The sequence below is a fragment of the Xenopus laevis genome, chromosome 3S (assembly GCF_017654675.1).
Source record: "Xenopus laevis strain J_2021 chromosome 3S, Xenopus_laevis_v10.1, whole genome shotgun sequence".
Taxonomy (NCBI): Eukaryota; Metazoa; Chordata; class Amphibia; order Anura; family Pipidae; genus Xenopus; species Xenopus laevis.
In genome coordinates, this window is record NC_054376.1 from 130,714,255 (window position 1) to 130,786,343 (window position 72,089).

The 72,089-nt window shown below is 42.7% G+C and overlaps 3 protein-coding genes across 4 annotated transcripts; 2 read left to right on the top strand and 1 right to left on the bottom strand.

Annotated features, from left to right (window-relative positions):
- Nucleotides 1-2,058: 2,058 nt before the first annotated feature.
- clec10a.S (C-type lectin domain family 10 member A S homeolog) lies at nt 2,059-14,484 on the top strand. Its single transcript, XM_041587794.1, has 10 exons — nt 2,059-2,318; nt 2,769-2,911; nt 4,811-4,924; nt 5,038-5,127; nt 6,594-6,665; nt 7,142-7,222; nt 11,128-11,279; nt 11,450-11,556; nt 12,974-13,152; nt 14,300-14,484. The coding sequence occupies exons 1-9, from the start codon at nt 2,059-2,061 to the stop codon at nt 13,116-13,118; spliced, it is 1,164 nt and encodes a 387-aa protein (XP_041443728.1). The 3' UTR covers nt 13,119-13,152; nt 14,300-14,484.
- Nucleotides 14,485-19,366: 4,882 nt separating this feature from the next.
- tnk2l.S (tyrosine kinase, non-receptor, 2 like S homeolog) lies at nt 19,367-35,785 on the top strand. 2 transcript variants are annotated; one of them, XM_018239750.2, is made up of 14 exons: nt 19,367-19,905; nt 27,616-27,789; nt 28,628-28,698; nt 29,447-29,638; nt 29,938-30,090; nt 30,224-30,510; nt 30,718-30,844; nt 31,458-31,604; nt 31,721-31,815; nt 31,912-32,076; nt 32,171-32,235; nt 32,325-32,689; nt 32,925-33,020; nt 33,513-35,785. In XM_018239750.2, exons 2-14 carry the CDS (start codon nt 27,627-27,629, stop codon nt 33,636-33,638), a joined length of 2,052 nt encoding a protein of 683 aa, XP_018095239.1. In that variant the 5' UTR covers nt 19,367-19,905; nt 27,616-27,626; the 3' UTR covers nt 33,639-35,785. The 2 variants fall into 2 exon arrangements, with proteins under 2 accessions (XP_018095239.1, XP_018095240.1); XM_018239751.2 differs by having other exon boundaries at nt 27,619-27,789.
- A 1,117-nt stretch (nt 35,786-36,902) lies between these two features.
- On the bottom strand, nt 36,903-43,806 carry plscr4.S (phospholipid scramblase 4 S homeolog). Its single transcript, XM_041588994.1, has 6 exons — nt 43,799-43,806; nt 43,032-43,059; nt 42,318-42,502; nt 41,353-41,508; nt 38,607-38,768; nt 36,903-37,821 (listed from the first exon to the last, which is right to left on the bottom strand). The coding sequence occupies exons 2-6, from the start codon at nt 43,057-43,059 to the stop codon at nt 37,786-37,788; spliced, it is 567 nt and encodes a 188-aa protein (XP_041444928.1). The 5' UTR covers nt 43,799-43,806; the 3' UTR covers nt 36,903-37,785.
- Nucleotides 43,807-72,089: the final 28,283 nt, after the last annotated feature.

Sequence of the window (72,089 nt, forward strand, 5' to 3'; positions counted from 1 at the left end):
TTAAATATTACACAAAGGAGAACTTGTCTCTAGTGATGGCCGTCGAATTGCTCGATTTTTGTGAAAATGTTGGAATTGCTCGATTTTTCCGTGAAAACGTTAGAATAGCTCGATTTTTTGTGAAAACTTTCAAATTGCTCGTTTTTAGTGAAAACGTCTGAATTGCTTGATTTTTCTGTGAAAATGTTCGAATTACTAGTTTTTTTTGTGAAAACGTTCGAATTGCTTGATTTTTTTGTGAAAACGGCCGAATTGCTTGATTTTTCCATGAAAACTTTAGAGTTGCTAAATTTTTTTGTGAAAACGTTCGAATTGCTCAATTTTTTCGTGAAAACCTTCAAAATTGCTTGTTTTTTTGTGAAAACGGTCTAATTGCTCAATTTTTTTGTGTAATACGTTCGGATTGCTCGATTTTTTTGTGAAAACATCCGAATTGCTAAATTGTTTTGTGAAAACCTTCGAATTGCTCAATTTCAATTCACTGATGTAAGGAGGATTTTTGGAATAGTTATTGGAACATGGAGTAGACTCACTTCTCTCTGCAAGCAGTGGATTCTTGGGAAACTGGACAGAACATGTGGATGGATTTATTAGTTGGCAACGAAACACTGGGAAACAGGCAACAAGGGTCATTCTAGTCAACATGTTGCCCCCAAAGTCTTGGTCAGTCTTCAGTTATTTTACATCTACCCCTTTATTTCTCTCCCCTGAGAAGGGGTTTAATATTAGAACTTTGTGTTTCAGTTCCAAGTCCAAGATTTTAGGTTTAAAAGCCAATGGACCCCTTTAATGAGGGAATTGATCAAGAAAAGGTCTGAGCAAATAACATTTTGGTTTTAAACACCTTCCAGAACCTTTTATCAGACACAGAACGTCAACTTTTCACAATCGCTTGATTTACTGCAGCTCATTGATCCCCAACCAGTGTCTGTGGAGTAACATGTTCCTCACAACCCCTTGGATGTTGCTCCCAGTGGCCTCAAAGCAGGAGATTATTTTTGAATTCCAGGCTTGAAGGCAAGTTGTAGTTGTATAAAAACCAGTTGTACTGCCAAATCGAGTCTCCTGTAGGCTGCCTGGCAACATAGGACAATATAATGTTGGAATAACTGAGCTTCTGCTGATTGAACTCCATCTTTCTGACTCTAATTTCAGGAACAAGAGTCCATTGAAGGGAATAATCCCAGAAAACCAGAAATCGTTGTAGCTCCGACAGATTTTTGTGACTTTAAAATGCAAAATCACTAAAATTGTGTCTGGATTGACCCATTATTTATATAAGTCTCATATTCAAAACCACTTTGAGGCTTTTGGGAATTTACATTTTTTAGGATTATTTTACTTTATTAATCTTTTTCATTCCAATGTTTGTGAGTAACCCCCAGTGAGGCTGAATGTGATAGTATGGGCTATAATGAGTGTGACTGTGATGGTGACACTGAGTGAGGCTGTAAGGATAAAACTGAGTGAAGCTGTGAGTATGAGGATGACTGAGGCTTTGAGGATGAAACTGAGTGAGGCTGAGACTGAGTGAGGTTGTGAGGATGAAACTGAGTGAGGCTGTGAGTATGAGGATGGGTGAGGCTGTGATGATAAGGCTGAGTGAGGCTATGAGAATGAGTGAGGCTGTGAGGATGAGGATGGGTGAGGCTGTGAGGATGAAACTGAGTGAGACTGTGAGGATAAAACTGAGTGAGTCTGTGAGGATAAAACTGAGTGAGGCTGTGAGGATGAAACTGAGGGAGGCTGTGAGGATGAAACTGAGGGAGGCTGTGAGGATAAAACTGAGTGAGGATGAAACTGAGGGAGGCTGTGAGGATGAAACTGAGTGAGACCTTGAGGATGAAACTGAGTGAGGCTGTGAGGATAAAACTGAGTGAGGATGAAACTGAGGGAGGCTGTGAGAATGAAACTGAGTGAGGCTGTGAGGCTAAAACTGAGTGAAGCTGTGAGGATGAAACTGAGTGAGGCTGAGACTGAGTGAGGCTGAGACTGAGTGAGGCTGAGACTGAGTGAGGCTGAGACTGAGTGAGGCTGAGACTGAGTGAGGTTGTGAGGATGAAACTGAGTGAGGCTGTGAGTATGAGAATGGGCGAGGCTGTGAGGATGAGGATGAGTGAGGCTGTGAGGATGAAACTGAGTGAGGCTGTGATGCTGAGACTGAGTGAGGCTGTAAGGCTGAGACTAAGTGAGGTTGTGAGGATGAAACTGAGTGAGGTTTTGATGCTGAGACTAAGTGAGGCTGTAAGGCTGAGACTAAGTGAGGTTGTGAGGATGAAACTGAGTGAGGTTATGAGGATGAGTGAGGCTGAGACTGAGTGAGGCTGTGAGTATAAGGCTGAACAGCAGGAAAACTGATGGCCATAATGCAAGTTGGGGAAATGTCTATCCTTATCACAATTAAAAAATGATAGGTGCCACTTTTTCCAACCCCTGAAGCTACTTGATGACCTCACTCCCTCCCCATGTCCATCATTTTTATGACATCATCAAATGGCATGGGGAGCTGGCACATCCGTGATGGAATGGGGGTACATTAGTGATGAAATGATTTGTTCCAGGTTTATACAAGGAGAGATATAAATAGGTGTCAGCTCATCCTCATTCTGGTATTTGAGTTACAGAAAAACAGGTTCAGGTGGAGGCCCAGGTGCCGATGACCACACTCCCCAGTAGGAAACCCCGATGAGCTCACGGCACATAAAGATTTAGAGCTGGAAAGGTTAATTTGCCCCCTTAGAGTCTCTTTCTTTGTTTTTACACTAAAGGAAACACAATTCTATAAATTTGCTGATTTGTTCCTTTGAGAAGATAGTTGAACTTCCTTCAAGGGAATTGGGTGGAGCTGATCTCGTACAAGAACAATTCCATAAACCAAAATCCAGGTTCAGTGACCAGGAGCAGAGCAAATGTAAGTCTGGGCCACCACAAACTGGGTGTTTTGATCCCTATTTCTATAATGGATATGGCACCCCCATATATTGAATGATGATTCCTGGGATGGATCTGATACAAAGTGGATGGTGGATGTTGAGTTCTGTAGAGGGTCTTAGGGTTTAACCACATTAAATTATTGTATATGAGGACAACATGATAGAAAATGTCTGTATTTATATCTGTACAGCTCGTCTCATGTAGATATTGATTCAGGGACTGGTGGGATTTTCTATATTCTCAGGAGAAATGGAAACTTGGCTTTTTATCTTCTTCTGGAACAGCAAGAAGCCAATGGAACGTATCTCTAAAATGTAATTATATAGGGAAAGGGCAGTGTAGCTTTCTATAGATTGTCAGTTCCACAAAAACTGATTTAATGGAAGAGTTGAGTATGGGAAGGGGATAAGATTAAATTCTGTATAATTGTAGGATTTCCCCTGGCTAATGTCAAAGGAATATCAGGACCTTCAGGTCTGTAGGAAGAGGAAACGTCAACTGAAACTGCTGAGAAAAGGGGTCCTGCTTGAATAACTGGGGGGCTCTTTTACTTGTGTGGGTACAAAATTATTAACATTTTAATTAACATTATTTGAATGATGTAGAAGTAGCTACAAGATGTGAGTCCAGGGTTTTGGGACAGGTAACTTGTCAGAGAGAGAGGAGGCACACGTTGACCTGTGTGGGGTAAATACAGTGGAAGGAAAGCTGGAAAAGGGATCCAAATTGATATGATGTAGAGTAGAGGTGTATCCCCTGAAGGGATCCAAATTGATATGATTTAGAATAGAGGTGTATCCCCCCTGAAGGGATCCAGATTGATATGATGTAGAGTAGAGGTGTATCCCCCTGAAGGGATCCAAATTGATATGATTTAGAGTAGAGGTGTATCCCCCCTGAAGGGATCCAAATTGATATGATTTAGAGTAGAGGTGTATCCCCCTGAAGGGATCCAAATTGATATGATTTAGAGTAGAGGTGTATCCCCCTGAAGGGATCCAAATTGATATGATTTAGAGTAGAGGTGTATCCCCCTGAAGGGATCCAATGAGTGACCCAAGAGTCTATGTCAATGTTGTCAGTATTGTTGTTGGTATCCAACTCTAATGATACAAGTTAATGAATTGCCTGTTTATTTAATACATACAGTTATTGTTTCTTTAAGAATCATTGATGGAAGGAGTATTGAATTGCAAGACCCGCACCCACGTAACCCAATCCATTAATTGTCCCTCTTGTTCTGACGGTCACTATTACAAGATGAGTCGTTAATGTTGTTGTGTTACCTGTATAACTAATATGTACAGAATGAGTTTCTTATAACTGGGTTCCAGTTTGCCCAACAATGTGTGAGGAACGGGATGGGTTCGTTTTGGTGGGAGCCCAAATTTATTTGGACCCTTTACTCTCATGATCCTCCACTGTCCCCTAAATTACCCTTTTGAAGATCTCTCAGGCAATGCTTTCCTTGACATGATTCTCTATCAAATTCTTGGGAAAGTTCTGATATCACTTGTTATGAAGCAAAGGTTTCCTGTCCTACTTCCTGGAAAGGTTAACCATTTAATGTCCGTTAAGGTCTTCTACACTAGTTGCTGTCAGTTCCCTTTTACAACAATGACAAAGAACTTTTAACCTGGGAAATCTCATTATCTAGAGAAGGTCCTTCATTCTCACTTGTTAAAGGATTCCTATACTAGACCCTTTAAAGGACTCCTTTGTAACCATGATGTAAGTCTCCTGTTGTGCTCCCTGTTTAGACCATCCTGAAGAATCTTCTATAAGTTGTTCACTCTTTGAAGGCATTTTTATTGTTTATATGTAAAAGCCTAAAAACCTTGTCTTGAGCTTTTCTGCAACTGTCTCCATCCTACAGCCTTCAAAATGCAGAGCTGGGAAACCTCAAAATGTTCATGGCTCCTCTATGGATTCTGCTGCCTTTGTGCTGTTCTCCTTATTACCATCATCATCCTCATTGTGCATCTACAGAGTAAGTCATGCTCATATCTCATAGTCACTACATCATTGCAATGATAGAGTAGAACAAAGAATGATCTACATTGTCTGGTTCAGATTTCAACAATTAGTCTTTATTTTCTACAGAGCCAGAAATAAAGGATAGAAGCCTTGAGTTTGAGTTTGGCAACTTCAGTGTGAATGTGAAGACCCAAGTATCCCAGATAACTCAGGATGGTAAGATAAGAAGGTGCTGCTTGGAATCGGAATTGTGCTGATCAAGTCAGGGCAATCCAGAAGTGAGAGTTGAACACACTGCTTCATTCTAAAAAGTTCTTCCTTTACTCATCAGCTGATTCCAAGTGTCTTCTATCCAATCCCTAAGGCTTTCTTGGGCTATGAATACCATCTTGGTTTCCCTGACTGGTCTACTGTGCCCATTACTAGCCACTTTAACCTTTCATTCATTCATTTCTTTCCTGGACATAAAAATGTGTTAAAGAAACAACACAATCCTCATTTGCCTTAGATTCTTATGGTTTCTGGAGCCTCACAACACAAGCTTCTTTTGTCAATGTGTTTGGCTAAATCCTAGATATGCTTCATCCATGTAAGTCTTGAGTAAGCTCTGATGAAGGCCTATGCAGTAGTCATGGCCAACATATTGGCCTCTCCTTCAAATCCAACTTCAATATGAATTCAAACTTCAAGTGCAACGCCCAGGGGTAATGCAAAGACTTGATATAGTGTTGACACACAGGTAGAGCAGAAAGGGACATACACAACACTGTACTGGAAACCAGTCATAAACTGATGAAATGGTCCTTTGTAAGGTTGCACAGGGCTCTATTGTCTTGGGGAGTCAGCATTGTCCAAGCTGTTTATCTATAGCACATTTGGCCTTTCAGTTCAGATAGCAGCTGATGCTCTTGTTAACTATGATCTCAATAAAAGATGCGACTAAATGATTCCGTATTTCACACTGGTAAATTAAGAGAAACTCTGAGCTGGTGTGTCCTACGTCCTCTTTCCAAACCAACTCTTTGATGGAACCCTAAGCCTTTGATGTACCTTGTATGATATCTTTAGTAATCATTCTCATCTCTAAGTGGGGATTTAATGAGGTTTTGCCTCTTCTCTCTATCAATACTGTTAGGGGCACATTTACCTAGGGTCGAATATCGAGGGTCAATTAACCCTCGATATTTGACCGTTGAAGTAAAATCCTTCGACTTTGAATATCGAAGTCGAAGGATTTTGCGCTATTCCTACGATCGATCGATCGAAGGAATAATTATTGATTAAATCCTTCGAATCGAACAATTTAAAGGATTTTAATCCATCGATCGAAGGATATTCCTTCGATCAGAAAATTGTTAGGAAGCCTATGGGGACCTTCCCTATAGGCTAACATTGGCCTCGGTAGGTTTTAGGTGGCGAACTAGGGGGTCGAAGAATTTTTTAAAGGTCGAATGGTCGAATAGTCGAACGATTTTCGATTCGAAGGTCGTAGTCGAAGGTTGAAGAAGCCCATTCGATGGTTGAAGTAGTCATATTCGATCATTCGAAATTCAAACTTTTTTTTCCTCTATTCCTTCACTCGAACCAAGTAAATGGGCCCCTCAGTGTCTGATTAATATAAGAGGTAACTATTGTGCTACTCTAGCCTGACCTTAGGGTAATCCTGGTTGTATCTCCCCCAGGTACCAGACTAATGAAGAAGATTGCAGAGCTTGAAACATCGGTGGAGCAGATTCAGAAGGACCTTTCTATAGGTAACAACAGGACTGGATTGTTCTGTGTTTTTTGTGGGGAAAAATGAAATGAATGACTTGATATGGGAATCTGGAGTGGGGCTGGAGAGAAATAGTGAGAAGCAAACTGAGATCAGGAGACCAGAAATAAATACTGAGAGATAAGTAAGTGATAGAAGTAAATGTGTAGTAGGAATAGACATGTGTGAGATGAGACAGACGAGACTGAGACTGTTGATTAAACAGAAATAGGAGGAAAGGATCATTTTGACTTGACTGGGGAAGTTGAAGGAACACTTGCTCTTGTATCTGACGGACAATTTAGACAGTGACAATGAGCCCCCCGCACATTAGACACACTGACTATAGAATCTGAAGTTCTAAAGAGGCTGGTAAATTAGGGGCAATTCTATTGCTTGAAATACTACCTGTGGAAGAGACTTATATGGGGCATTGGGGGAACCACTGACTGAGGATCTGAGGATTGTGTCCAACAGGTTCATTACAGAGCGACATGCAGAAAGTCCTGGGCACCCTGGGACGATTGGTTGACCGGGTACAGACATTGCAACTTAATGGTAAGATTTCCAGTCACTAAATACTTAACAATACATAATTATTCAAAATGTATCAATGAAAAATGCATTTCTCTTAAATGTAGACAATTTAGAGGACATTCTATTAAAAGTCACTCCTCTGTATGTTCTCTGTGTGTGAGGAACCAGGTCATGATGGAGTCGGAGGGGCCACTAATGTTTGGAGTAGAAGCCAAAGCTCAGACTGAGCCAGGACTGATTCTTACAGACTTTCAGAACTGACATTAAATCAGCTTCACCAATGTCCTGATCCTGAACCAGAGAATGTCACTCACCCCAAATCTCCCCCTAACTGACCTTCAGACTGGGCCCCCTTAGCTCATAACAAGGTTACAGATATATAGAAACATTGGGGTAACAGTCACCCTGCTATAGTTCCAGGGGTACCCAGGGTACAAATAAACACTCACCCCAAATCTCCCCTAACTGACCTTCAGACTGGGCCCCCTTAGCTCATAACAAGGTTACAGATATATAGAAACATTGGGGTAACAATCACCCTGCTATAGTTCCAGGGGTACCCAGGGTACAAATAATCACTCACCCCAAATCTCCCCCTAACTGACCTTCAGACTGGGCCCCCTTAGCTCATAACAAGGTTACAGATATATAGAAACATTGGGGTGTCACCCTGCTATAGTTCCAGGGGTACCCAGAGTACAAATAAGCACTCACCCCAAATCTCCCCCTAACTGACCTTCAGACTGGGCCCCCTTAGCTCATAACAAGGTTACAGATATATAGAAACATTGGGGTAACAGTCACCTGCTATATTTCCAGGGGTACCCAGGGTACAAATAAACACCTACCCCAAATCTCCCCCTAACTGACCTTCAGACTGGGCCCCCTTAGCTCATAACAAGGTTACAGATATATAGAAACATTGGGGTGTCATCCTGCTATAATTCCAGGGGTACCCAGGGTACAAATAAGCACTCACCCCAAATCTCCCCCTAACTGGCCTTCAGACTGGGCCCCCTTAGCTCATAACAAGGTTACAGATATATAGAAACATTGGGGTGTCATCCTGCTATAATTCCAGGGGTACCCAGGGTACAAATAAACACCTACCCCAAATCTCCCCCTAACTGACCTTCAGACTGGGCCCCCTTAGCTCATAACAAGGTTAGAGATATATAGAAACATTGGGGTGTTACCCTGCTATAGTTCCAGGGGTACCCAGGGTACAAATAAGCACTCACCCCAAATCTCCCCCTAACTGACCTTCAGACTGGGCCCCCTTAGCTCATAACAAGGTTACAGATATATAGAAACATTGGGGTGTCACCCTGCTATAGTTCCAGGGGTACCCAGGGTACAAATAAGCACTCACCCCAAATCTCCCCCTAACTGACCTTCAGACTGGGCCCCCTTAGCTCATAACAAGGTTACAGATATATAGAAACATTGGGGTGTCACCCTGCTATAGTTCCAGGGGTACCCAGGGTACAAATAAGCACTCACCCCAAATCTCCCCCTAACTGACCTTCAGACTGGGTCCCCTTAGCTCATAACAAGGTTACCCTAATACACTCACCCCAAATATCTCCTTTGAGTGGCCTCCAGTTCTGGCTTGCTTGAACAGGTTGGCATTTAGTTCCAATACTGCACAAGAACAACTGAGTTTTGCATTACTAGTACATGTTGTATCAGGGCTTTGCCGGATAAGTTTGGACATGTCCTGAAATACAGGGTTTGCAGTATATTAATTCTGGCAGATACTCTCCTATGGCTGCTGTGATACTGAAGTTGGTGAATAAGAACAAGCAAATAGTAATAGAAAGTTTGATCTTAATGGAGATATGACATTTTTTCAACTTTATACATTTTGTATTCACCTCCATATTTCAAAAATAGCTGGTGTGGGTCTGTTTGACCCCTCTTGGTGGTTGCGGAGGGTTGGGGAGGGCTTGATAACCTCATAAATATATTTATTATGCAGCACATTTGCCTTTTCATTGTCCCTGGAAGTAATATACAGTATCTCAACTCTGTGATGGACCAATGCTCTCAACCTTTATCTTTTTACTACTGATATTCCAAACTGGTTTCCATGTCCTTCATACACTTTGCACAAAGTTCATTGGGGCCTCAGCAGATTATTTTCAGATGTTTTTACACAAAGAACCAAGTCTGATGTGGATGACTGCTTCCCCAACTGCATTGTACTGATACTTCATGATGATATTTGGGTGTTTCTGTATCAGCCCAGACACCCGACTGATAGAGAAGCTTTCAGAGCTTGAGGCATCTGAAGAAGTTTCAGGGTTCCCTTTTCATAGGTAACAAGTGGCGTGGCCTTGTCTGGTGTTGAGATTGGGGTAACTCCAGGCAGGTTAGGATGGGAATCTGTGCGGAATTTAGAGTAAACTTCACACTGGGGAGACTTCTTTGGAATCATGTAGTCAACATTGAAAATAATACTTGGAGAATTTGGGGTGACCTCCCACTGGCTAGATTAGTTGGGGGTTTTTGAAGAAAACTGGAAAACAGAAAGTCTGGATTGAATGAAGATTTTTTTGTAGTTGCATAGGGTGTAGTTGCAGAATTTGGGGGAACTAAATGGAGAATTACAGATAACTGGTGTCCCTCTACGTCACAGGAGCTTTACAGAGCGACATGCTAAAGGTTCTGGGGACGCTGGGGAAACTGGTTGACTGAATTCAAAAGTTGCAATTAATGGTAAGATATTTTCTAATTAATGGGTAACGAGTCTTAGGATATGAAAATTACCAGTGTAGGAAAAGTAGAAGATTTCCCTGGCCCTTTGAATTGAAGGCCGACTCTTACGCATCTTGTGTCCCATTTATTTACTATGATACAATGACCGAAATGATGGAATAGGAAGGAAAACAAGAACCAGTGTTTCATAAAGACTTGGACAATATTGACTATGATGTAACATTGCTAAGCACAATAACAGCAGCCCCATCAAGTTCTTCATATCAAGAGTAAAGAGATGAGGGGGTTACAGAGTAATTCTGGAAAATGTGTCACTAACAGGGACTGTGGAAATCCAAATGTGCTAAAATATGATCAGCAGTTACATGAGTTGAGATATAGGATATGAGGATTAATATACGATATAGGACATTAGTATAGGACACGGTGACTAGGAGGTATCTAAATGTTGTCCCACCAGCCTAGGTTGAAGGATAATAGACTTCTGTGATATAATAATGTGTATTTAGTCATTGGTGTGCCCTTACCCATCTAATGCCATTATGACAGTTTGCCATGACTGGGTATGGTTACTTCCATTGTATGATGTCATGACTGTGACCAAGCCATCTCATTTTAACAGTATTAATTAGGAAGCTGGAGATTCAACATCCTTTTCCATATACGGCTGCCATATTTCTTTGGGTCCACAAGGGTGACCAGATCAGCTTCTCTGCCAACTTTAGTAAAGGAAATATTGCTGCCCAAAGTCCACCCAGGCGAACCCCCAGATCATCAAAAACCACAACCAGATCTTCTCATAGTGTCACAGTCCACTAGACCTTGTTGACAGGACGGTTGCGTATGATTAAACCAGGGGTCCCCAACTTTTTTTTACCCATGAGCCACACTCAAGTATAAAATAATGTTGGGGAGCAACACAAGCATGCAAAAAGTTCCCATGGCTTTCAAATAAGGTCTGTGATTGGGTATTGGTAACCCCCTATGTGGACTTTTGGCCAACGGGAGGCTCTGTTTGGCAGTATACAGTTTTTTTATGCAACTAAAACTTGCCTTTAAGCCTGGAATTCAAAAAGAATCACCTGCTTGGAGACCACTGGGAGCAACATCCAATGGGTCGAAGAGCAACATGTTACTCACGAGCTACAGGTTGGGGATCACTGGTCTAAACCATGAATGGACATTATGGATACTTTTACTTCCAGACTCCCAGGAACTTGTCTGCCCAGAGGACTGGCATCTCTTTACTCTCAACTGTTATTACGTCTCCAAATCAGGGGATTCCTGGGAAGAAGCTAAAAAGAGCTGTGAGGGGCTCAACTCTCACATGGTAGTGATCAATAATGAAGATGAACAGGTGAGTATCAGACATAGAAATATAATGGAACAATAACCCACTGAATAGTAAGGGAATGGGGCAATGTACCTGGGGGGGGTGGTTTACCCTAGTAGATCCCTGTGCTGTGAAGTTCATCTACAATGTACGTTGCTCTTAGCAACCAAATGATTTTCCTGTTTTTCTCCTAGAACTATGTTTTTGGGATATCGAAAAGCCAGTTCACTTGGATCGGCCTCACAGATTCAGACGGGGAGTGGAAATGGCTGGATGGAACTCCTTATAATACGTCTCCCAAGTGAGTAGATTCAATATCTGTGTGGCAAGAGCTGTATAAGGGACAGGGCCACCATTAGGGGGGCACAGGGGTACTCTTGTACCGGGTCTGGGCCTAATGGGGGGCCCGGTTGTGCTGTACTTTACAAAATAACCAGGCCCCCCTTGACGGTAGCGAAGACATGCCACCACTTCCGAAGTCCTGAACCGCCAAAGTCCTGAACAGCCGAAGTCCCAAAGAGCCGAAAAACTGAAGTCCCGGAGCCTGAGAGTTGAAGTCCTGAAGCCGCGAAAAGACCCAAAGTCATGGAAGGAGCCGAAGTTAAAGTCATGAAGCCACGAGTCCAGTTCTACTGAACACCAATACGTGTTTTTTTTTGTTTTTTTAAACCCCTAGCCACCAATGTATTATTTTAATAATCTAAAAGCCCCTGCCACCAAAATGTTTTTTTTAAAAAAAATATTCTCCGAGGCGACAAAGTTTTTTTTATACTTGTACAGGGGTCACTGGTGCCAATGTTTTTTTAAAAAAACTTGTATGGGGGGCTCTGGCGTCAACATTTTCTTTTAACTTATGGAGGGCCCTGACCACCAAAGATTTTTTAAAAACTTTTATGGGGAGCACTATTTTTTTTAACTTACAGGAGGGCCCTGGTCACCAATTTTTTTTTGATAACTTGTAGGGAGGCCTTGACCACCAATTTTTTTAAAAAATTTTTTTATGGGGGACCCTGGCACCACAGTTTTTTTTTTCTTATAGGGGGACCCTGACCATCAATGGCTTTTTATAACTTTTATGTGGTTTACCATTTTTAGCGCTGATGTCTATGTGGTCATCTAACTTTGGGGTGGGCAGGATCTGCCATGGGGCTTGGAGGCTGGGGTGGGCGGGCCTAGGGGTCCCGAAAATGTTGTTGTAAGGGGGCCTGTGATTTCTAATGGTGGCCCTAATAAGGGAGGTACTTACTGTGTTGTCCACAAATGCTACTATGGTTTCTCACTATAGAGCGCATTTCTGCATGGTGGACATCCTTGACTCAGGCCTCATCAGGCAATTAAAGGCATGGTGGAAATACAAAAATATATTAAATTTGTATCAAAATTGAGCACAAATACTTTCCTTGTCAATAATGTTGCTAATTCCAAGGCTCCCTTGTATCCGATGGACCTTGAACTCGCATCTTGTGTGCAGTTGTGCAGTATAGAGGGTATGTACTATATAAGTGCAAGGACCTTCTTCCGAATTGTGCTTAGTACTTGTGCACATAAAAAAGCCTCAAGGTGTTGCATTTCTGGCCTAATTTTGTTTAAGCCAAGCTTTACTTCTCATAGAACCTCTCCATCCCAATCACCTTTTCCTCTGTCTGATGAACCAGTCCTCTGGATGAGCAAAAGATCCATCATTATTAAAGCTTGTGTTTGATGTTCATATTCTTCAGGTTCTGGATTTCAGGCCAACCAGATAATTATTTTGGCCATGGACTGGGCGGTGGAGAGGATTGCGCTCACCTTCATTATAACGGCGGATGGAATGATGACCACTGCACCCGCCAATATAAGTTTATATGTGAAAAGGCCCTATGAGCAAAGAGGCCATCAACTGCTGGACAGCTGGAAGGTGACAGTCTCCCCTCATAATTTAACTCTTCCCTCCCTCTAACCAGTTTAGTTGCACTTAGTCTCTGCACTCTCTCCAGCTCATTTATATCCCTCTTAAGGACTGGAGTCCAAAACTGCCCCCATACTCCAGATGAGGCCTCACCAGGGACCTATAAAGAGACACAATTATGTTTCATCCCTTGAGTTAATGCCCTTTTTTATACAAGAACTTTATTTGCTTTAGTAGCCACAGAATGACACTGCCCAGAATTAGACAACTTGTTATCTACAAAGACCCCAAGATCCTTCTCATTTAAGGAAACTCCCAACACACTGCCATTTAGTGTAGAACTTGCATTTATATTATTTTTGCCAAAGTGCATAACCTGCATTTATCAACGTTGAACCTCATTTTCCAGTTTGCTGCCCAGTTTCCCAAGTTAGACAAATCACTGTGCAAAGTGGCAGCATCCTGCATGGAACCTATAGTTCTGCACAATTTAGTCTCATCTGCACAAATAGAAACAGTACTTTCAATGGCCACCTCCAGGTCATTAATAAACAAGTTGAAAAGCAAGGGACCTAGTACAGAGCCCTGCGGTACTCCACTAACAACACTGGTCCAATTAGAAAATGTTCCATTTACCACCACTCTTTGTAGTCTATCTTTTAGCCAGTTCTCTATCCAGGTACAAATACTATGTTCCAGGCCAACATTCCTTCATTTAACCAGTAACCTTCTGTGTGACACTGTATCAAATGCTTTAGCAAAGTCTAAGTAAATCACATCCACTGCCATCCCAGAATCAAGGTCTCTGCTCACCTTCTCATAAAAAGAAATTAAGTTAGTCTGGCAAGATCTATTACGCATAAAACCATGCTGGCACAAACTCATAGTATTATGATTTGCTATGAAGTCCAGTATCTTATCCTTTATTAACCCTCCTCTCTCTCATGCCCATTACTAATATAATAGACATATAATTGTATTGTACCATATAAATGGTGAATCCACATGACCTATATGTTTGCTTCAACCAAATCTAATAACAAAGTCCAAATGTTTTCTAGCCTAAATGATGATGATCATCTGCTAATAGTGTAAAATGTGTATTTGGTTAGAATTTCAATAGCTTGCTTTAAAGATTGTGTTTTTTCGTTGTTAGGATGAGGGCGTTTTTGCCATAAGGCAAGGTGAGCACCAAGACAGCATTTCCCCAGATATTAGCAGACGCGGGATAAAGCCGAATTTCCTGTCCTTAAACCAGAAATTCAGCTTTTCTAGTGTAATTGACTAGTGAAATGTCTGTTTTTGTAATGTTATTGTAATAAACTTTTGTTGTTAATGTTGCGGCTGTTGAGGAAATTCTGAGGACCCTATGGGGCAGATTTATCAACATTCAAATTTGAGTTTTCATCTGTAAAAAATGTGACCAGTTCCCAGTTTCTGAAACCCAAATATGTCATATTTATTAAGCGCCAAAAAAACAAAAATTTTTTTAAAAAGTAGAAGAATATTAATTAATATTAGAATCTGAAGGAAATATTTTTATTCTCTGTAGATATAATGGAAGGACCAACGGCTTAAATTATCCGATTCCCCTTTCCAAAAATCTCCCAAACGAGACCCAAATTAGACTCCGAAACAGGAGAAACATTTTCTTGGGAAAGACTTAACCAAAGGGGAGAGACTGATTAAGGTTCAACCAACGTAGGGGAGAACGTTGATTTAGGAAAATAAATAAACATCACTGATACAAATCTATTTTACAACTGATTGAAGAACCAATTTAAATATTCAAGATATTTTTCTTTTAAATGATCTTCCTCCCTCTCCAAAAAGCAGCAGAGAAAAAAAACGACTAATCTTTACAAAAACAATGGAGAAATCAAGGCTTTTATAGTTGTGTTTCCATAAAGTGTGTGTAAATTCTTCAATTTGCTCAGTTTCCACAAAATGTTAAAAACAAAAACATCAAAATGTTCCAAAATGTTACTTGGCCCCTCCAAAAAAAAAACCTCTATATGTGGAGAACACTAGTATCATTCCTGTTGGAGAAAACCAAGCTGAATATAGAGTTAACTCCATCATAAATTTTTGAGTATTTTTCTAATATTTTAAAAAAAAAAATCAAAAACTTGACTTGAACTTGTCTCTTATTTTATGAAAAACTTTAAATATAAAAAATAAAAAAATAATCACTTAAAATGCAAAACAGAACCCCAACTCCGCTGCAGCAAAATTGCAGTCTGTCACATTTTTTATTTAGAATTTATCTAAAAAAAAACTCAAAGTCAAAAATAGATAGAATTTTAAGGCTATAACTATAACTTTGACATCGTTTCGACTGTTTATATACAAAAAAATGTAAATGTCGTTTTTAGAGTATTCTACTTTTTTACATGATTCACATTTTGGGAGACAAAAATGATAAATTTGCTTTTCTTAAAGCACCAGTAACACAGATTTGGAAACCAAAAACCTCTGTGATTTGAAGTATTCAAAATTGGGCATTTTTTGAAGCAAAGTCATAAATTCATGAAAAGGACAAATTGTTAATGTTTTCTTGTTAATGAAATGTTCAATGTTTGTGTCCAATGAGAGTGCGCCGGGCAGAGAGTTGGTTCTGTTTTTTGTATAAAAATGTTTTTTTTGTTAACAGCTTCTTACTGTGCTGTTTATGGATATTCTTTCATTCTATCAGAGATTTGTCTAATAAAAAGCTAATATTATTATATATTATAAATTATCCTCCCATTTTGCCACATTAGGCCTCTATGGGCCGCCCACTAATCCTGGCATTATGGGTAAAAACGGTGGCCCCTTGTGGCCAGAATTGTCTGCGACTGCCCCTGACTGTGACCAACCTCCCGGCCCTGTTACTTCATCGTTACAGAGTAATTAGCACTAATTAGAGGTTCCAGGAAAGTGAGTCTATGGGAGAGAACAGGGAGCAGGGAGTTCAAGTACAGCGTGTGCCTCCAGGCACTGGGAATAACTCCCTGCAGCTTCCCTGTGATTCCATCCAAGTACATGGACTAATAGTGAGTGCAACGGGACGTCCATTCAGCCCATCTGTGATTGACAGGCAGCTCAGTCCATGAAGAAAATAACAGTGTCTGGAATCCCCCCCCCACCAACACCACTTACAGTCCTTTCCCTTAACTCCCTGCACCCTCCCCTTAACTGTACTCCTGCAATTATTCCTTTAACTGTATTCCCAGCAACCCTAATACCTTACCAGTATTCCCAGCAACCCTTCCCTTATTTTTCTCCTGCCAACCCTTCCCTTACCTGGACTCCCAGCAACCCTTCCCTTATCTGTACTCCCAGCAACCCTTCCCTTACCTGTACCCCCTGCAACCCTTCCCTTATTTTTACTCCCTGCAACCCTTACCTTAACTGTACTCCCAGCAACCCTTCCCTTATTTTTACTCCCTGCAACCCTTCTCTTATTTTTACTCCCTGCAACCCTTCCCTTATTTTTACTCCCTGCAACCCTTCCCTTATTTTTACTCCCTGCAACCCTTCCCTAATTTTTACTCCCTGCAACCCTTCCCTTATCTGTATTCCCTGCAACCCTTCTCTTATTTTTACTCCCTGCAACCCTTCTCTTATTTTTACTCCCTGCAACCCTTCCCTTATTTTTACTCCCTGCAACCCTTCCCTAATTTTTACTCCCTGCAACCCTTCCCTTATCTGTATTCCCTGCAACCCTTCCCTTATTTTTACTCCCTGCAACCCTTCTCTTATTTTTACTCCCTGCAACCCTTCCCTTATTTTTACTCCCTGCAACCCTTCCCTTATTTTTACTCCCTGCAACCCTTCCCTAATTTTTACTCCCTGCAACCCTTACCTTAACTGTACTCCCTGAAACCCTTCCCTTATTTTTACTCCCTGCAACCCTTCCCTTATTTTTACTCCCTGCAACCCTTCCCTAATTTTTACTCCCTGCAACCCTTCCCTTATCTGTATTCCCTGCAACCCTTCCCTTATTTTTACTCCCTGCAACCCTTCCCTTATTTTTACTCCCTGCAACCCTTCTCTTATTTTTACTCCCTGCAACCCTTCCCTTATTTTTACTCCCTGCAACCCTTCCCTTATTTTTACTCCCTGCAACCCTTCCCTAATTTTTACTCCCTGCAACCCTTACCTTAACTGTACTCCCTGAAACCCTTCCCTTATTTTTACTCCCTGCAACCCTTCCCTTATTTTTACTCCCTGCAACCCTTCCCTTATTTTTACTCCCTGCAACCCTTCTCTTATTTTTACTCCCTGCAACCCTTCCCTTATTTTTACTCCCTGCAACCCTTCTCTTATTTTTACTCCCTGCAACCCTTCCCTAATTTTTACTCCCTGCAACCCTTCCCTTACCTGGGGATCTTGCAGTCCAGACGGCAGAAGAGCTGACAATCGCACATGCCGTATTTGGGAGTGATACAAAGTGCAGGTGTATGTGTTGTGCTGTACAGAATGTGACTGTGGAATCATCTCAGTTACGTGTTTCCCTTCGTACCAAAACTCACGCCGCAGATTCCCGGGACACGGATTGGCTGAAGACAGATTTATCACGTAACAATGACTTTTCGGGATGTGGTTTCCAGTAATTATTATTGTCTGAGCTGAGGAGGGAAAGGAGAAGGTGCCGGGAGTGTGATTAAAGCACTGGGAGAATTGTACAATCACTTCATTACACAACAGTCCAACCAACCTCAGCACCTGCTACTTTGTGTCATGAGTCGCTCACTGCCTGTGCAAAATACACTCACATGTGTCACTGCTGGGCCCCAAGAACCTGCTTAGGTCAAAACTTCACATCTGAACCCCAACTTGTACTCCTGATTGTCTGAACCCCACTGTTCTCTTGCACCCACACAGTCTGCTGTTACACCCCTAAACTGTGTATAAGCCCTGAATATAGTCACCCCCCCCCCCCAAACCCTACAAATAATCATGCAGAGGAGGGCGAACTCCATTTCTGGATCTGATTAATTCCTAATCTGACTGTCCTTACAGTAAAGAACCCCTTCCTATGCTGATGGTGAAATCTCCTTTCCTCCCCACCAATGAATCACTCATTCCCCTCTCTTGGTAGGGAATCCATAACCTGACTGTCCTTACAGTAAAGAACCCCTTCCTATGCTGATGGTGAGATCTCCTTTCCTCCGCACCAATGAATCACTCATTCCCCCTCTCTTGGTAGGGAATCCCATAACCTGACTGTCCTTACAGTAAAGAACCCCTTCCTATGCTGATGGTGAGATCTCCTTTCCTCCCCACCAATGAATCACTCATTCCCCCTCTCTTGGTAGGGAATCCCATAACCTGACTGCCCTTACAGTAAAGAACCCCTTCCTATGCTGATGGTGAAATCTCCTTTCCTCCCCACCAATGAATTACTCATTCCCCTCTCTTGGTAGGGAATCCCATAACCTGACTGTCCTTACAGTAAAGAACCCCTTCCTATGCTGATGGTGAAATCTCCTTTCCTCCCCACCAATGAATCACTCATTCCCCTCTCTTGGTAGGGAATCCCATAACCTGACTGCCCTTACAGTAAAGAACCCCTTCCTATGCTGATGGTGAGATCTACTTTCCTGCCCACCAATGAATCACTCATTCCCCTCTCTAGGGAATCCCATAACCTGACTGTCCTTACAGTAAAGAACCCCTTCCTATGCTGATGGTGAAATCTCCTTTCCTCCCCACCAATGAATCACTCATTCCCCTCTCTTGGTATGGAATCCCATAACCTGACTGCCCTTACAGTAAATAAACCCCTTCCTATGCTGATGGTGAAATCTCCTTTCCTCCCCACCAATGAATCACTCATTCCCCTCTCTTGGTAGGGAATCCCATAACCTGACTGCCCTTACAGTAAAGAACCCCTTCCTATGCTGATAGTGAGATCTCCTTTCCTCCCCACCAATGAATCACTCATTCCCCTCTCTTGGTAGGGAATCCCATAACCTGACTGCCCTTACAGTAAAGAACCACTTCCTATGCTGATGGTGAGATCTCCTTTCCTCCCCACCAATGAATCACTCATTCCCCTCTCTTGGTAGGGAATCCCATAACCTGACTGTCCTTACAGTAAAGAACCCCTTCCTATGCTGATTTAAATCTCCCATACAAACCTCTTGGCAGCATTCTCGGCAGGGAAGCAGTTAAGCATCCTGCAGTCTATGGAAGGAGGCGGGACTGTTAGACTTGTGGGAGGGGCCCAGGTATAAGGGAAAGACAGGTAACAAACATGATAGAGGTGCGGCACAGGAACAGAACAACAAAGGCAGAGACAGACAGAGAAGACAAATATCTCTATATACTCTCTATATACTCTCTATACACTCTCTATATACTCTCTATATACTCTCTATATACTCTCTATATACTCTCTATATACTCTCTATATACTCTCTATATACTCTTTATATACTCTTTATATACTCTCTATATACTCTCTATATACTCTCTATACACTGCTCACTGGACTGTCCCCTGGGAGAAGAGAAAGGGGCAGGAACTTAGGGCCACAGGAGAGAGACATACAGAGGAGACTGCTGAGCGAGAGGGAGACACTTCTTTTTACCCACTGCCCGGCCCTGACTTTCCTGGGACACAAGGCGAGTGTCTCTAACTTGGGGCCCCAGGACAGAGCGATATAAAGAGATTATACTTGGGACACAGAGAGATTCAGCAAAAGGGGGTCTCACAAGCGTCGCCCATAAAAAGCCCCCCATCTCCCTGCTCAGATCTTTGGCCTCCTGGCAGGTAAGTTGCCTTTTTATCTCTGTATTCACTGGGTGCAGTATTATCAGAATAGTAACAGATAGAAACGACTCTCTAGATTGTGAGCTCTTGGGACTAGGACTTACATTAGTCCTTGTGTGTTTGGGATCTGCTGGGTATCCCAGGGGCAAATATATAGTTAAAGTAAGTGATTGGGATTTGGAGAAAACTCTCTGACATGAAAGGATTAAGTTTGTATATGGAGTGGGTGCGGGGAAGGGTGTCTGGGCAGAGGAGGTACTGACTGATGTCAGAGACTGAAGGGCAGTGGCAGTACAGGGACAGTTTCATAGCATTGCTGCCCTCCTGCTGTGCAGCCCTAATGTTCTGCTACAGGGGAATCTGCTCTTTAACCCCAGGGGTCAGCTCCATGATAGCTTATGGGGGAGGGGTGGGAACACAAGGGTCAGACAGGGTCAGATGCTAATGAAGCCCCTTCCCTGTGCCCAGGGGGTTCCCCAGCTGCTCGGCTCTATTGTATGGAGATCGGCTGGAGCCTGTGGGTGTGAGGGTGCAGGAATGCTGGGCTATTGTCTCGGCTGTGCATGCTGGGAGCTCCTGCAGTCGCTACATGTAGTACTTAGGTGGAAACAGCAGTGCACAGGCAGTGACTCACTCACAGCAACAGCCTCACCCCGGGGCAACTCTCCCTGATCTCTGGTGCTGCTTAGTCTCTCTAAATGGGCCCCTGGGTTCTGATGGGCTCTGGGCCCCAAACTGATCCACACTGAGTGTTATGCTTCTAGTCTGCACCTTACTGCACTGCTGCAACATTTAGCACTCCAGGCCCCAAAGCATAGCAACCAATTGGGAAGTTGTATCAGGAGTCAGAGGCAGCAGTGCAGAGAAGAGAAAGGGACAGACACAATGACAGTTACACAGAACTATAAACCCAGTGAGAATGAGGAATAAATGGATATTGGGAAGTTGTATCAGGAGTCAGAAGCAGCAGTGCAGAGAAGAGAAAGGGACAGACACAATGACAGTTACACAGAACTATAAACCCAGTGAGAATGAGGAATGAATGGATATTGGGAAGTTGTATCAGGAGTCAGAAGCAGCAGTGCAGAGAAAGGGACAGACACAATGACAGTTACACAGAACTATAAACCCAGTGAGAATGAGGAATGAATGGATATTGGGAAGTTGTATCAGGAGTCAGAAGCAGCAGTGCAGAGAAAGGGACAGAAACAATGACAGTTACACAGAACTATAAACCCAGTGAGAATGAGGAATGAATGGATATTGGGAAGTTGTATCAGGAGTCAGAAGCAGCAGTGCAGAGAAGAGAAAGGGACAGACACAATGACAGTTACACAGAACTATAAACCCAGTGAGAATGAGGAATGAATGGATATTGGGAAGTTGTATCAGGAGTCAGAAGCAGCAGTGCAGAGAAAGGGACAGACACAATGACAGTTACACAGAACTATAAACCCAGTGAGAATGAGGAATGAATGGATATTGGGAAGTTGTATCAGGAGTCAGAAGCAGCAGTGCAGAGAAGAGAAAGGGACAGACACAATGACAGTTACACAGAACTATAAACCCAGTGAGAATGAGGAATGAATGGATATTGGGAAGTTGTATCAGGAGTCAGAAGCAGCAGTGCAGAGAAAGGGACAGACACAATGACAGTTACACAGAACTATAAACCCAGTGAGAATGAGGAATGAATGGATATTGGGAAGTTGTATCAGGAGTCAGAGGCAGCAGTGCAGAGAAAGGGACAGACACAATGACAGTTACACAGAACTATAAACCCAGTGAGAATGAGGAATGAATGGATATTGGGAAGTTGTATCAGGAGTCAGAAGCAGCAGTGCAGAGAAAGGGACAGACACAATGACAGTTACACAGAACTATAAACCCAGTGAGAATGAGGAATGAATGGATATTGGGAAGTTGTATCAGGAGTCAGAGGCAGCAGTGCAGAGAATGAGGAATGAATGGATATTGGGAAGTTGCTTAGAATGATATTTTGAGTAAAGTTCCCCTTTAAACATCAGGGTGCAGTTTAACCCATTGGTATCAGTTTTTGACTCACCTTTTTGTTTCATTATGTCGGTGCTTTGGGACCTTTATCAGTTATACCCCCCCCCCTCACTTAATCCCGCCTGACATTCACCTGATATCTGGTTGCCAAGGTCACTGAGCCCTGGAAACAAACAGCAGTTTCAATGTCAGGATCAGGAGGGACAACAGATCCCAAACACTCAGGAGAAAACTGACTATATACTGACACTCACATATATATATACTGACACTCACATATATATATACTGACACTCACATATATATACTGACACTCACATATATACCCTGACACTCACATATATATATACTGACACTCACATATATATATACTGACACTCACATATATATATACTGACACTCACATATATACCCTGACACTCACATATATACACTGACACTCACATATATACCCTGACACTCACATATATACACTGACACTCACATATATACACTGACACTCACATATATACACTGACACTCACATATATATATACTGACACTCACATATATACACTGACACTCACATATATATATACTGACACTCACATATATACACTGACACTCACATATATATATACTGACACTCACATATATATATACTGACACTCACATATATACCCTGACACTCACATATATACACTGACACTCACATATATACCCTGACACTCACATATATACACTGACACTCACATATATACCCTGACACTCACATATATACACTGACACTCACATATATACACTGACACTCACATATATATATACTGACACTCACATATATACACTGACACTCACATATATATATACTGACACTCACATATATAAACTGACACTCACATATATACACTGACACTCACATATATATATACTGACACTCACATATATATACACTGACACTCACATATATAAACTGACACTCACATATATACACTGACACTCACATATATACACTGACTCATAATTCTGGGTAAAACTGCTGCATTATGGGAAAGGAACATGGCGTCTGGGTGTCAGGCAGTGGCTGAACTAAAATATCCCACTGACATCTCTACTGGGGGAAACAATGGAAACACTTACCCCCATATATAATAATAGCCACTACTTTTGCACAGGGGCAGTAACTCATAGCAACCAATAGGATGTTTATCCTGCCTGCTGATTGGCTGCTCTGGGTTATTGTACCTGGGAATATGTAGCTCCTTTTATTTCCTAAACCTTTCAGTTAAAGGAGCATCAGCCTTATTATAAGTCTCACATGAGTCACTCAGTGTAATTGCAACTTATAATCACAAAGCATCTCTGTACTGATTTATTTGTTACCCCAAAACTGAGTGCTGAGTTATACAGGGAACTCTGAGTATCACTCATGTATTATAAGGGATAATGTACCCCCTACTGTAAATGATAAGGATATTAGAAGTCACTGAGGGGTTGTTCTATGACCATATAAAGGCACAAGGCTGCAGGCTGAGTTATACAGGGAACTCTGAGTATCACTCATGTATTATAAGGGATAATGTACCCCCTACTGTAAATGATAAGGATATTAGAAGTCACTGAGGGGATGTTCTGTGACCATATAAAGGCACAAGGCTGCAGGCTGAGTTATACAGGGAACTCTGAGTATCACTCATGTATTATAAGGGATAATGTACCCCCTACTGTAAATGATAAGGATATTAGAAGTCACTGAGGGGTTGTTCTGTGACCATATAAAGGCACAAGGCTGCAGGCTGAGTTATACAGGGAACTCTGAGTATCACTCATGTATTATAAGGGATAATGTACCCCCTACTGTAAATGATAAGGATATTAGAAGTCACTGAGGGGTTGTTCTGTGACCATATAAAGGCACAAGGCTGCAGGCTGAGTTATACAGGGAACTCTGAGTATCACTCATGTATTATAAGGGATAATGTACCCCCTACTGTAAATGATAAGGATATTAGAAGTCACTGAGGGGTTGTTCTGTGACCATATAAAGGCACAAGGCTGCAGGCTGAGTTATACAGGGAACTCTGAGTATCACTCATGTATTATAAGGGATAATGTACCCCCTACTGTAAATGATAAGGATATTAGAAGTCACTGAGGGGTTGTTCTGTGACCATATAAAGGCACAAGGCTGCAGGCTGAGTTATACAGGGAACTCTGAGTATCACTCATGTATTATAAGGGATAATGTACCCCCTACTGTAAATGATAAGGATATTAGAAGTCACTGAGGGGTTGTTCTGTGACCATATAAAGACACAAGGCTGCAGGCTGAGTTATACAGGGAACTCTGAGTATCACTCATGTATTATAAGGGATAATGTACCCCCTACTGTAAATGATAAGGATATTAGAAGTCACTGAGGGGTTGTTCTGTGACCATATAAAGACACAAGGCTGCAGGCTGAGTTATACAGGGAACTCTGAGTATCACTCATGTATTATAAGGGATAATGTACCCCCTACTGTAAATGATAAGGATATTAGAAGTTACTGATGGGCTTTTTGGACTGTAGGAGATAATAATAATCATAATAATAATATGGGGTAATAATTAGTAACAGAAGTTGGACACATCCCTCAAGCTTTTGTATAATCCCCTTCCCATATTGTTACGTCTCTTCGCTGACTGTGCTATTCTGTAGGGTGTCGGTGCATCTCTGGTTCATTCGGTGCAAATAAACAAAAAATAAAAAGATTTTGTCATGTGTCTCCATTGTGTGACTTTTAATGATTAACAATTAAGGCACAGCCCAAGGTGCGTCTCTCTATTTGTATAAAGGAAACTATTATATTATATATAAACAGACTTTACTTTCAGTTTGATTTCCTGTAAACATTTAATAAGGAAAGTGATGCCATCATTGTGTGTGTGTGTCAGTGTATAGGATACAGTCTCCCCATATATCCCATTTATACTATAGGACAGTTATAGTGTGTGTGTGTGTCAGTGTATAGGATACAGTCTCCCCATATATCCCATTTATACTATAGGACAGTTATAGTGTGTGTGTGTCAGTGTATAGGATACAGTCTCCCCATATATCCCATTTATACGATAGGACAGTTATAGTGTGTGTGTGTCAGTGTATAGGATACAGTCTCCCCATATATCCCATTTATACTATAGGACAGTTATAGTGTGTGTGTGTGTCAGTGTATAGGACACAGTCTCCCCATATATCCCATTTATACGATAGGACAGTTATAGTGTGTGTGTGTCAGTGTATAGGATACAGTCTCCCCATATATCCCATTTATACTATAGGACAGTTATAGTGTGTGTGTGTGTCAGTGTATAGGACACAGTCTCCCCATATATCCCATTTATACGATAGGACAGTTATAGTGTGTGTGTCAGTGTATAGGATACAGTCTCCCCATATATCCCATTTATACTATAGGACAGTTATAGTGTGTGTGTGTCAGTGTATAGGATACAGTCTCCCCATATATCCCATTTATACTATAGGACAGTTATAGTGTGTGTGTGTCAGTGTATAGGACACAATCTCCCCATATATCCCATTTATACTATAGGACAGTTATTGTGTGTGTGTGTCAGTGTATAGGATACAGTCTCCCCATATATCCCATTTATACTATAGGACAGTTATAGTGTGTGTGTGTCAGTGTATAGGATACAGTCTCCCCATATATCCCATTTATACTATAGGACAGTTATAGTGTGTGTGTGTCAGTGTATAGGATACACTCTCCCCATATATCCCATTTATACTATAGGACAGTTATAGTGTGTGTGTGTGTCAGTGTATAGGATACAGTCTCCCCATATATCCCATTTATACTATAGGACAGTTATAGTGTGTGTGTGTCAGTGTATAGGATACAGTCTCCCCATATATCCCATTTATACTATAGGACAGTTATAGTGTGTGTGTGTCAGTGTATAGGATACAGTCTCCCCATATATCCCATTTATACTATAGGACAGTTATAGTGTGTGTGTGTCAGTGTATAGGACACAATCTCCCCATATATCCCATTTATACTATAGGACAGTTATAGTGTGTGTGTGTCAGTGTATAGGATACAGTCTCCCCATATATCCCATTTATACTATAGGACAGTTATAGTGTGTGTGTGTGTCAGTGTATAGGACACAGTCTCCCCATATATCCCATTTATACGATAGGACAGTTATAGTGTGTGTGTCAGTGTATAGGATACAGTCTCCCCATATATCCCATTTATACTATAGGACAGTTATAGTGTGTGTGTGTCAGTGTATAGGATACAGTCTCCCCATATATCCCATTTATACTATAGGACAGTTATAGTGTGTGTGTGTCAGTGTATAGGACACAATCTCCCCATATATCCCATTTATACTATAGGACAGTTATTGTGTGTGTGTGTCAGTGTATAGGATACAGTCTCCCCATATATCCCATTTATACTATAGGACAGTTATAGTGTGTGTGTGTCAGTGTATAGGATACAGTCTCCCCATATATCCCATTTATACTATAGGACAGTTATAGTGTGTGTGTGTCAGTGTATAGGATACACTCTCCCCATATATCCCATTTATACTATAGGACAGTTATAGTGTGTGTGTGTGTCAGTGTATAGGATACAGTCTCCCCATATATCCCCATTTATACTATAGGACAGTTATAGTGTGTGTGTGTCAGTGTATAGGATACAGTCTCCCCATATATCCCATTTATACTATAGGACAGTTATAGTGTGTGTGTGTCAGTGTATAGGATACAGTCTCCCCATATATCCCATTTATACTATAGGACAGTTATAGTGTGTGTGTGTCAGTGTATAGGACACAATCTCCCCATATATCCCATTTATACTATAGGACAGTTATAGTGTGTGTGTGTGTGTCAGTGTATAGGACACAATCTCCCCATATATCCCATTTATACTATAGGACAGTTATAGTGTGTGTGTGTCAGTGTATAGGATACAATCTCCCCATATATCCCATTTATACTATAGGACAGTTATAGTGTGTGTGTGTGTCAGTGTATAGGATACAGTCTCCCCATATATCCCATTTATACTATAGGACAGTTATAGTGTGTGTGTGTCAGTGTATAGGATACAGTCTCCCCATATATCCCATTTATACTATAGGACAGTTATAGTGTGTGTGTGTCAGTGTATAGGACACAATCTCCCCATATATCCCATTTATACTATAGGACAGTTATAGTGTGTGTGTGTGTGTCAGTGTATAGGACACAATCTCCCCATATATCCCATTTATACTATAGGACAGTTATAGTGTGTGTGTGTGTGTCAGTGTATAGGATACAGTCTCCCCATATATCCCATTTATACTATAGGACAGTTATAGTGTGTGTGTGTCAGTGTATAGGATACAATCTCCCCATATATCCCATTTATACTATAGGACAGTTATAGTGTGTGTGTGTGTCAGTGTATAGGATACAGTCTCCCCATATATCCCATTTATACTATAGGACAGTTATAGTGTGTGTGTGTGTCAGTGTATAGGATACAGTCTCCCCATATATCCCATTTATACTATAGGACAGTTATAGTGTCAGTGTATAGGACACAGTGGTAGTGGTGCCAGGTCTGTGAGTGTGAGTGTGAGTGGAGTATATACCCTATTGGTAAATCTCTCCCAATAACATCACTTTGGCCCAAATGTCTCAGCAGGTGTAGGAATGGAGACAGAGGAGGGGACGGATTGGCTGCTGGTGTTACTGAAGGAGGTGCAACTGGAACAATTCTACTCGCAACTTCACAATGAGCTGAACATCACCCGCCCGGGACACTTTGATTTTGTAAAGCCATTTGATTTGGATCAGATTGGCATGGGGAGACCAGGTGGGTGCAGAAGTGGACAGGTGCCTTATTGCCTCAGGCACACAATACAGTTACCCATTCCCTTCACAACTACCCCCCTTCCCAAAATGTGCCCTTATGCCTTCAGCACAATTCAGATGATCAGTTCTTCATCTGTTGCAGGTCTGGATCCCAAATTCATTTCTGGTTTTGCCTTTCTGACTATAGAATTGTCCGGTGTGTTTGTTTTGGTTCCTTCCGGGCTGATGGGGCACTGGTTTCTTTAGCCAATGATCTCTGTGAGTCTTGTGCCAATCCCCTGCCTGTGCCCATCTCCTTTCAGCCCTTCTCACCATAACCAGCTTCGGTTTCCCGTTCTACCTGTGCCCGCGTGAGTCAGTCTCTGTTCTTCATCGTGACTCTGTCTCATTGTAATGAGGTCAATCATTTGCTCATAATATATTGTAATGAGAGGAACTGGTTGGCACTCGCTGGCACACTCAGGCTTCCTTGGCTCAGACTGGTGCATCACAGCCTCGGGCATTCTTCACTTGTGTTCATAGCAGCACAATCCTCACAATCCCATTGGCTGTTTTAATGTGACCAACAAGTTATATCTTATATGGTAGATTGGGGCTTCTCCTCGTTGACTTGGAGGGAATAATAGGAGGCATCAGCCATGGCTTCATGGACAGACATTGACCCAGTACTGCCAAGGATTTATGCAGTTGGCCTTTTGTTCTGAATTTATTGTGCCAGGGGCATTTAAACTTGCAGGTCAACTGATCTAAAGGTCTTGAGTTATATGGGTCCCTGAACCCTGAGATCCTTATCATGGGCATGGAGCCATTTTGAACTTGAAATTCTCTTGTCTTTTCAGGACAGAGGAGACTGTTCGAGGCACTGAAGCGCAGGAAACCCCCAGTTCGCCCCAAATCCTGGATGCACAAGGTGAGGTTCATTTCCAGTAACTGCTCCATTCACCTTGCCCGGCACATGCCATTCTCTCAGTAGACACGGAATAATGTGTAAACACACGCAGGCATTTGTTGAATTCAGATGGAGATCAGTCATGTGATTAGGAATGCACCACGCCCCTTTGTGTAGGCAATTATCTTAATTACACATAATAATAATTACCCTCTGTTTGTCATTCATTTGACATTCCCTTCCATAAAGCAACACTGGGCTGCTGTTCTCCTGCCACTTGGTCTTCTTACATTGATTATCCCTTTATAATCATGGGTCGAATTTGTTCTGTTTCGCGAAACGGCGAAAAATTTGCGAAACGCATTGAAGTCAAACGGCGTCAAATTTATTTAATTTTCTACGCCCGTGAAAATTGTTATACGCGTGGCTATTTTGGGCAAATGCATTTAAGTCAATGGGTGTCCCAATAATTTATTATTTATAATTTAATATCTGACGCGCGCCCAAATTTGTGTGAAGTAGCGAATTTTCGCACAGTTTCATGAATTTTTTAGACAGCGGCGAAACGCGAAAATTCGCAGCAAATTTAGGCTTGCTAAATGTATTCGCCCATCACTATGCCTTTATTATTAGGGAAATTTTTGTTTTAAGAACTTGGAATTGTGGAACATCTTTGAGTTTGTGAATGTTACATCATAATCTGTCCATGTCCCAATTTCTTATTCCTGGGTGGAAAACCCTTTAACCCACATTCATTTGTATCTCTTAGGTGGTTCCCCCCAAAAATCCAGAGTCCCCAGAAGGACCCCAAAGCCCAGAGATGTCTCCCTCACAGATGGAACCTGATAGCACCACGAAATGTCTCATTAATGAACGTGACCTGACCCTGTTTGAGAGGTTGGGGGACGGCTGTTTTGGGGTAGTGAGACGGGGGGAGTGGAGAGTCTCGAGTGGAAGGACTGTAAGTATTATATGAACTTAGTGATAGGGGGCAGAATTGTATAACTGGGAGGGACTCCACCTATTGTTGAGGTAGTAATGTCGGGGTTCTGGCTATTCCTCTAAGGGCCCCTACCCTATCTGTATCTAATGTTCTCCAACCTGAAGATGGGGTAAGGGGTTCCCCAGTAATGGCCTACGTGTTTGTATTGCAAAACTGCAGTTTGTGAGGAACAATTTCATGCTGGTCTTGGAGCTCTGAATTTCAGGATCAGAACATTAATAGTATACGTATATCATTTCTATTACCTCCCCTCACAGGTGAATGTGGCAGTGAAATATCTGCGATCCGATGCCTGCACCGACCCAGAAGCCCTGCAAGATTTCCTGCAGGAAGTGAACTCCATGTACGTGTTGGACCATCCCCACCTCATCCGCCTCTATGGGGTGGTACTTTCCAAACCTTTGAAAATGGTGAGTGTTTTGGGTTGTCCCTCCCCCTGTAGGGTGACAATGTAACTGCCCTTCTCCTGCAGCGACACATTGAGGAAAACCCATTCAGACAAAACTGCCCCACAAATAAATCTCCACTCTCTCTCTTGCTCAGGTAACAGAAATAGCCTCTCTGGGCTCCCTGCTGGATGTCCTACATAACAGCTATGGAAGTTGTGGCTCCTTCTCACTGCCCCTCCTATGGAAGTACTCCTTGCAGATCGCTTCTGGCATGAAGTACTTGGAGTCACACAATTTCATCCACAGAGATCTGGCAACTCGGAACATTCTACTGACCAGTGAGGAAGTGGTCAAGATTGGTGACTTTGGCCTGATGAGAGCACTTGGTGGGCACAGAGACCATTACATTATGTCTGCCCACCGCAAGATCCCCTTTGCATGGTGAGAAGGAGAGAAGATGAAGTGAGGTCCTGGGAGATAAAGGGAAAAGTTCTTGGGATGGACAGATGAGGGTTTTCAGCTTTTAAAACTGAAAGTCAGAATAGGATTTTCAGTGCCTGGTGGAAGATCTTATAGGATTTAGCTATGGATGGGAGGGATATGGATCCCTGAGAATCAAGACTGACTTTATGACCGTTCTTATTCCAGGTGCCCCCCAGAGAGTCTCAAGATTGGAGCTTTTTCTAACCAGTCAGATGTCTGGATGTTTGGTGTTACATTGTGGGAGATGTTCACCTACGGACAGGAGCCTTGGTTTGGCTTCAATGGGAAACAGGTATCAACCATTGTGCCATCTGTTGAGGTGCACCCAAAGCATTCCCCACACGCCTTAAACAAATTATTCATAGCACTGTCCTTATAGAATATTTAATTGAAGAAAAGTAGTGGCCACACTATTATATCTTAAGTCATAGTGTATCTACCCTACCAGACATTGAGAAGAAACAGAACCTTCACACTTACCTTTGCCTACCAGACCCTTTGGAGGCATTGTGGGTGGTATTCCTCCATGTTAATATCCTCCAATTAATCCACTCTGGTTGAGGTCTTGATGGGTCAAAAGGGAGGGTGGAACTCAGAAAACCATTTTTAATAAAAACTCCTCTTGAATGTTTTAACTGAAAGCCAAAATATCTTGAATGGAGGAGGAAGGTTGATCTTTAGTTGAGATCTATTTACATTTCTTGTGGTCTCGACCACTGATAAGTTGGTGTCTTCCCTTGTTCAGTGTTAGGGTTAGGGTTTTCTCAGAAAGAAAGGTTTCACCTTTATGCTCAGAGTGTTCATTATATAGAAGGTACTAGTGTCCCCAAGTAAAAATACAGGGAAATGGGTTGAATTTGTTCCATAGAGTTATTTACTTTTTTACACTGGCTGTTGCCTTGTAGATACTACTGACGATTGACCGTGACAGAGAAACGCTGGAGAGACCAGATGATTGTCCCCGGGTTCTCTACGAGGTAATGAAGAAGTGCTGGATGTATGAACCAGATCAGAGGCCAACATTTGCCAAACTTATAGGCCTTCTCAATGCGGTACGTAGAAAGTCTTATCTGGCCCTTCCTGACACTTCAAAGTTTCATCTGTAACATTGGGGCTTCTCTCTCTCAGTGGTTCCCACACCCCGTCTTACAGGATTTCTGTGTTGCAGGCACGTCCCCAAGAGGTCAGAATTCAACGTGAGTTAAATGACCCTGGCTGTCTCCACCTGCAAAGTGGTGATGTGGTCACTGTTATTGAAGCGGGGTGAGTAAGAGAAGACGTTTCCCATTGGCTCCTGAATGTTTTACTTCTTGTTGTCTAACCATCTGGCTACAAATTGCTACTGTTTGCCCCAATCAGGTCAGATACACATCTATGGAGAGGGCAGAACAAGCGGACACTTAAAGTGGGGAGATTCCCTGCATCCATTGTCTCCGTGAGGGATTTAGCCCACTTTCCGATTTCTGGGAGACAATCTACAAGCCTAATACAGCTGTCTGGTATTGAGATGGAGTCAGAGAATGAGTATGTTTATGTTGGCCCTTTAGGGTTCTATTGTTGATAACCCCCCCCCCCCAAGACTTGATTTAACCCATGATTGTAACATTGTGTTTATCAGTAGGAGAAACAGAATCAAGGACAGAGGAAGAAGAGCAGAGAGAAGCAATCTGCTGGGTATGCAAAGTGAGTGTCTAGTTCCAATTTTTGTTTGGCTTCTTTCCTTCAAACGGTGCCCCCTATGACTTCAATTTCCCTCTCTTTCATACTTCTAGGAATCTCCAAAAGCCTTGAATCTATCGCTGATCCCTTAGCTCCAGCCAATAGGCAACATGTGGTAACAAGGAACCGTGCTCATGATCTGGAGAGCCATCCCATCAACGCATCTCCCCGGAGAATAAGTGACATACCCAATATCCAAAATCTTTCCAATATGAGACCTCCTGTGTTTCCCAAAGCCAAGGGACCTACTTCTAAGGAGAGATTTAATCCGGTCCCAAATGCTGATTTCCTTGTTCAATCAATTGGTGGTGTCCCTCGCCAGACTCCAGGAGGAACAGGGTCTGAGGGAGAAGCTGGAGGAAAGGGTTCAGGACAGAGAACTCCTGCAGATATTGAGCTGCAAAGAAAGATCAAGGAGGTGGGTGTTTTAGTCTTCATTTAGTACAATGAAGAAATAACCTGCTTACTTTCCGTATCCTCCAAGATTCATTCAGGTTCACTCAGGGAATGGTATGGGAGTCTCTCTTCAAGGTCCTACCCTGAGATTCTCTCAGATCCCTCTACAAGGATTGTGAATGGAACGGTATCAGTGCAACCTTGTTCTTTATTCATTAATGATTTGAATTCTCCATTCTCTTCTCTGGTCCCTTCAGGTTGAGGAACGGGTGCATGGAGTGACCACGGAGGAGTGTCGGAAGGCGTTGCACAGTAGTTCGGGGAATGTTGGGCGAGCTATCCAAGCACTCAAGGTGAGTTAATACTTCACTCTTTTTTTTTTGTTTGCTAAATGCTTTAGAGAGGGGCAACTGGGTAAGCCCTTAGGCCACAAGTCTACTCACTGGGGGGTGCAGTAACCAATAGAAGCCAGTCAGACCGTTGAGTTCATTTTCTAACTTGTTGGAGACAGATTATAACTAATTACTCCTTTGTTTCTATTGGCAATTGCAAATGAGTCCTCTTCTTAAGGGTGACATTCAACTCTATAATTCCACCCTTATAGACTGATCTAGCCTTACCTTTCTCAGGTATTCAGGCATGGCTCACCTACTTAAGGCATATCATTTGAAGTATGGGTAATAGGTGCTATTTTGTTTTGCTTCAACTTCAGCATGCGCTTATTATATACCTAGAACATTCCTTCTCTGCATATTTGTATTTGAACTATTTGAACTTCAGCAACACCGGAAGAACTCAAAACAAGTCTAACTGACCCTGATGTTGTCCCTTATCTCTTCCTGTAGATGGAGCAGTTATACAATGTGGGCGGACACAGTAAGGAAGAATGTCAACAGATTTTGGAGAAGTATCAGTGGAATTTGGAGGCCGCTTCCCGCTATGTGTTGCGTAAGGCCAACGTATCATCGTGATTATTTTTTCTCAGTGGTGAAATACTTGACTTGGATGCCAACACCGTGGTCAGAGGCGCAGGACACAACTGCCAAACATGAGAGTCTTGAGTAAGTGACTCCTCCTTGGGTGGCTTGACATTGGGGGGCTGTTTAGGAGATGTATCGGCCACCAGTCACCATTTTGTGTTGACCTCAGTGAATGGACATTTATTGAGAACCAGCTTCCATGCTTCACACTGGTGCAATTCTACCTCTAAAATAGAATCATTGGACAAGAAACTGGGCTCGTTGGTGTAGACATTACCTGCTGTCATGCACCTCAAGTTTCCATGATCTCAGGTTTAGATGGAATCCACTTGTGACTGTAATGTTTTACTTATATCCTACTTTTGGCCCTGGCTGAGATGAATCCTTTATCTTGAGACAAAGGGAACAACCTTGCTGGGGCTAGGAGGATGGGACGAGCCGCCATATTGGTTGGGGCATGTGGAATAAATATTTAGTTCATCCTCTGGATTAGAGAGCAATTCTTCTGCCACAGAAGGGGGGGACCATCATGAACTCTGTCTGAACTGCGTATTGGGACAGTGCCGAATTATTAGGAATGAAACATCTTATTTTGTACTTGGTTTTGAACTTTTTATACCATTATTAAAATCTTAAATGCAGAACCCTGATCCCAGTGATATCCCCCAGTCCAATTCCTTGGGTGGAACCTGCTCTTCTTCTCAAACTTGAATCAGTCTCGGGCGGCAACCCAATGACTTCCCATCGGACCTTTTACAGAATTGAAAGCTTTCTATTGAAACAGTACATGGCTGAAAATTCTGTTAGGTTGATTCTAAAGGATGGAGGCCAGTGCCGCCAGTCAGTGCCGGCAGTCAGGGGGCATCATGGCGGTACCTTGGCACACTTCTGATTTACATTATTATACCACTGCTTCCCGAGAGTTTATTATACAGGGCTGTATGTTTATATTGCTGTTATTTTATCTACTGGAAGTCAATCATCTGACCTCATAAAGACTCATGGAGTGAGGGGATAATATCTACCTGGTTACAGCTGCCTGCCCCACGCACTACAGGACTATCAATCAAATCCTACAACCCACATTCAGGGAAGCTCTATAGTAACTATACAGGAATGGGAGCTGTTATCTGCAAACCTGTTATCCACAAAGCTTCCAATTATGGAAAAGCTGTCTCCCATAGACGCCATTTTATCCAAATAATCCACATTTTTAAAATTGATTTCCTTTTTCTGTGTATTAATAAAACAGTCGCTTGTACTTGATCCCAACTAAGATATAATTAATCCTTATTGGAAGCAAAATCAGCCTATTGGGTTGATTTAATGTTTATATGATTTTCTAGTAGACTTTAGGTATGAAGATCCAAATTATGGAAAGATCCGTTATCTGGAAAACAGAGCATTCTAGATAACAGGTTCCATACCTGCACTCTGTTATGTACCCCCCATGCTGCAACATTTCGGTATATTTATCATAAAATAGAAGTAATTCCATTGTAGAGACTGATTCTGTTCTGTGTCCCTATAAAACAAGGACCATGAACAACCTATAAAATATATCCTTATGAACTGTACCTTGTGATGTCATCAGTTAGAAATGGTAATTAATGATGTCACATAGACCATTGAGACTTCCCCCCAGTGTATAATGTAAATAAAGAATATAGCTTGTACTCTCATATCCTTATCACTTAAACTAGGGGGTACATTATTGGTTGTATGAATGCAGAGAGGTTGTGTGTATATGTATATACTGATGCCTGTATAAGGGGAGGAGTCATGCTGTGATATTGTATATAATAATAATAATAGGCAGAAACGGTATCTGTATTATTAATCTGTATTATTAATCTGTATTATTACGGCACAAAACTGCTTACACAAAATACAGTTTGAAAGGATTTTGCAAGAATGATTAATTTGTATTAAACCGAGGGGCAATTAGTGCTTTTAATTGTTTTGTCTGCGTCTCTGTCTGTAATGAAGCATCTCATTGGCTCTGATGTTCTACCCACAGTCCCGTGCAGCAGTGCCAAGTCACATGGGCAAATACGGGTGTCAAATATGGAGTCGCCCCTTGGCATTTATTTCCCGTCTGGCTTCTTTGTTGTTCAGTTTTGTATTAATTAAAGTCACAGAAAATACTATAACGCACTTCCCAACCTTTTGGAAACAAAAATATTTGCCGCACGTAATTTCTTTTGACCATGTCCGTTTTTTGGCCACACCCCCTAATTACCATGTTCATTCTACAAAATTTTGCAGGTTATGAAAGTTTCAACATATTTCTGTGTTTTTTTATGTGTTATTACAGTTTTGCTAATGAAGGTGAATTGCCCTTTAAGCTGAAAGTCACAGTTTCCCCAAAAGACCTGCTTATCTTAAATTGTTACAATTGTTTCTTTGCTTATCTTATATTGTCGCAATTGTTTCTTTGTTTATCTTAAATAGTTACACTTGTTTCTTTGCTTATCTTAAATTGTTACACTTGTTTCTTTGTTTATCTTATATAGTTACACTTGTTTCTTTGCTTATATTAAATTGTTACACTTGTTTCTTTGTTTATCTTATATAGTTACACTTGTTTCTTTGCTTATCTTAAACTGTTACAATTGCTTATCGTAAATTGTTGCAATATTTATTTGCTTATCTTAAATTATTACAGTTGCTTTTTTGCTTATCTTAAATTGTTACAATTATTTCTTAAATTGCTACAAGTGCGTCTATGCTTATCTTAAATTGTTACAATTGCTTTTCTTAAATTGTTGCAATATTTGTTTGCTTATCTTAAATTGCTACAATTGCTTCTTTGCTTATCTTATATTGATACAGAAGTATTTAAGTATCTATTCTGGGCTCTCTGCCAAAAGCCAATTAAGTTAGAAACTTTGTACTTTGTTCAGTGCAGGAGATCAAAGAGAAAGTCCAGACATTTCAGTAACAAACCCGGGTTGAGCTTCCAAAATCGGGACTGTCCCGCAAAAAATCGTACAGTTGGGAGCAGGGCTGCCAACAGAAATCACATAATTTTCTGGGCCCCCCTCACCACTCCTCCCTCAGCAAAAGCCTAATTTTTGTTGGTTTTATTACCAACATTGGCCAACAGGGGGCAGCACTGCCCAACATTCTGTTTATTCTTCCAATGAACCGAATGACAGAATAATTCCATGTTCCTTTGTCATTAGTATTTGGGGGAGACCCTGCCCCTGAGGTAACCACGAGGAACTTATTGACTTACAAAGTACAAAAACCTTTTAATGAAAAGTCCATTTAATGTTTCTTTTATAATACATAAAATATAGAAAAAGAAATGACGACTTTCCACTACAAACACACAATAAACTGAATCTGAACACACAGAGAGAAACAGCAAAATACATAAAGGGAATTGTCAAATAAATGTACCATGTGACCTTTATAAACATAAAAATGACCCCCATCGAATTAAACTGGATCTCTATTTCTGATATAAAACTTACACAAGAATAAATATATTTGTTAAGGCTGCTGGGGTTTTTTTTTTTTTTAGCAGAAATCTCCCAAATATTCATGCAAATAGAGTGCAAAGATATATATATATGTGTGTGTGTGTGTTTCACTGGACCACTGGACCATATATTTGTTTAAAGTAAAGACCCTGCCCCCCCCAATTATAATGGGTGTGGCTTCATATTAGTAGGAGTGGCTTTTGAAAAGCAGGTGCTTTGTTCTGATGCCATGCTGGGTGGTACAATAAAGGCACAATGACTTTTTGGTTCATCTTGAATGTTCCATTACAGTGAAAGTCAACCTGTATTGGAGCGTTAGAATAGCCCATGGCCATTGCCCAAGTCTTATCTATAGAAAGGAAACTGATGGTGGATCATTCTGGGCTGCCGTGATTGGCTGGAGAGCAGCTCCGTGTATACGAATACTGTGATCTATAAGTGAATGGCTAATTAATTGGCCTTAATCAATAAAGGGGATCCTCTGTGCCGCCCCATCATGGTGCAGTGCTCCAATAAATTCACAATAAATTCAAATACACGGCTCGCAATCTGATTGGAGTTCGGGATGATCCCGTTGTGACCCTGTATTTTCATTTGCCCCATCCGTGAGCTCCAGCCGAGGCTCGAACTTTCTCCAGTGTAAAGGGTCAGTTGCGATTTCTTTCTCTATAATGGAGAAAATCCTGCAACAGAAACACAAAGAACTGGGCTTGGACATCCACCTCTAGGGGGCAGGAGTGCTGCCTAATTACACGTCTGATCATTAATGAGGGTGGAAATGATCTTTTACCCACAGTCATCCCTGGAGGCAGCATAATAAACACATATGGGCTGAAGAAAACTGTCTCAGACCCTCCAGGAATGAATACCAACCCCTTTCCGCATAATCTCCTCTTCATTGTTTGCAGGTAAAGGGCTTGACAGGTCCCTCATGGATCCTTCCAGGTCAGATTATTAAAGAAAATAAACTGGTGTTTCCTTGTCATGCTGAAATGAAGGATACCATGTCCCAGGAATGACAAAAGGGGCCACAGATAGTCCCCATAGAAACCAACTGAAACAAAGTCAAGATTTCAGCCTTCTCTACTGTCCTAGGAAGAAGGTGGCCAGAAGATCTTCTCATTGACCGATTTTCAGGGTGGTTCAGAGATTATATCCACCAGTCAAGAATTCATCTCCACCATGGAGTTTGCCTTTAGCTTTAAAAGCCTTGGCTTCTATGCCTTAGATCTTATTCTTTTGTGGTTACTCAGCTTTAAGTCTTCTTTCCTGGTGGCCATAACATCTGCTCAAAAGGTAGGACAAATGGAGCCCAATCAGTTGAGGAACAATACAGTGTTTCATGAAGATAAAGTGTTTATTATGCTGCCCAGGGGATGCCCATATGATTATTGGCCCATAGCCAAAGGATTGGTTCAGCCCAATTGGGATCTCCCATATAAACGTTATGCTTTATCTACCTACTTACAATATAAATGGTGCAGGCCACCAGCAGAGCTTTCACTCCCACATCCAGGTCACGAGGGAACTTGACTGTGTAATAGTCATTGGGACTAAAAAATTCCTTCTTCGCCCCTCTCCAAACACGAGTGATCAAACCAAAAGCTTCCTGGCCGTTGTACATACTCACCTGGAAGGAGAAAAAAATGGTTCGGGTTGGGTGTCACTCCCACATTACTCTTATATGGATTAAAGGGGAACTAAAGTGTAAAATAGAATAAGGCTAGAAATGCTGTATTTTGTATACTAAACATAAACATGAACTTACTGTACCACAAGCCTAATAAAACAAATGATTTATGCTTTCAAAGTTGGCCACAGGGCCGGTAAAATTTTTTATAAAAGGTGGCAACCTACTAGTAGGGTTGCCACCTATTCACATTGCCGCGATGTTGCTCCGCCCCTTTTTGTGTCCCGCTGCGTAGCCCTGCCCCTTTTTGCATCATGGACCGCCTCCTTTTTGTACCCGCCCCCCCACCGGCGGGTTATTTTTTTCACTAAAGGTGGCAACCCTATAGACACAACTTATAACTGTCTCTGAGAGTTTGTCAGATGTTATTGAAGGGATAGTAGACCTGTGAGGGGCGAGGCTGCGAGATATAATTGTGATAAACTGGCTGCTAGTGGATTCAATGATTGTGTTGTGTTAGTTCAGGCAAAGCAGCCAGACAAGCACAGGAACTTCTGCTACATTTAATACAACATGGCAGGTGGGTGTGGCCTGTCCCATTATTACTCTCAGCTTAGACAGGAAGAGGGAAACAGGAACAGGAGTGAGTCATAAGACAATGGCAAAACAGCAGGAATGCCCTTAACCAAAATGGCCACACAAGCAGGTTACTACAATAAGAATATCCATATCACCTGAAATGATCATATTTATGTTTTGCATACTTTTCTTTCTTTACAATCATTAAGTGCAGCATTGTATTTCTCAGCCTTTTGTAAGAACTTCCATTTATGAACCTGTAGTGTTTAACAGCAGCTCTTTTAGGAAAGGTTTGTTCATGTTTATTACTATGCAGCACAGGGGACATTAGAGGCGCCTCTATATCAGGCCACATACTATGCCTTAGGGATGATACAGCATGTGGAGCAGAGCTGGAACTTCTCATCTTGTTTGTTATATGGCAATAAGCTTTGTTCTTATTGGTTCAGGAATGTGACTGACAGTATTGATTCACAGAATGGTTATGTCATCTGTTTTGTGAAACAGAACTGTCATTTTGTGGAAAGAATGAATCCTGTACTATAAAATCTTGCTTTCTGTCACAAATATCTATTTTGTCATCCAAATTAAGCTTGACGTGCACTAGTTACTTTCACTATTATATATTATGTCCAACTTTATTACATAATTCATTCTGTAAGTAACTCTGTACATAAGTGCGTCCGTTACATGGAGGTTATACATTTGTGAGACAGATTGCTTGTTAAACTGTACAGAATGGAGTTTGTGATATAATGACATCCTTTTGTGCACTAACCACATTTTGTTCTCATTCTTTCATACCTCCCAACATTTTGGAAGTAAAAAGAGGGACAGAAAAAATTTTTCCCGCATGTAGCGCAGCAATTTTTTGACCACACCCCTTTCTGTGGCCACACCCCCTAATTACCATGTTTGTTTTACAAAATTTGGCAGGTTATGAAAGTTTGAAAATATTTCTCCTTATCTAAACTGTCTTTTTGTGTCTCAAAATTGTTACAAAGTATCTTATTTGCACCTGTTAGCTGTTCTGGGCTCTCTGCTAAAAGCCAATTAAGTGAGAAACTTTGTTTCTTTTTCTGGCTGTTCAGTGCAGAGAAAAGAGGGACTTTCCAGTACAAATGAGGGACTGTCCCTCTGAAAAAGGGACAGTTGGGAGTCTTTTGTATATGTTTTATCTGTGTATGGTCACAAATACTTATATACCATGAGAGACATTCATTCTGTGTATTAGGGATAGTTTTGTATACGGAATGTATTTGGGACAAAAGGCACCCCATAAATTATGAGTGTAACGTTACATGCTACACTTAAATGTTACAGATATTATATCGATATTTATGATATAATTACAATGGAAATGGGGCCCATACCAGAGATGGGAGTGATACTTGTTTTTATCAAAGATCATATCCGTGTGAGGTTTTAATATATTAACTGTATCATTCACTGGTTTAGAACATTATAATTAATGGTTGCTATATGAATTGTATAGACGTTATGATTTATTACACACGGCACAGGGAATAGGACTAGTACCCCTGGGAATGTAGGGCCAAAAAGTTATGAGATTGGGCCAACCTCTGTGATTTTTTTGGTTTTCAATAGTGTGATTAATGTGATACTGGCATAGACACCTATGATTAAGTACTGGAGGGTATGAATGGTCTAATTTTTAATATGATAATATGATATTTGAATAAATCTTGGACTTTTAAGGAATATGAGTAATGGGATAGATATCTTTGATAAATAGTTATTTAACATAGGGATTTGGGGCCACATCCTTTCAATTCTGTCCCCTCTTAGAGACCAATATATCTTAGCCTTCTGGTTGTACCACCAGCACATCAACAGCCCAAATACTTGGGTTAGGCCTTGAGTTACTTATGTTACTGGGTCACCTATCCCTGCCGGGGGTACTACAGACTCATGGGCATAATTTAGCTTCATATAACTAATGTCTTCAACTGTTTAGTTGGTTGGGCGTCATATCAAGTCATACCTGGAAGTTGGCATCAGACATGAACCCACCGCCCCAGCCTGGGCCTTGAACTATCAGGGATTTCTGTCCAGTGGGCGTCAGGATAGTGAAGTTCCTACTTGACCAACTGCTATCGATGTACCCAAGGAGCATTCCAGAGGCCTCCGAGACCTGCAACTGGCGTTCATCAAGGTCCACAGTGTTACACAACATGGTAATGGAGTTTTGCAGAAAAACAAAACAGATCAGGCAGTGTTTCCCCAACTGACTGAGCTCATGTCAAAAATTGGGGGGGAAGGGGGTACATTTTCCCTTAAAAGTTGTACATTTATAACTTCACCATTAGGGGACACTCCCCATTTATTCTTGATCCTGCTACACTTTTGTACTACAGTTCTACAGTAATTCACTCATCTTCTGGGATGATCAAGTCTTAAAGGGGCAGTGCACACCTTAAACCACCTTCTTTAAAATGAACACACTAAATAGAACTTAAAAGAAATTCGATTCTATATTTTCCTATTTTTTGCCATTATAAAGCTTTAATTTGGAATTTGGGCTATTTTGACGAACCTTTTCCCACCCCCCTTTATAAACAGAGCAATTTGTCCAGAGCTCCCCATCTGCCTTTAAACAAACAATCCCATCCCTTATCCAAGCAGCCTCCTTTGAGCAGCTCATTATCAGCGGCTTCTCAGTACACTGGCAGTTAGTTTTATAGGTTCCATTAAAGTTCTTCAGGATAAGGAAGTTCTAAAGTGAAACTGGCTTCGATACAAGCCCTATTCATAGAGCTCATGTGAAAAGGGGTGTGTTTTGTCCCTTTGAAGAACATTTTATAGTTGTCCATTTGTGGCTAATGATGCTTTCACATTGGGGGACTATCCTGTCCCCTGGTTTTTCTATGGCACTGCTCTATGTGACTAAATGTCATGTTTATGTCTAAATATATGCCAACATCTGTACATTTGCCCCAGAAGCATTACCTGAGTTTCCCAGGTACAAAACGAGGAAGGCAGCAGAAGCATAAGAACATGTTGCCCACTGAGGTCCTGGACTGATACGTCAATGCGGGGGCCACAGCATTCCCTTCTCTCCTCAGCGCGGTACAGCAACGCCCCATCGGGGGTTAGAAGATCATACGTGCAGTAACTCTGCATTAGGCTGTGTCCTGCAATTTAGTAGAATATGAAGCCCTGAAGAACCAAGCAAAAACAAGCAAAGCATAATGGGACAATGGTTCAGCCCCTGCGGAACTGTTGGAAGGTAATGAGTACATAGTCTTGCACCATAAAGAAGAGAAGACAGACAATAAGCTAAGACCTTGCACCTGAAAAACTCTCAGTGGCCAATAAAATGCAGAAAGAGCTAAGCAACAAGAACGATGCCTCAAGAAGTCCATCAGAAGCTCCAGAAGAAGAGACAAAAGCCAATAATTATGCAGTTACTCCAAATCAAGTAGAAAATGAAGCTTAAATCCCACCACTTCTGTAAGATGCAACGGACGGGTCCCACTGGAACAGGCCAGACACCCAACGCCAGTAAAATGAAACAACCCTTTCAGACCATCTGTGCCCATGGTAAAATGGAAGATCCGACCATATGAAGAACCAGTCGAAGAGGTAAAGTAACGTGAAATTAATTTTAGTAATCAGACTTGCTGGGAGACATGGCAACTACATTTATTGTATCCAACTTACGTGTCTGTTTGATCCGAATCTCGTCCATCTGTCAAGTCAAAGGAAGAAATCAAAAATCTGTAAAGCTTTAGCTTATTTCTCTTCCACTGATCCAGGCTTGAAAATCCATTACTTCCAATGACCCAGCAATTTTCTCATCTTCCTTCCAGGCTAAGTCCTTAAGAACCTTGCCCTGAAGATCCATAAGAAGGTCTCAATTTTGCCAGGAGCCAAGCCTAAGAACTTTGGTACAAGCAAGGGTTGACCACCAATTGTCCCACCAAACCATTAGAACTGCCTGGACAGATTGGTGGTGGACAAAGTCCAGCTAATGATGAAATGCTGAGCCTCTTAATGTTGTGTATAAACATATTATTTCCTTTACTTCCCCCAAGCTAAGTCACCAGAAGTATCTCCTAGACTAAAACCAGAGAGAGATCACCTGTCCCTCCAACCTATGTTGAGACTCAACCAATCTAAAGGACGATTATATAACCCAGGCAATAAACTCTTTGATAGGCAATAAATCTGTCTTATTCCGTGGGTCCCAATATCACCACCTAAAGTAAATGTATACCGGTGGAACACAGACAGTATGTAGGGTGTCAGGTTCTTTATCCGCATTAATAACAAGCAAACTTCAAATGGCACGGATAAACCAAACTGACCCCGCTAGAGTGACGCGCTCGCGCTCACTATCTCTCACATTCATATCTGAATGCCTTTCGAGCCTCGCGTAATTACCATATACAAGGGACCCAATGTATATACGTTCAGTGTACTTTTACCTGCAGGAGGTTATTCTCCCGAGACCTTATGGGTGTACACTGGGGAGGCCTGAGTCATTCCTGCCTGTAAGAGACGATACGATCCCTGGAGCAGAGGCAAATGAGTTCAAATCAGAACACAGGCAAAGTGCAGTAACATTGTTAATACAATTTCCCCAAACACTCACACTGACACACTCACACTTACACACTCGCAACATATTACACACTCCACGCACCCTTACAGTAGAGCACTCACACTTCTATTAGATCTGACACACTTATCTCCTTGAAGCAGCACTTACACATATCTACAAGACACACACGCACTTGCAACATACTGACTGCTGTGCTGATTCCAATGTTCTCTTAGCAAATGGCAGCTCTCCCCGAGTTCCACTCCTGACTCCTTGGCACTGACTATTGCCGAAATAACAGGAAATGATTTGTCTCTCGTAACTCCTGGAATTGTGTCAAATTTATTACTGGGCACAAATGTCCCTCTGTCCAACTAATGAACCAGTCTCCTCCCCCAGCTCTACCCAAACAACTTGTCTCTGATCAAACAAAACTTACGCCCCCCCCCCCCCCCCCCCCCCCCCCCCCCCCCCCCCCCCCCACCCCCCCCCCCCCCCCCCCCCCCCCCCCCCCCCCCCCCGCCCTCCCCCCCCCCCCCCCGCCCCCCCCCTCCGCCCCCCCCCCCCCCCCCCCCCCCCCCCCCGCCGCCCCCCCCCCCCCCCCCCCCCCCCCCCCCCCGCCCCCCCCCCCCCCCCCCCCCCCCCCCCCCCCCCCCCCCCCCCCCCCCCCCCCCCCCCCCCCCCCCCCCCCCCCCCCCCCCCCCCCCCCCCCCCCCCCCCCCCCCCCCCCCCCCCCCCCCGCCCCTCCCCCCCCCTCCCCCCCCCCCCCCCCCCCCCCCCCCCCCCCCGCTCCCCCCCCCCCCCCCCCCCCCCCCCCACCCCCCCCCGGGCCCCCCTTTTTTGTCTTGTTATGACTTTGTTAAATATTTATTATGTGATTTGTCTTCCCGGGAGGATCCAAGTATACAGGAGAGATACTCAGTACGTTATACAGAGCAGGACAGAGATCAGTATCAACAGGAGAGATACTACAGTACTGTTTATAAGCAGAGAGGGGAGATCAGTATCATGGAGAGATACTGGCAGTACTGTTATAAAAGAGAGGGGAGATCAGTATCAGAGGAGAGATTACCTCAGTACTGGGTTATACAGGAGGGGGAGATCAGTATCAAGAGGAGAGATACTCAGTACTGTTATAGCAGAGACGGAGAGATCAGTATCAGGAGAATACTCAGGTACTGTTAAGCAGAGGAGGAGAGATCAGTAATCAGAGAGAGATCTTCAGTACTGTTATACAGAGAGGAGAGATGAGTAATCAGAGGAGAGATACCTCAGTACTGTTTATCAAGAGAGAGAGATCAGTATCAGAGGAGAGTACTCAGTAGCTTGTTATTACATAAGAGGGCGGTGGAGAGAGAGGAGAAGATCCGGTATCAGAGGAGAGATTACTCAGTACTGTTATATCAGAGAGGAGAGATGCAGTATCAGAGAGAGATACTCAGATACTGTTATAGCCAGAGAGAGGAGAGATCAGTATCCAGGAGAGATACTCAGGTACGTTAAATAGCCAGAGAGGGGAGATCAGTATAAGGGACGATACTCAGTACTGTTATATCAGAGAGGAGAGATCAGTATCTAGGTAGAGATACTCAGTACTGTGATACAGCGAGGAGAGATCAGTATCAGGAGAGAATACGTCAGTACTGTTATAAAACAGGAGGGGAGTCAGTATAGTTAGAGATACTCCAGTACTGTCTATAGAAGACTGCAGAAACTAGAGAAGGGAGAGATCAGTTTAACTCAGAGGAAGAGATACTCAGTACTGTTATACAGGAGGAGAGATCAGTTCGAGGAAAGATACTGCAGTACTTGTTTACCAGAGAGGGAGATCATGTATCAGAGGAGAAGAACTCATTAAGCTGTTATATTCAGTTGCAAGAGGATGGAAGAGAGGCAGTATCAGGAGAGAATAGCTCAGCTACTAGTTTAACAGAGAGGGAGATCAGTATAGGAGAGATTACTCAGTACTGTTATGCAGAGAGGAGAGATCAGTTATCAGAGGAGAGATACTCACGTAACTGTTGATACAGAGAGGAGCAGATCAGTATCAGGAGAGAATACTCAGTACTGTTATAATCCAGAGAGGAGAGATCAGTTACAGAGGAGAGATACTTGCAGTAACTGGTTATACAGCAGAAGGAGAGATCAAGTATCAGGAGAGAACTGCCAGTACTGTTTATAATGCAGAGGGAAGAGAATCAGTATCAAGGAGAAGATACTCAGTACTGTTATAACCGAGAGAGAGATCAGTATCAGGAGAGATAATCAGTCTCGTTATACAGAGAGAATGATGATCAGTATGCAGGAGAGATACTGCAAGTACTCGTGTGTATAATCACCAGTAAAATCTCAGAGAGGAGAGATCAGTTAATCAGAGGAGAAGATACTCAGTACTGTTATAGCAAGGAGGAGAGATTCGGCTATCAGAAGGAAGAAGATAAACTCAGTTTACTGTTATACAGGTAGGAAGAGATCAGTATCAGGAGAAGGATGAGCTCAATACTGTTATAGATCAGACAGAGAGGAGAGATCGGTTATCAGCAGAGAGATACTCAGTACTGTTATAGACAGAGAGGAGAGATCGTATCAAGGAGAGATACTCAGTACTGTTATAAGAGAGAGAGAATTCAGTATCAGGAGAGATACTCAGTACTGTTAATAGCAGAGAGAGAGATACAGTAATCGGAGGTGATCAGTACTGTGTATAGCAGAGAGGGGAAGATCGTATCAGCGAGAGATACTCAGTTACTGTTATAAGATGGCGGAGGGTCAGTAGTAGATGAGAGATACTCATACTTGTTTCCGAGAGAGGGGAAGATCAGTGTGAGGGGAGAATACTCCAGTACTGTTATGCAGAGAGGAGAAGATTCAGTATCAGAGGAGAAAAGACTACTCAGTACTGTTATATTCGCGGGGAGATCAGTATCAGAAGGAGAGTACTCAGTACTTGTATATACAGAGAGGGGAGATTCAGTATCAGAGCGCAGAGATACTCGGTACTGTTATAACAGAGAGGAGAGATCAGTATACAGAGGAGAGATACCTCCAGTACTGTTTTATCATAACAAGAGGAGAGATAGTATCAGAGGAGAGATACTAGTAGCTGTTTCGGTGTAGCCTAGAGAGGAGAGATCAGTATCAGAGGAGAGATACTCAGTACTGTTATACCCAGAGAGGGAAGATCGTTCAGGAGAGAGTTATATGTATCTGTATATCTGAGGATCAGAGGGAGAGAATCAGTATCAGGGAGATACTGCATACTGTTATATCAGAGAGGAGAAGATGCAGTGAATCAAGGAGAGATACTTCAGGTACTGTTATGTCCCAGGAGGAGAGGATCAGTATGCAGAGGGAGATACTCAGTACTGTTATAGCAGACAGAGTAGGGGAAGATAGTATCAGAGGAGAGATACTCAGTACTGGTTATATTGTGATCAGAGAGGAGAGATTCAGTATCGAAGAAGGAGAGATACTAGTCTGTTATAGACAGAGAGGAGAAGATCAGTATCAGGGAGAGGATACTCAGTACTGTTTATACAGAGAGGCAGAGATCGAGTATCAGAGGAGAGATACTCAGTAGTGTGTATAACAGAGAGGAGAATCCAGTTCAGAGGAGAGATACTCGAGTTATGTTATAAGCAACAGAGAGGAGAGATCAGTATCAGGAAAGATACTCCAGTACTGGTTTATAGCAAGAAAGAGGAGAGATCAAGTATCAAGAAGAGAGATACTTCAGTACTGTTAATACAGGAGAAGGAGAGATCAGATATCAGAGGAGAGATACTCAGTACTGTGTATTAGGGTAGTAGGTTGTACAGAGAGGAGAGATCCAGTATCAGAGGAAGAGATACTCAGTACTGGTTTATCGCTTTGCAGAGAGGAGAGATCAGTATCAAGGAGAGATACTCAGTACTTGTTATGACAGAGGAGGAGAGATCAGTAATCAGAGGAGAGATACTCAGTACTGTTTATATGAACACAGAGAGGAGAGATCAGTATCAAGGAGCAGATACTCAGGTACTCGTTTATACAGAAGAGGAGAGATTCAGTATCAGTAGGAGAGATACTCAGTACTCGCTCTCACTCACTTTGGTATCGAACGGACTCGAGGTGATGATAATACAGAGAGGAGAGAATCAGTATCAGAAGGAGAGATAGCTCAAGTTACTTGTTAGCTCAAGGCAGAGAGGAGAGATCAGTATCAAGAGAGAGATACTTCAGTACTGGTTATAAAAGACCAGAGAGGAGAGATCAAGTATCAGGAGAGATACCGTCAGTACTGGTTTATGAAGGGATGGAAGGTCATACCAGAGAGGAGAGATCAGTATCAGAGGAGAGATAGTTTCTTCAAGTACTGTTTAAGCAGAGAGGAGAGAATCAGTATCAGAGGAAGATACTCAGTACTGTTATAGACACACAGGCAGAGAGGAGAGATCAGTATGCAAGAGGAGAGATACCTAGCCAGATTACTACGTTATATACTACAGAGAGGAGAGATCAGTATCAGGAGAGATACCTCAGTACTGTTATACAGAGAGAGAGATCAGTATCAGGAGAGATACTCCAGTACTGTTTTATACAGAGAGGAGAAGATCAGTATCAGTGAGAGATCTCAGTACTGTTAATGATCAGCCTAGTGTTCAACCAGAGAGGAGAGATCAGTATCAGGAGAGATACTCAGTTACTGTTATAGCAGAGAGGAGAAAGATCAGTATCAAGAGGGGAGATACTCAGTACTGGTTTTATACCAGAGAGGAAGAGATCAGTATCAGGAGGAGATACTCAGTACTGTTATAAAGTTGAGCCGAGAGGAGAAGGATCAGTATCAGAGGGAGATACGTCAGTACTGTTATATATGGGACAGAAGAGAGAATCAGTAATCAGGAAGGTCCCTACTGGTTTATACTAAGATGCAGAGAGGCAGAGATAGTATCAGAGGAGAGATACGTGCAGTAAACTAAAGTTATAGATATGGAACGTACACAAGAGGAGAGATCAGTATCAGAGGAAGAGATACTCCAGTACTGTTATATTCGGGCAGAGAGGAGAGAGTCGAGTAGTGCAAGGAGAGATAGAGCTCAGGTACTGGTTATAACCGATGAGAGGAGCAAGACTTCAGTAGTGCAAGAGGAGGAGAGTACTCGTACTGTTATAACCAGGAGAGGCCAGAGAATGCAGTATCTAGGAGGAGGAAGGATACTCCAGCTAAGCTGGTTATAGATATGAAGGCAAATCAAGTGGCAGAGGCAGGATGCAGGGTGTAGAGGAGAGATTACTGAGCGTACTGTGAGTATAATAAGACCAGAGTAGGGAGAGATCCAATAATCAGAGGAAGGATACTCAAGTACTGTTATAAGCGCAGGAGAGGCTGAGAGGATGAGTATCAAGGGTAAGATACTCAGTACTGTTATATACAGAGAGGAGAGATCAGTATCAGGAGAGATACTCAGTACTGTTATAAGCGCAGAGGCAGAGAGGAGAGATCAGTATCAGAGGAAGATACTCAGTACTGTTATAAAGGACTCAGAGAGGAGAGAGTCAGTATCAGAGTGGAGAAGATACTCAGTATTGGTTTTATACAGAGGAGGGGAGATCAGTACAGAGGAGAGATACTCAGTACTGTTATAGAGAGCAGAGAGGTGAAGATCAGTATCAGAGGAGAGAATACTCAGGTAACTGTTATAATTTTGGGGATTCATCAAACAAATTGGTATAAGCTGCCGACGCTCGTACGGTCTGAGGCAGAGAGGAGAGATCAGTAATCTAGGAGATATACTGCAGTAACTAGTTATCGGTATAGCGGAGGCAGGAGAGAGCATCAGTATCACGGAGGAGTACTCAAGTACTGGTTACTGATCAGACGGAGGAAGAGATCAGTATCAGAGGAGGAGATACATCAGTTAGACCTGGTGGTATAGGAACCAGAGAGGAGAGATCAGTAATCAGGAAAACGAGATATTTCACTCAGTTAACTGTTATACGCCAGCAGAGAAGGAGAAGATCAGTAGGGTCAGGAGGGAGGAAAGTACTCAGGTATCGGTTATACAGAGGGAGAGATCAGTATCAGAGGAGAGATACTCCACAGTACTGTTATACCAAGGAGGAAGAGATCAGTATCAGAGGACGAGATACTTCACAGTACTGTTATAGCATGGGAGGAGAGATCAGTTCAGGAGAGATACTCGAGTCACTTGGTTTGATGGCAAGAGAGGAGCAAGGATCAGTAATCGAGGGGAGATACTCAGTACTGTTATCAGAAGGGGAGAGATCAAGTATCGGAGAGGAGGAAGATTACTCAACGTACTGTATACCAGAGAGGGGAGAGATCAGTATCAGGAAGAGAATAACTCAGTACTGGTTATATTGGCGACAGAGAGGAGGAGATCAAGTATCAGGAGAGATACTCAGTAAGCTGGGTTATACAAGAGCAGGAGTAGATCAGTATTGCAGGAGGAGAGGGATCTCACAGATACTGGTTTAGATTACTGGCCCAGAGAGGAGAGATCAGTATAGGGAGATAATCTCAGTACTAGTGTTATGAGCCAGAGAGGGAGAGATAGTATCAGAAGGGGGAGAATACTACAGTACTGTTAAATTTGCAGCGGACGTGGATCAATGTGCAGAAGAGGAGAGATCAGTATCAGGAGAGATACTCAGGTACTTGTTAATATATCTGTCAGCCAGAAGAGGGGAGCAGATGGCAGTATCAGGAAGGGGAGAGTACTCTCCAGTACTGGATGTTATATCCAGAGAGGGGAGAGATCAGTATCAGGAGAGATACTCAGTACTGTTATACAGAAGAGGAGAGATCAGTAAATTCAGAGAGAGAGGTACTCAGTACTGTTAATACAGAGAGGAGAGAGTCAGAGTCAGTAGGAAGAGTGATACTTCGAGAGCGAGGTAAACCCAGAGAGGAGAGATCAGTATCAGGAAGAGATTATTCTATATGTATGTTTCTATACAGAGAGGAGAGATCAGTATCAGTAGCAGAGATCCGTAGCTGTTTATATCCGAGTCGAGAGGAGAGATCAGTATCAGATGAGAGAATTACTCAGTACTGTTATACACAAGCAAGGAGAGAGAGATGCAAAGTATCAGAGGAGAGATGACTCAGTACTGTTATACAGAGAGGAGAGATAGTATCAGAGGAGAGATACTTCAGATACTAGTTATACAGAGAGGAAGAGGATCAGGTATCAAGTAGAGAGATACTCAGTACTGGTATACAGAGAGGAGAGATCAGTATCAGGAGAGATACTCAGTACTTAGTGTATCAAGAGAGGAGAGATCAGTATCAGAGGAGAGAATACTCAGTAACTTTGGTTATTAAGAAGAGTGGACAGAGAGGAGCAGAGATCCAGTATACTTGATACTTCGTCAGTTATTGCGATTATACGACCAGGAGAGGAGAGTCAGTAGTCAGTCGAGAGATACTCAGAAATAATGTGATGTGAGAGGAAGATCGATATCAGGAGAGATACCTCAGTACTGTTATACAGAGAGGAGAGATCAGTATCAGAGGAGAGATACTCAGTACTGTTATACAGAGAGGAGAGATCAGTATCAGAGGAGAGATACTCAGTACTAGTTATAACAGAGAGGAGAGATCAGTATCAGGAGAGATACTCATTACTGTTTAGGCAGAGAGGAGAGATCAGTATCGAGGAGAGATACTCAGTACTGTTTATACAGAGAAGGAGAAGATCAGTATCAGAGGAGGACTACTCAGGTTACTGTTATACAAGAGAAGGAGCAGATCAGTATCAAGAGGAGAGATACTCAGTACTGTTATAGTCAGAGAGGAGAGATTCAAGTATCAGAGTGAGAGAGTAGGCTCAGTACTGTTATACAGAGAGGAGAGATCCATGTTATTCAGAGGAGAGATACTCAGTACTGTTATTAATTAGCAGAGAGGAGAGATCAGTATCAGGGAGAGATACTCAGTACTGTTTATACAGAGAGAGGAGAAGGTATCCGCAGGAGGAGAGAGAGAGTATACTCAGTACTGTTATACAGAGAGTAGAAGAGGAGAGATACTCAGTACATACAAGAGAGGAGAGATCAGTATCAGAGGAGGAGATACTCAGTACTGTTATACAGAGAGAGAGATCAGAGGAAGAGAGCGTATGATACTCAGTACTGTATACAGAGAGGAGAGATCAGTATCAGGAGAGATACTCAAGTGTACTGTTATACAAGAGGAGAGATCAGTATCGAGGAGAAGATACTCAGTACAGAGAGGGGGGAAGCAGGGAGGAGATCAGATCAGAGAAGAGATACTCGTAGAGAGGAGATCAGTATCAGTAGATACAGGTACAGAGACCAGATCAGAGAGGAGAGACTCTACGTATCAGAGAGATCAGTATCGAGAGATACTCAGTACTGTTATACAGTTGTACTATACCAGAGAGGAGAGATCAGTATCAGAGGAGAGATACTCAGTAGTACTGTTATATACAGAGAGGGAGAGATCAGTATCAGAGGAGAGATACTCAATACTGTTATACAGAGAGGAGAGAGATCAGTATCAGTCAGTATCAGAGGAGAGATACTCAGTACTGTTATACAGAGAGGAGAGATCAGTATCAGGAGAGATACCTAGTACCAGAGAGACTCAGAGAGAGAGCAGACTGTTATACAGAGTAATCAGAGGAGAGATACTCAGTACTGTTATAGAAGAGGAGAGATCAGTATCAGGAAGTCTGTACTGTATCATACAGAGAGAGAGAGAGATCAGTTATCAGGAGAGATACTCAGTACTGTTATACAGAGAGGAGAGATCAGTAGTAGGGGAGATACTCAGTACTGTTATGCAATACACCCATCCTGTCTGGGTTACATAACAGAGGAAGTAGTAGTGTTGTATCCTATTTGCTGGCAGTTGGGTAGTGGCAGTTAGTGGAATTTAGGAAGCAGGATTTCCTGTGGTTTAGAGGTTTGGGGTTTTTGATTGAGTAGATTTTGAGTCAAACTTGTATTTTTCATTGCTTTGTTGACACTTCCAGTTCATGTCAGTGAAGCAGAGGTTAATATTAATGGAGCTGGGCCAATATTTGCCAGACAGCTGAACTCACCGATACTTACAATGTCCGACGGCTCCTTATTTAGGCTGGAGGGACAATCGTCGGAGTTTTAAACCTTCCCAACGCTCATAGAAAACAGGAAAGCGGAGCGGAAGTATCGCACATACGGAAGGGGAATAGGAGGGAGACAAGGAAATGACTTGCTATATGACTTTGGCCACTAGGGGCTACATAACTATGTGTAAACAAACTGTGCTAAACACAAGGCAACTGCCACACCAGGCACAGGGGCAACTGCACTTTGCTTGCAAAATCCACTTGGTGTACCTGCACCCAGGCTGAAGCCACGGTTTGGCTAGTTAAATGAATGCTCAATGCCAGTGATTGTAAATAAAGATACAAATATAGGACAAGCTGTAATGTAACACAATGTTCTTGGTCTCCATTAGAAATCAGTGGGAGTCTCTAAGTGCTGATGATGCAAAATAAAAAGTTTCAGTGATGGATCCAATCAAACACTTTCCGATACCATCGTTGGCAGCTCATAATGTCCGTTCCTTGGCCATCATCACTTGGAATTTTCCTTGAGTCAAACAGATCAGTTCTCTGGGCTTGTTGGTGTTTCAGTAGGACAAGGAGGTAATTGTTTCATCTGTTAAGACGCAGTTGGCTTCCACCACCTCTGGTTTTCTTCTGCAAAGTCTTCTGGGTGAGAGTGAAGCTGGGGTGAGGATGGCTGGAGATTCTTGGTGTGTAGACTATGGAACCCTATGGGTGTCACTAACTCTTCTGGTTACAGAGTCGTCCGGCTGTAATGAGCCACTTTATCTCATATTGTATCACTCTCTGTTACAGGATTGATACACTGATGGAACTGATGGAACTGATGGAAGAGGGGCTCCTTGGCAAAAACCTTGAGTGGATGAATTGGAATCCAAAAACAGTTTAATTCCAACACGTTTTGAACAAAGTCAACTTTTTGGTTTATCTCTTGATAAGTTGATTGAGGAAAAGATACATAAGATTGAACAAAGTCACACTAAATGGGAAAAATTGTATCATACTTATCGTGATTTACCTTTCATGGACAACTCCATATCATAGTTCCCAGGATAGCCCCTGCCCCAGTGCTCCCATCAGAAGGACCCTCCCCAAAGCTTTAAAAGTCCAACCCCCACTCCCCCAATCCGGTGTCTCGTAATAAGCTTCTAGAATCTACCGAAAAAGAGATGGGAACTATGACATGTCCATGAAAGGAAAATCACAGTAAGTATGATACAATTTTCCCATTTTACTGGACAACTCCATGTCATACGTAATGGGACGTAGCAAGCGAATATCCCCAATGGGAGGGTAATTGTTCCACAAAAAGAAACCTGGTCAAGTGTAATCTATTCCAGATAAAACACAGAAGAATGAAACCTCTACAGGTGAACAGCCGGATGAAATAGAAGAAACAGGACTCTTTACAGGCAGAACCCACAGCAAAGTGGTACTAAGTGTGAAGCCAGCATGACACTTCCACCTGAAAGGAAAGAACTACCTCCACTTAAAGAGAAGTCAAAAGAGAAGTAGATAGAAACCCAGAGTAACACTTCTACAGATTCTCACTCCCACTACTTACCAGCGCAGCTGGGCCAACCATGTACCAACCATAAGAGTGCTCAGAAGCTCAACAGCTCAAAGGCATGGTACCTGCAAAAGATGATTTTGTAGGGAAAGAAACATTCCATCACTAGTATTCTACATGCCCCAGATATATAGAACACTACAGATACATAGTGTAGCTCCTCGTCTCTTCGATACTTAAGTCTACAGGGCACATAAGGAACCTGCATTTGTCCTGGACCATAACCCATGCACCCTATCAATGAAAGGTCCATAGAGTGACTCATGGAGAAGGACTGCGGCCATACTTTACCTGCCATGTGAGGTATCTAGGAGCCTATAGCAGCCAAGGCAATCTTCCTGTGCGGGTTGAAATTGTTCTTATCATTAGCTCATGATCCTTCACCAAACAAGTCTGGATATTAAAGATTTGCATGCCCTATGTAGTGGGCATCGTAACAAAAATACATGCAGATAGGCATAACCTTGCCAGGATACAAGGAGCCTTCAAGGATGTGACCTGGTCATAATTGAAGTTATAATATCCCATAGATTGGGCCTAGAACCAAAATCTGTTTGGCTTGCTCCCATGAGTCTACCAAATAGGAAGGAATTGACCGATTCCAAGAAGAATAACTAAACAATACAATACTGCTAAAGATGAATGACTTTCTTATCCTAGGGGTCCGGCCTGGAACATAGACAGTTCACTGAGACTATTCTTAAGTATCCAAAATGAATCTAGGTATGGGGAGAATATATATATAGATATATATATATATATATATATATATATATAGATAAATACAATTATCCACCTATTGTTCTTAATTGGAACATCCCTACTGCCTATACTAGGATGTCCAAGTCTATAGTTCGACATGCCATAACCAAGGCCATTCCTAAAGGCAGACACTGCCAGACTTGGTCCAGAAATAGAGAAATTTAATTACTTACCGTAATTTCTATTTCCAAGTCACCTACCATGGCAGCACTCACCAACATGAGTATTCCCCGCCCCTCAGGTCACTGGACAGGAAAGGGTTAACTCCCAACCCTATAACATCCGCTCTGCACCGCCCCCACCTTGTCTATGTTTCTTAGCTTCAGAAGGGAGGGAAGTTGGTGAGTGCTGCCATGGTAGGTGACTTGGAAATAGAAATTACGGTAAGTAATTAAATTTCTCTATTTCCCAAGCCACCCATGCAGCATATCACCAACATGAGAATTTCCAAAGCCAAAAGAAGGGAGGACAACAACTGATGCTTAACATTTATTATGAATGCAATACAGCTTGCAAAACCTTTCTCCCAAATTTAGCCTCTTGGGAAAGAAAAACATTTAACTTATAATGCTTTATAAATGTATGCAAGGAGGACCATCTTGCAGCCTTGCAAATTACGTCTGGCGGCGCTCTGGCTTCCGCCGCCCAGGAAGCAAGCCAATGCTCGAGTAGAGTGAGCCTTCAAGTCTCTAGGTACCTCTCTGCCTGTTTTGTGATAGGCGAACACTATGCATTCAACGATCCATCGACTGATAGTCGCTTTAGACGGGGCACAACCTCTTCTAGGACCTCTCGGAATGACAAACAGTCTTTCTGACTTCCTCCACGCCTGTGTACGGGTCAGATAATGAGATATTATTCAAACTAGGTCCAACGTATGCCACTGTTGTTCACGCACTGTTTTGGGATCTGGACAAAAGGAGGGCAAAGTTATCTCCAAATTCATATGAAATGTGATTACAACCTTCGAAAGAAATTCAAACGCTGGTCTCAAGACCACTTTATCTGGGAACACCACCGTATCAGGTTCCTTCGCTGAAAGAGAATGAATTTCCCCTACTCTGCAGGCTGAAGTGATCGCCACCAGAAATAAAGCTTTCAGAGTAACATGCCAATCCGAAGCCTTTTCCAACGGTTCAAAAGGAGCTGCCATTAAAACCCTTTAAGACTGAAGGCAAATCCCATGGAGGTACCCCTAGTCGTCTTATTGGACACACTCTTTTAAGTGCATTAAACGTCTTTCAGTTAATGCCGACAGTGCCGAAACTTGTCCTCTCAAAGTGCTGACACTAAGCCTTCTCTGGTACCCAGCAAAGAGAAACTGCACCAACTCTGACGCCCCAGGACATCTGGGATCAAATCCTTTATCTTCCGCAAATTTGACAAAACAAGACCAGACACGATAGTATTGACTTGACGTAGAGTGCTTTCTAGATTTCAACAGCAATTCTATCAGATCTTTGTTGAGGCCTATACCTGATAACCTCTGCCTTTCAACTTCCACGCCCTCAGAGACAGGTGGAACACCTCCTGAAATGGAACTGGGCCCTGCATCAGCAGATCTTTCATAACTGGAAGTTTCATTGGAGGCTCCACTGACATCTGTCTTAGAAGTGGAAACCAGGGACGCCTGGGCCAGAATGGGACTATAGCAATCACCTGTGTCTCCTCTTTGTCTATTTTCTTCAATACCCTCCAAATTAATGGAAAGGGTGGAAAGACATACCCGAACATCCCTCTCCAGTTCTGATTTAGGGCATCTATTCCACTGGATATCCGGGACGGGTACCTTGAAAAGAACCTCTTGCACTTGTGGTTGTGATCCGAGGCCATGAGGTCTATCTCTGGGATTGCCAAATCTCTTGGTAATGGTCTGGAACACAACGGGATTCAGGGACCATTCTCCTGGCTCCAAGGAATTTCTGCTTAGGAAATCCGCCTGCACATTCATTTTGCCTGGTACAAAAAAGGCTACTAAACCTCTTAGGTTTGATTCTGCCCATGACATGATAGTTGACAGCTCTTGTATCAACCGCGCACTCTTGGTGCCTCCTTGTCTGTGTACATATGCCACCGCCGTGGCATTGTCTGAACGGATTTTCACCCACCTGTGTGTTATCCTCTCCGAGAAGGCCAATAGAGCCATCCTTATTGCCCTCAACTCCAATACATTGGAAGGAAGATGAGAGACTTCCCACTGCCCTTGAGCTGACAGATCGTCTAACATGGCTCCCCAGCCTGTTTGAGAGGCGTCTGTTGTAATTGTGACGTAGTCTGGTTCTGTCAACGGCATTCCTCTGGTTAGATTTCTCGGGATCAACCACCAGTCTAGGCTCGCCATCACCTGACTTGGAATATGAAGAAGTCTCTTCAGATTTATGGGATTGGTCGACCCTGAACCCAGAAAAAATATTTGAAGGGGTCTCATGTGCCATCTTGCCCAACGTACCATCTGAATGGTGGAGGAAAATAGACCCAGAATTGACATGCAATCCTTGACGGACACTCTGGTGAGCTGTTGAAAGGATCTCACTCGGTCCATGATGTATGAGACCTTCTGATCTGGAAGAGACACTATCCCTTGAAGAGTGTCCAAGCTAGCTCCCAAGAAAATTATCTTCTGAGTTGGCACCAGATGACTCTTCTGCCAGTTTATCACCCAGCCGAAGAGTTGCAGAATTCCAATCGCTTTGTCTCTGTTTTTTACAGCTTCTTCTTCTGAGTTGGACACCAGAAGTATATCGTCCAGATAATGGAAGGCTGGGACCCCCTTCACTCTCAGTAAAGCTATTACTGTTACTAAGACCTTTGAAAAAGTCCTTGGAGACGTGGACAGGCCAAACGGAAGGCAAGTGAACTGCACGTGTTGTTCCTGAAACACAAACCGCAGGTATTTTCTGTGTGGACCGTACACTGGAACATGAAAGTACGCGTCTTTGAGATCCAGATTTACCAACCATGCTCGAGGCGGAATTGCTGCAATTATGGATGTCAGGGACTCCATCTTGAATTTTCTGCAACGTATGAATTGATTTAGTGGACGAAGATCCAGAACTGGTCTGAAGGCCCCTGAGGATTTTTTTACTAGAAAGAGTTTGGAGTAAAACCCTCTCCTTCGTTGCTCCCGGGGGTACTGGTTCTACAGCACCGGTTTCTAGCAACTGATCCATCTATTCTTGGACTATTTCCTTTGCACCTTGAACCTTCGGCACCAAAGAAACTCGATACACATCGTATCTTGGGATCCTGGAGAATTCGAGATGGTAACCTTCTCTTATAATCTCTAAAACCCAACGATCCCGAATATTCTCGGCCCAAACCTCCTTGAAGAGTGCTAGACGCGCTCCTACTGCACAGGTTTGAGCCGGCCTGATCTCATTGTGTTCTGTGTGAGGAGGAGCCGAACCCAGTTGCCTTTTTTGCCGGTTGTCGTGGCTCCCCTCTAGAAGATCTCCATGGAGACTGTCTGCCTTGAGACCTCCCAGGTCTGTACTGCCTTGAGTTACGAAAATTCCTATTCTTAGGTGATTCAGCTCTTGGCCCATGACGTCTGAATTTCCTCTCTTGTGGAAGAAAAAACACTTTTCCCACCAGACACCTTTTTAATAATTGAATCCAGACTCTCACCGAACAATCTGTCTCCTTCGAAAGGCAACTGACACAAATTGGCTTTAGAGGCAGTGTCTGCTGACCAGGACTTCAGCCATAGTGCTCTCCTTGATGCTACTGAAAGAGCCATTGACCTCGCTGCCAACCTGACTAAATCGATGGAAGCTTCTGCCATGAAATCAGTAGCTATCTTTAGATCAGACAACATCTCTCGCAAGACTGATCTTTTGACATTTGAAGAAATGGCATCTTCTAGATTGTTTACCCAGATCTTCATCGCCCTAGAGGTTGAAGTTAGTGCAACTGCAGGCCTGCAAGATGCCCCGGCAGAGACAAACGCCTTCTTCAGATCCAATTCCATCCGCTTTTCCATCGGATCTCTAAACGCACCCGCATCGTCAACCGGAAGGGTAGTTTTCCGAGCCAATCGAACCACTGCCGCATCAACTTTAGGTGGATTATCCCACAACTTTGCATTAGGCTCATCCACAGGGTATTTCTTTGTAAATTTACCTTGAATAACCACTCTCTTTTCCGTTTTCTTCCACTCTGAGCTAATTAGCTCCTTAATTGAGCCATGAACCGGAAAGGTAGAGGAACGCTTTTTCACAGACGGAAACAACTTGTCTGCAGAAGAACTCTTTGGTGTCTCTTCCGTTAAGCTTAATGACTTCCTAACTGCCTTTACCAGACTCTCTACTGTGGAGGCATCAAAGGCAGACTCATCCTCAGAAAAAATTTCACCTTCTTCTGATAAATCCGACTGATCATCCGCCGGATCATAATATTCGTCTTCTGAAATGTCCGAAAGGGACTCATACAGCATTTCCCGAGACCTCTTAGGCCTCCTGCTTGAAGAGGATGCTTCCTGCACCCCTTGCTTGCTTAATTAGGGACACTAAGGCATCCAATTGTGGTGCTGTAGAAGTTTGAGGCTCAGCCGTTAAGGGTTGCTCCGCCACCGACTGCTTTCTTGCTTGTTGACTTTCCACCTTCTGTGCTTCAGTAGAGGCAGAGAGGCTAATAGGAAAGAAACAAGCACCATTAGCCTCCACTCTCTCCCCCACAATAACTCCGTTATCGTTTGCTTACCTAGAAACTTTTGGCTGCACTCCTCTCCCAGAGCCAGACTGATCCATGTTGTCTGTAACCTATGAGACAGGCAATAGTAAGCACCCTTGCGTCCAAAAATTGAGAATTTAAGTTCCTTCATGCTCACCAACACACCACGCTTCACTCCCAATTCCGTCGCGCGTCGTGACGTCAGACGCCGGCGCACGCGTCCGTCGCTCCAGAAATAACGCGCGGCCGGAACTGACGCGCGACCAACATGACGCGCGACCGGAAATGACGCGTACATCCGGCCGGTGGAACGCAAGAACGCCTGGCTCTGGGAGGAAAATGACGTACTTCCTGCGTCTGTTAGAAGCGGTTTTCAGAGGATCCGCACTTCGCCACCAAACAACACGGCCAGTATTTAACTGTGGGCCTGATAGGTGGAATGTGACCCAGCCATTGGTCCTTCTCCACCGCGATCCCCTCCGGGGAGCATATGGGAGGCATCAGGGCAGAGAGAGAGCAGAGAGACCCTGGAAGCGGTAAGCTACACACGTGACCTGGACAGGAAAAAGACAAGGTGGGGGCGGTGCAGAGCGGATGTTATAGAGTTGGGAGTTAACCCTTTCCTGTCCAGTGACCTGAGGGGCGGGGAATACTCATGTTGGTGATATGCTGCCATGGGTGGCTTGGGAAAGTATAATTTTAACAATTTTTGTAAACATCCTGACCTGATGGTAACCTATGGGATACCAACCCCAACTAGCCAGGCCAGTCTATGGCAGTCTGAAAGGCAAGTCACAAAGTAGCATAGAATCTTAAAAAGAAAACATCCCACATGCCATGATTGCATGCCTCCTGTCATCAATAAGGGTTATCATGATAGAAAGAATAATTTGTTATAATGACCCTGTGAATAATAACCTGGATGAAAACTGGGGTTTTTTCCCCCAGTCCCCAATGGGTCTGCGACCTTAGCTACAGTCACATTGATGGTGTGTAGCTAGTTCTACAGTCACATTGATGGTGTGTAGCTAGTTCTACAGTCACATTGATGGTGTGTAGCTAGTTCTACAGTCACATTGATGGTGTGTAGCTAGTTCTACAGTCACATTGATGGTGTGTAGCTAGTTCTACAGTCACATTGATGGTGTGTACCTAGTTCTACAGTCACATTGATGGTGTGTAGCTAGTTCTACAGTCACATTGATGGTGTGTACCTAGTTCTACAGTCACATTGATGGTGTGTAGCTAGTTCTACAGTCACATTGATGGTGTGTAGCTAGTTCTACAGTCACATTGATGGTGTGTAGCTAGTTCTACAGTCACATTGATGGTGTGTAGCTAGTTCTACAGTCACATTGATGGTGTGTAGCTAGTTCTACAGTCACATTGATGGTGTGTAGCTAGTTCTACAGTCACATTGATGGTGTGTAGCTAGTTCTACAGTCACATTGATGGTGTGTAGCTAGTTCTACAGTCAGCTCTATATGGCAACCATTATATAATATGGCCCATGAGCATACACTCAGTGAGCTGATCCCGTATTGTACTTGAGGCAAGCAGGTTAGGTCTGTGCTACGGTATAGCTCCTAGCAAGGCTCTAAAACCATAAGGCAGTAGTGAACCCAGTGCATACAAAAGTAACTCAATTTGCACTGACTGACTGCTGTGCCCACTGTCTTCTGGACTGAGACCAGATCATGAGTTGAACCCCCGTAGCCAAAGTAAGAGACCCTGATCAATATCATACCAGTTATGTGAATATCGAACATACGGAGCCTTTATCGCTCCCAAGGAGAAATAAGTTATCTGCCCGAGGCTCTGGCTGTATTGCTGAATCCATATCCATATATACATCCACAATAATATCCATATACATATATACAGCCATATATAATATTTACTTATATGCATACATAAATATATACATATATACACAGATATAAATACACACACATATAAATGCATCTATTCAGCCCAAGACCTACCCTATGGCACAAGGCAGGACACATTATATCACTTCTTCAAAATAAGCACATAAAGTCCAGTCATAGACACTTATTCTAATTAGTGACTTCCCTGAACCAGCCAACAAGTCTGAATGTAAGAAATATGGACCAGATTTACCCCAATAGTTGTGGCTGTCAGTTGTTATAATACAGCAATTGTATAACCTGCTTCATTAGCTCCCAGGTGCTGTATAGACATTTGCATTTAACCAGAACTGGCCACTACCAGTATATACACATATATATATATACATACCTATACTGATCTTTGTGTTACACAAGTATATAATCCTATGTAGTACATCGCCTTTGTAGAAGTCAGAATTGGCCTCAGCCAATCCATTTAGACCAGATCTATGTCTACATCAGTTACCACCTTTAATGTATCTATAATTTATATATTGGTTGGATCATACTTACCGTGGCAATGTCCATTAAGCCATTAGAGATTTCTATTTGGTTATTGTCTTAGTCAGCCCCAAAGCCACTGGAAACATATACATTCAGTTTGGTTGTAATATTAAGCAATGCCCAGACCATGAAATGTATAACATGTACATTTAGATTTGGATTTTAACGTCATACCTCCCAACTGTCCCATTTTGAGTGGGACAGTCCCGCTTTTGACAGCTCAACCGGCTGTCATGGATTTGTACTGATAAGTCCCGAGTTTCTCTTTGATCTGCTGCACTGAACAGCCAGAAACAGATACAAAGTTTCTAACTTAATTGGGTCTTGGCAGAGAGCCCACAATAGATACTTAACAGTTTGATAAGATAAGAACGAAGATTCACAGCTTAAAGGGCAATTCACCTCATTTTCAAAACTGTAATAACATATAAAAACCACAGAAATGTGTTCAAACTTTCATAACCTGCCAAATTATGTAAAATGAACACGGTAATTAGAGGGTGTGGCCACAAAAATGGGTGTTGACAAAAAAATCACCGCGATACGCACGCCAAATGGTCAGTCTCTCTGCCAATTCCCACTAGCCAGTGTCCACACACACACTATGATTAAGGGATTGTATCCCGAAATGCGTAGGATCCTTGTAGGAGCCTACAATAAATTTTTATTTCCCTGAATGGAGTGCCGTCCATCTGTTTGGTATTGAATACACACACACATACACACACACACACACACACACACACATATACACACATATACACACATATACACACATACACACACACACACACACACACACACACATACATACATACATACACATACACATACACATACATACATACACATACACATACACATACACACATATACACACAAACTGGAGCTTCTTCTTACACTGGATAAATATGACCCAAGGCAATAAACCACAGCAACCAATCAGAGATTAGCTCTTGTTATTCTACCCACAGTATTAAGGTCATAGCTAATTGCTGATTGGTTACTAAGTGCTTTGGGTTAGTATATTAGCCCCTGTATCTACATACTCCTGCCCCCTCACACACAAACACACCTGTGTTCTACTCCCTTACAGCATTGCCTTAGCTTCTAAGCTAGTTAGACTCAGAAAGCAGAATAAAAGAAGTGCATATAATATTAATTAACAAACCTATACTATAACAGAACTGAGTTATAACACAGAATCTTACCTGATGCTTCTGAGAATCACTGAGCTGCTAATGGAGGGAGTGGGAGGGGATCTACCTGTTCATTAACTGCACCTGACACTGACCTCCAGACTAATTATCTAATTACCTACAAATAATAATAAAAAAAATATCTAATTACCTACAGCTGCTGTACACAGAACCTGCAGACCCACCTTGACTGCTCATAGAACATACAGATCAGTATAGAAGATGCAGATTAGTGTTGTATTAACACAGCATTACATTAGAATTGCTCATAGAACTTACAGATCAGTATAGAAGAAGCAGATTAGTGTTGTATTAACACAGCATTACATTAGAATTGCTTATAGAACATACAGATCAGCCACCGTTCCCCCAATGGCCTGTCTGGCCCATTCATTCTTAAGAGTCAAGAGACTCCAGCATGAGGATGGCTTCCCAGCTAAGACTTTTTCTTAACTGCAGATCAAAGGCCCCAGGGGTTTTTTTTTGTGTAAATTACTTCAACCTTGGGAAAGACTTGTGAGGGAGGCAGCTGGTCCTGAAACCTAAATTCCTCCCTCCAGAGAATAATACCCCAGTATTGGGGAGAAGGAGGCCATAAAGTTCAGACCGCCAACTAAATATTCTTCACCACACAGATGTCTGCTAATCCCACTCCCCAAGGCAAACCAGGGATTCCAACAGATTAACCTTAACTAACTGCCACCTCCCTCTCCCATCCGTAAAAATCATAAGGGGTGTAAGGGTCATACACCCCAATGCCGCTGGATGCTTTTTAGACATGCCCAGGTAGGCACACAGATGGCCACCGCACATAATCAGGTCCAGAGGCACATGGATCAATGAGAAACCAGTGATATTAGCCCCAGTAACACTGTACCTACCTGATCCACATGATGAACCACTGAAGACTCCAACCATAAGGTAATGTGCTTAGGGGCAAAACCCCAGTCTCTAGGACACTTCAGCAAGTCCTAATGCTTCCCCAAGGCTAAAAAAGAAAACTTGTTTCTAACAGGAGCAAAAATAAACTGAAGCAGAAGGAAAAAAAAGCTACCAGGTTGGGGGTGGGGCATTTAAAGCGTTGGGGAGGGTCCTTCTGATGGGAGCACTGGGGCGGGGCTATCCCGGTAAGTATGACATGGAGTTGTCCAGTGAAAATCCTTTTTTTTGGGTCCATTTTCAATAAATTTTCCATCTCAAAAGCAAGTTGTGAGAGTGAAAGCGAGTTCAGATTTATGTGCCAGTGTCAGAGAGAGGAACTTACTCTACAGTCTTTTAGTTCCCAAGCTGGATGCAGGTGTCGTCTAGGAATAGATCTAAAACAATTCAAGCAGTTCTTAACAAAAGAAAGGTTCAGAATGTTATATATATATATATATATATATATATATATATATTTCCCTTACGTCCCCTTCGGCAGCACAATGAGATTTATTTTGTCTCTCCTGCTATGTAGGACAAGTGAAAAACAAAAACAGCCATAAGGGTTAACCTCAGCTCCTCCCATAAATAGGTGTCCCCCAGTCACACCCTTCAGTGTTTTTTTGTCCTACCTGGCGTAGGCAAGTGATTGTGTTCTTTGAAATGTTTGTCGTTCAAGGCCTTATTCTTGATAGCAATTACTTCAGCTAAAAGAATTGGGGAGTTACAATCTCTGTCAGTAAAGGAGCCCTATTTATCTTTTCGCACGGATAGAGTGGTTCTGAGGACCATGCCGAGCTTTAGACCCAAGGTTGCTTCTTTTTGCAATATCAACCAGGAGATTGTGTTGCCTAATCTTCCCGAGACTCAAGATATGAATGATCAACTTCACTTATTGGATATTGGAAGAATTCTTAAAGTCTATGTTAAGCAAACAGAAGACATTAGGAAGGTTGAAAATCTGTTTATTAGCTTTACAGGAAAAAGTAAAGGATTAAAAGCTTCCAAACCATCTCTAAGTCGCTGGATAAAAGAAACCATTCAGATGGCGTACATAAAAGCTAATCTTAAGCCACCCCTGCAGGTGAAAGCTCACTCCACCAGGAAAGTCTCTACATCTTGGGCAGAAGCAGCAGGTGTTTCTATGGATCAGATATGCAGATCTGCTACATGGAGTAATCCGAATACGTTTATTCGACACTACAGGGTAGACATCTCAGCCGCTAGGGAAGCTTCCTATGGTGGGAAAATTCTTCAGAAGGCATTATAATGGATCCCACCCTTATTACTTGCTAATTCTCATTGTGCTGCCGAAGGGGACGTAAGGGAAAGAGTAAATTTATACTTACCGTAATTTACTTTTCCCTTAGTCCCTTCGGCAGCAAATATCCCTCCCTATTAAAAATTAAGCATTGCATGTTGTGTGGTTACTGAACAAAAAAAACACTGAAGGGTGTGACTGGGGGACACCTATTTATGGGAGGAGCTGAGGTTAACCCTTATGGCTGTTTTTGTTTTTCACTTGTCCTACATAGCAGGAGAGACAAAATAAATCTCATTGTGCTGCCGAAGGGACTAAGGGAAAAGTAAATTACGGTAAGTATAAATTTACTCTATATCGGCCATAAGCATTCTGCAAGAAGGAGATGTCATAATCACTTGATATCTGAAAATTGTCCAACTGCGTGTGCCAAGACATCCAAGTAGTAGAACGTTTCTTCAAATTGCAGTTTCTGAACTCTTGTCTACTGCGTCTTCAATTCAAGTTTCTCCCATTCAGAATTTATTCACCTCCGAGAATTTTCATGAAGGTGATTGTGGTTCTTGCTGCAGCTCCTATCCTTTAACACAACATCAGAATCTGGCAACTCTTCTAAAAGATCATGGTTGGCTTATAAACAGAAAAAACCATCTTCAAATCTTCAGCCTTCTGCCTCAACAAGGTTTTAAGGGCTGTTGCTCAATACTACACAAATGAAGTTCAATCTAGAGCTTATTCTGCAGAATAAATATAGCGTTCTAGCTTTTACTATTGTGGCTAATTTGTTGACAGTAAACTGTCTTGGAGCTTTCCTTCTCCTTTAAGTTGTTTCTAAGTTCCTCATTAATTAACCAATTGTATTGCTGTCCTTGGAGCCTCCAGCATCGTCTCGGGATGAGGATTCAAATATAGATAAAGTCTTACAATGTTTTGAGATTTATTCAGAAGAGAAGACTTCAGAAAGTCTAGAATACTGTTTGCTGTGCCAGCAGGAAGGAAAAAAGGGGAACTTACCTCCAAGTCTACTCTTCCTGGATAGTCAAGACCATATCAAGGGCTTGTAAATAGCAGGGCAACTATTTGCCTAGGGGAGTAAGGTACATTAGACACTTGGTGTGGCAGCCTCTTGGGCATCAGAATCAGGAGTGTCTTCCGAAATGATCTGCAGTTACCCCTACTACGTTTCTTTTTAGACTCTACAGATTCGAGGTTTTGTCTTCATCTCAGGTCCTGTTTGGACAGTTGGTTCTCTTATTTTTTAGCCTGTTGGGCCATATAAATTGAAGTATAATTATTTTTCCCTCCCTTGTGGTTTAATTGCTTGGGTATGACCCATTAGTGAATTTTCATGTTGACGGGGGATGGCCAGGAAAATAGAAAATTCATATCATACTTACCGGAATCTTCTTTTCCTGGCCATCCTCCCCGTTGACATGCCCTCCCTATGGTGGCTTTATAAACAGACTGATGTGAGCCAGGAGGGGGTGGGCTTTATGGGTTCTTAAAATTAACTATCTTCTGTCCAGGCTGGGAGTAGCAGGAGATTAACCCATTAGTGAATTTTCATGTTGACGGGGAGGATGGCTAGGAAAAGAAAATTCCGGTAAGTATGATATGAATTTTCTATTGTAGTTAAGGCACTGGGACTAATTTACTGTACCTGTACCAGGTTTCCCATTGAACTGAAACAAACTAATTGCAAGCTCTATGGAACATGGAGAGGGGGTATGTATAAGACTATGATAAATATAATATAATATATGCTATGCACTCACATATGTAAGGAATCATGTGACTAATGTACACACTATAGTCTGTTTCTAGTCTTTCTAAAAGTCTAAAAGTGAGACCCTACATTATCCTTATACCCCATAAATAGCTGTTATAAGTGATATGAATGTATAGGGTTAAATTATAAGAGGATGGGTCTTGTAGGGTTAACAGAGGCAAACTTGCCACACCCTGTGGGGGGGGGCTGGCATTTCGGAAAAGTTTTGTTTGTGTTCCTGATTTCAGTGATGGCGTCGGCTGCTGATCTGAGAGACGAGCTGAGCTGCTCCATCTGCCTGAGCATTTATACTGATCCTGTATCCCTGCTGTGTGGCCATAACTTCTGCCGGGACTGTATTGGGAAAACATGGGACTCCCAGGAGGGATCTGGGGCTTATTCCTGCCCTGAATGTAGAGCAAAGTTTCAGCATCGTCCTGCTCTGAACAGGAACAGAACTCTGGGGAACATAACAGAGAGATTGCTTTCTGCTCAGCCGGAGCCGGGGGACACTGGGATTCCCTGCACCTACTGCATTCCTGCTTCTATACCCGCTGCTCAATGGTGTCCCTTGTGTGAGGCTCCTCTGTGTGATGCCCATGTCAGGGTTAACTGCAAGTCCAATGAACCAACTCAGCCCTCCATTTCTCTGAGGAACGAGATTGAGAGAGGAGCCCAGAGGCCCAGGAAAGAAGTGGGAGAAAGGGCAACCGGTGAGACAGAGAGGGTCACTGGCCAGTTTGGGGACAACATGGAATGTCTGGAAACACCAGAGAAGCGACTCCTGAGCGACATCTCCAGGCACAAAGAGGAGCTTTTTATCCAAGTCTGGGATCTAATGGATCAGCTGGAAATAAAGAAGGACGAGCTGTCCAGGAAGGTCCGTCACATTAAGGAGATGTGCAACATGGTTGATCACCTACAGGAACGGGAATCACATGGAGCTGCAGATAATGAGGGGGGCAGAGATGATATAAAGGTCCCTGCTGTAGGGGATCTGGATCTGATCTCAGAGACATTACTCACAGGCTTAGCTGCCATTGTGACTGGGGTAATGGGAAGGATCCCTGGGCAGGAGGCTACAGACCTGTTACTGGATATAAACACGGCTGGGAATTATTTATCTGTATCACTGGATAAGAAATGTGCCTCCTCCTCACTTACAGACCAGCGTCGCCCACAAACCCCACAGAGATTTCAGACCCCTCAGGCTTTGAGCACCAGGAGTTTCTCCTCAGGGAGACATTACTGGGAGCTGGAGGTCCATCAGTCAGGGAGTTGGAGGGTAGGGGTGGCCTATCCCAGTATAGAGAGGAGAGGGGATCAGTCCTGGATTGGGAATAATAACAAGTCCTGGTGCTTGTGCCGAGGGTGCAATACCTATTCAGTGAGACATGATTGGAAAGATACATATTTAGCCCATGTCCCTTCCTGCAGGAGAATCAGGATCTCATTGGACTATGAGTCCGGACGTCTGTCCTTTTATGAGCTGAGTGAGCCAATCAGACACTTACACACCTTCACTGCCACATTCACTGAGCCCCTCCATGCCGCAGTCTGGCTGTGTATGGATAATCCCTGGGTGAGGATCACTAGTTAGGCCACTTCCACAGAAGGGAACCCCATTCCAACATCTTCTCACATGGCTTTTGGCCTTATGATGCCAGAAAGGAAGGAAATGGCTGGGGCCCTATTTATGTTGCCCAGTGTCCCCTAGCAATCTTTGGCCAGTTTAACCAAGGAGACCAGCTAAACTCCTTTTAGCCCCACCAGAAATAGATCATATAGATACATCAGTCATGAACCCCACTGTCCCTCTATACTGCTGCACCCCCAAACCTTGGGATAATGATCTGTACCTCACACATATATTGATATTGTATATCAGTCAGGAACCCCACTGTCCCTCTATACTCCTGTACCCCCAAACCTTGGGATAATGATCTGTATCTCACACATATATTGATATTGTACATCAGTCAGGAACCCCACTGTCCCTCTATACTCCTGCACCCCCAAACCTTGGGATAATGATCTGTATCTCATACATATATTGATATTGTACATCAGTCAGGAACCCCACTGTCCCTCTATACTCCTGTACCCCCAAACCTTGGGATAATGATCTGTATCTCACACATATATTGATATTGTACATCAGTCAGGAACCCCACTGTCCCTCTATACTCCTGCACCCCCAAACCTTGGGATAATGATCTGTATCTCACACATATATTGATATTGTACATCAGTCAGGAACCCCACTGTCCCTCTATACTCCTGCACCCCCAAACCTTGGGATAATGATCTGTATCTCACACATATATTGATATTGTACATCAGTCAGGAACCCCACTGTCCCTCTATACTGCTGCACCCCCAAACCTTGGGATAATGATCTGTATCTCACACATATATTGATATTGTACATCAGTCAGGAACCCCACTGTCCCTCTATACTCCTGTACCCCCAAACCTTGGGATAATGATCTGTATCTCACACATATATTGATATTGTACATCAGTCAGGAACCCCACTGTCCCTCTATACTCCTGTACCCCCAAACCTTGGGATAATGATCTGTATCTCACACATATATTGATATTGTACATCAGTCATGAACCCCACTGTCCCTCTATACTCCTGCACCCCCAAACCATGCTACAAGGTGGGTCACCATAGGCTATAAAGGATCCCCCGCTACAACTCCCATTGAGGAGAAAGACGGAGACTGTCCTGGAGAGCAGGGAGATATTTGCTGAGCTCTGCCCGGAGTTGAGGCCTGGAGCTGCCTGTGAACCCCAGTGTGACTGTCCCTGTATGAGGACTGGTTTGTGTAGGTACCTACTACATGGGAGCAGCTACTAATTCCAAGGAGAGGTACTTGGGGGGAGGTAGCGCTACCCATTAAGAGATCTTAGTATGGGACATATTGCATAGAACTGAACTCCCATTTGGGGTAAAATTATATTTAAAGGACTGTGATAGTTATGAAATGTGACGGAATGTGTTATCTGCTAGTAATGTTAATTGTATTAGATACTCATTGTGTTTCTTTCTATGTAAAGTTTGGGGTATTTCCCCACTAGATGGAGGCACTAAGAGTTCCACGGAGGGTTCCAAGTTTGCTGCATTGTCCCAGGTAAATGTGCCAATTAGGGAGTGTGATCGTATGTTAGTATGACAAGAAAGGGTTACACTGTCCTTATGCCCTTCATCAATGTTCACTGACATTAGTCAAAGGGACTTTGGCCAACTACTGACAAGTTCATGTCCATGTGTCTCTCTCTAACTCTCTCCTTAGCAAAAACTTCCTATAATTAAAGGTTTTAACAGACGATTCCCATTGTCTCTTTAGGCCACTGTATGAGATTCTCCCTAAACCAACCCTCCTCCTCTTGCACAAGCCCACCCTTGCACACACATTGCCCCCACTACACGAGAGAGCCCGCACAAACGCTGGTGCCCCGGGGAGCTGCACATTATTATGGAGTTATTCAAACAATTATGCCATGGAGGTCTTCTGCAGGTGGGAACTGGGCTGACTGGGAAAACAAGACATTTGGTAATGGTTAGAATTTTGGAGACTCAAGACCAAGAACAAGTAAATATTGAAAAAGACAAATCCTGGGCCAAACTGATGCTGGATAAAATCTTGATCACCTAGGTCCATCAAAAAGATTCCAAATGGATGCTGGTCCTCTGTGGGCCTAGATACAGGTTTTAGGCTGGTACCAAATGTAGAAGGCAAATGTATCATTGGAGGGACAAGGAAGGAGACTCTTGATGACTCAACACAAACAGAAAAGAAACAGGACATGGTGGACACAGGTACTTTCAGATTCTGGATTTAATGTTGATCATTGGTCCTTGGTCTATTGTATCCCTTTGGCTCACACTTGATAAAGGGCAGAGCCTGAAACATGTAGTTGAGTATTTTCCCCAATAAAAACAATTTGCAGTCGAAGTTACTGCCTTGGATTTGTCCTGCATTCTACTACAATACTTTGATTGTGTCCCTTTGGCTCATGCACAGGAGTCTTACATATACAACGTAATACTTTACTGTGGTAGCCATGACTTACCTTGAAGCTGGTGTCAGGATATTCAATGGCGCTAGTCTAATACATGACAAATTTGCTGGAGGTTTTCCCAAGAATGTTCCCAGAGCCGTCTCTGGTCCCAGCATGCTTTGTGTTCAGTTGCCTGAGATGAGGAACATTTTGGGAACTATATGGTGTCTGGTGTTGAAGAGGCTGGGGGAGTCTGGGGTCAGGAGGTATAAAGGAGTTTAAGACCTGTATACGTGGAAGAGCATGGTGGCAAGTTGTTCAACGTACTGAGGTATTTTTAAAGCTACTGAGCAAAATAGTGATAATCCCCAGCAGATCCCTGTTGTACCACACTGATCCTCATCCTACTGTCCTGGTCTCCCTAGTACATAAAGACCTATCAACCAGATTCTCATCCGAATACCCAGATGCCTCCTACACATCCCGTTCACCTGAATTGTATACAAGTG

What these genes read in the sequence shown, in the direction of transcription:
- clec10a.S (XM_041587794.1), top strand. Translation starts at nt 2,059, where the DNA reads ATGAAACTGAGTGAGGCTGTGAGTATGAGAATGGGCGAGGCTGTGAGG. An exon ending in ATGAGTGAGGCTGAGACTGA is followed by an intron (nt 2,319 to 2,768) that starts GTGAGGCTGTGA and finishes TTTACACTAAAG; the next exon opens with GAAACACAATTCTATAAATT. An exon ending in ATCCCAGATAACTCAGGATG is followed by an intron (nt 5,128 to 6,593) that starts GTAAGATAAGAA and finishes TATCTCCCCCAG; the next exon opens with GTACCAGACTAATGAAGAAG.
- tnk2l.S (XM_018239750.2), top strand. Translation starts at nt 27,627, where the DNA reads ATGGAGACAGAGGAGGGGACGGATTGGCTGCTGGTGTTACTGAAGGAG. An exon ending in GATTGGCATGGGGAGACCAG is followed by an intron (nt 27,790 to 28,627) that starts GTGGGTGCAGAA and finishes TTGTCTTTTCAG; the next exon opens with GACAGAGGAGACTGTTCGAG. An exon ending in TTATAGGCCTTCTCAATGCG is followed by an intron (nt 31,605 to 31,720) that starts GTACGTAGAAAG and finishes TCTGTGTTGCAG; the next exon opens with GCACGTCCCCAAGAGGTCAG.
- plscr4.S (XM_041588994.1), bottom strand. Translation starts at nt 43,059, where the DNA reads ATGGACGAGATTCGGATCAAACAGACAC. An exon ending in TTTGTACCTGGGAAACTCAG is followed by an intron (nt 41,509 to 42,317) that starts GTAATGCTTCTG and finishes GATGAACGCCAG; the next exon opens with TTGCAGGTCTCGGAGGCCTC. An exon ending in TGGCCTGCACCATTTATATT is followed by an intron (nt 37,822 to 38,606) that starts GTAAGTAGGTAG and finishes TTTCTGTTGCAG; the next exon opens with GATTTTCTCCATTATAGAGA.